Source organism: Lolium perenne, chromosome 3 (genome assembly GCF_019359855.2).
Source record: "Lolium perenne isolate Kyuss_39 chromosome 3, Kyuss_2.0, whole genome shotgun sequence".
Lineage (NCBI taxonomy): Eukaryota > Viridiplantae > Streptophyta > Magnoliopsida > Poales > Poaceae > Lolium > Lolium perenne.
This window is the reverse complement of record NC_067246.2, coordinates 305,189,788-305,260,409: the sequence shown is the minus strand read 5'-3', so window position 1 is coordinate 305,260,409 and position 70,622 is coordinate 305,189,788. Positions and strand designations below refer to the sequence as shown.

The following is a 70,622-nucleotide window of genomic DNA, read 5'->3' as shown; positions in this document are numbered from 1 at the left end:
TTGAACAAAAACAACCGACAACAACTTTATAAACTAAATTTAAACTAATAGAACCGACAACGACTTTATTGAAATTACAATAAAATAGATAAATTACTAGTCTAGTCTCTACTCGTCGTCGGAGGTTGTCTCCGTCCAAATGTCATCCCACCGAGGGTCGTTTTCGGTCCAAGTTGTATTCGGGTTCTCGAGCTCGAAGGTGGCGACGGCCCGACGGTGGCGCCTGTTGGACCTGCGTTGTGCCCTAAGGTTAGCGAAGAACGCGTCGGTGTTGTCGACGTTGTTGGGGAACTGCGCCCTCCACTGGCGCATCAACTGCTCGTCGTGCTCGGCGATGGCGATCCTGCGCTGCACCTGGTGGTGCCGGCGACGGTCCTCGTCATCGACGAGGCACGGCGGTGGCGCGAGGAACTCCACCTCCTCTAGCGATTCAACATCCGGGAAGTTCATGTCGCGCCGTGGCCGCCGAAAGCGGCACGCCGCCGCGTCGTAAGCGCGCACCGCCAGCTCCGGCGTGTTGTACGTGCCGAGGGTGAGGCGGAAGCCACCGACGCGTATCTCGGCGTAGAACCTACTGCTCGGACGCACTCGAATGCCACGGAAACCGGACGCCCCTCGACGACGTGGAGGCATCCCGGAGATGAATGAGCGGAGGCGGTGGTGACGTGTGGTTGCGCCCGCACTCGTCGCTCTATATAGCGCACACGGAAGCGGCGGCGACACGTGGCGAGGCACGTGTAAGCCACGGCTACACACGTCGCACGCCGGCAGCGACGGGGTGAGGCACGTGGAAGCGGCGGCGACACGTGGCGAGGCACGTGGAAGCGGCGACGACACGTGGCGGTGTCACTCCGCATATCATTAGGGGTGAAACATACACTACTATTTACATTGTGAGATGCAAATAGTTATATGGATGTCATATTCATGTTCATTGTATTTTTCTGACAAATTTCCATATATAACACTTTTCTATTTGATTTACCATTTAAAAGTTATTGAAATAACACTTTTTATTAAGTTAAAATAGATAAACATACACTTTTTATAAAACAGAAAAGAGAAAACGGCTGATCCGCGTCCAACGGCTCCATGCCGTTGGATTCAAACGGCCGGAGCCGTTGGATGCAGACGCCGCGGATCAGCCCCCAACCCCTTTTGTCGCGGGTCGTGCCACGGCCCGCGATAAAATACCCCCCTTTTGTCGCGGGTCGTGGCACCACCCTTTTATCGCGGGTCGTAAAGGGGGTAGGTATAAAACCCGTGCGTCGCGGGCCGGCCGCCCACCCGCAACACCGGAGGCCAACCCTAGCTCGCATCGCGCCGCCAGGCTGCCCAATTTTCGCGCCGCCGCCGCCCTCTGCGCCGCCCCCGCCTCTGCGCGCGCCGGCCGCGCCCTCTGCGCTCGCCTCCGGCCGCGCCACCACTGCGCCGCCTCCGGCCACCTCTGCGCCACCTCCGTCAGGTAGCTATTGCGCGCGGCCGCGCCACCACTGCGCCGCCTCCGGCCACCTCCGGCCTTTTTTTTGTGGTTAATTAGTTAGTTTATTTAGTTAATTAGTACTTAGTTTAATTAGTTTGTATATTTAGTTATAGTTAGTAGTTAGCAATTAGTTCAATTAGTTTATATTTAGTTTAATTATTTTGTATTTAGTTTAATTATTTTGTATTTATTTTGTATATAGTTAGTACATATAGATAGTATATTTAGTTTAGTTATTTAGTTTAGTTTAGTTATTTTGTATATTTAGTTTAGTTTAGTTATTTAGTTTAGTTTAATTTAGTTAACATAGTACCGACGCCGACGCCGACACCGGCGGTGTTACTAATATATATAGTTAGTATATATAGTACCGACGACGACGCCGACATCGGCCCTCTCCCTCTCTTCTCTCCCTCTCGCGAAAACCATCGACGCTGCAACTCCCCTCTTCTCTCCCTCTCGCAAACAACCGACACCGACCCTCTCCCTCTCTCAAACACCTCTCTCTCCCTCTCGCGAAAACCACCGACGCCGCAACTCCCCTCTTCTCTCCCTCTCGCAAACAACCGACGCCGCAAACACCTCTATTCTCTCCCCTCTCGCGAACCCCCCACCCCCCCGATGCCGCAACTTCCCTCTCCTCTACCTCTCGCGAACAACCTCTTACTCACGTGAGCATTGTCGAGATCATCTACCTCACGCGCTCTCTTCTCCCTGCTCCACGCCGCCTTCCCCTCGTTGAGTTAGGGTTTGGGTTAGGGTTTGGTTAGTGTTTGATTAGGGTTAGGAACAGGGTTATATACATATGTACTTATCGATTTAATTTTTTGCAGAAACAATGGATCCATTCGAAATCCGTCGAGACTTGGAACAGGAAGACTTTTTCGAGGACATAATCCGCGATGGTCCAGAAGCCGACCGAGAAGAGCGCGACTCCGGTAATGGACAAGCCGACGGCTCCGGAGCTGGAGAAGACCGCGGCTCCGGTGATGGAGAAGCCGCCAACTTCGGTGATGGAGAAGCCGACGGCTCCGGTGATGGAGAAGCCGACGGCTCCGGTCATGACGAGGTATACGATCAGTTCAGGCATTAATGGAATTCTATATGTACATATGTATATAACTTAACTGATTTTTATTCTCTTAGGCCTCCGAAGATAAGTTGGAGAAACGAGGCCCGGCAAAGAAATTGGGCAAAAAAGACCACTTCAACATTGAAGCTATATCACCGAAAGGCCAACCGGTGGCACCCGCGAGTGTCAGAGTGACATTTAAGAATCAGTGCGGAGTTCTGGTTAGAGATCATCTCCCGATCACTATTAGAGAATGGAACAAGACCAAGAATGTGTCCGAAGATCAGGTTGCCGATAGGTACAAAAACACACTTTTTGACGACCTCATGTCACATTTCACTTTGCCAAATTTGGGATCGGAGTCTGAGAATGCCAAGCAGAGGGCACTAGTGAAGAAATGGGCTCTTAAGAAGATGGGGGAACTTTTCCGAGCGTATAAGAACCGGTTATGGTCAGCTTATAAGGCCGAGAAGAAGCCTCCAGTATTCGAAAACTATCTAGCGAAGCAGGAGCATAACTGGGAAGAATTTGTGCAGTACAAAGAATCAGAGGAGGCTGTGAACCTGTCAAAGAAAAACAAGACGAATGGAAGCGAAAAGAAATTTCACCATCATACGGGCCGAGGGGGCTACGAAGTAGCATGCCTAAGTGGGATGCACAAGAGGCTGAGATGAAGCTGAATGGGATCACTCCAGAACCACATCGAGAAGGATGGTACACTAGGGCTCAAAATTGGTTCCTTGGGCATGGCTGTGAGTATGACATGAAGACAGGGAACCTTGTTGAAAGTGACAGCAAGGTTAGGGTACCCAGGGAAAAATGGATTAAAGTGACTGCTGATATTAAAGCGGGAAAACTGAAGTTTGCTCCCGATAGAGAGAAAGACTTGCTGACGCTTGTTGATGACCCACAAGTATAGGGGATCGCAACAGTCTTCGAGGGAAGTAAAACCCAAATTTATTGATTCGACACAAGGGGAGGTAAAAAATACTTATAAGCCTTAACAACTGAGTTGTCAATTCAGCTGCACCTAGAAAAGCACTAGTAACAGGGGTGATGTGAAAGCAGCAGTAATATGAGAGCAGTAGTAACAGTAACACAGCAGCAGTAGCAGTAATATGAGAGCAATGGCACCAGAAAATAGTTGATACTACTTCCAATGACATGTAGAACGAGTATATGATGATGAGAGATGGACCGGGGTTTCCAGCTATCTACACTAGTGGTAACTATCCAATAACAAGTGTTTGGTGAACAAATTACAGTTGGGCAATTGATAGGATTGAAATAGCATTAAGACAGAACATCAAGATTATTAATCATGTAGGCATGTTTTCCATATATAGTCATACGTGCTCGCAATGAGAAACTTGCATAACATCTTTTGTTCTACCAGCCGGTGGCAGCCGGGCCTCTAGGGAATCTACTGGAAATTAAGGCACTCCTTTTAATAGAGCACCGGAGCAAAGCATTAACACTCCGTGAAAACATGTGATCCTCATATCTAAGCCTTCCCCTCCAGTTGTCCCAATTTCTGTCACTTTGGGACCTTTGGTTCCAGACATAGACATGTGCATACAACTTGTAGATACAATCTAAGCAATAAGTATAGAGCTTAAATCTAAGATCATGCCACTCGGGCCCTAGTGACAAGCATTAAACACAACAAGATTGCAGCAACAATAACTTCACAAACTTTATAGATAGACTAATCATAATGTAACAATCCATCGGATCCCAACAAACACAACACCGATTACATAAGATGAATCTCAATCATGTAAGGCAGCTCATGAGATCATTGCATTGAAGTACATGGGGGAGAGAATACCAACTAGCTACAGCTAGAACCCGTAGTCCATGGGGGAACTACTCACAGAGCATGATGGAGGCGGTGGCGTTGATGGAGATAGCTTCCGGGGGCACTTCCCCGTCCCGGCAGGGTGCCGGAACAGAGACTTTTGTCCCCCGAAACGGAGTTTCGCGATGGTGGCGGCGCCCCTGGAGTCTTTCTGGAGTTTCGTCAATTGGTATCGAGGTTTTAGGTCACCAGGGCTTAAATAGGCGAAGAGTCGGAGTCGGAGGGGCCACGGGGCCACCTCACACTAGGGCGGCGCGCCCCCCTCCTGGGCCGCGCCGGCCACACGTGTGGGGCCCCCAGGGCACCCCTCTGGTCCCCCTTTGACTTTCTAGAAGGTTCCGGGAAAAATAAGGTTCTGGGCGTTGATTTCGTCGAATTCCGAGAATATTGCCCGAACAGCCTTTCTGGAACCAAAAACAACAGAAAACAGCAACTGGCCCTTCGGCATCTCGTTAATAGGTTAGTTCCGGAAAATGCATAAAAACATTATAAAGTGCAAGCAAAACATGTAAGTATTGTCATAAAACAAGCATGGAACATCATAAATTATAGGTACGTTGGAGACGTATCAGCATCCCCAAGCTTAGTTCCTGCTCGCCCTCGAGTAGGTAAACGATAAAAAGAGTAATTTCTGTAGTGACATGCTACTTACATAATCTTGATCATCCTATTATAAAGCATATGAGATGAATGCAGTGACTCAAGGCAATGATCTATAGTTGCTAACAAATAGATAACATATAGCAAAACTTTTCATGAATAGTACTTTCAAGACAAGCATCAAAAGTCTCGCATAAGAGTTAACTCATAAGGCAATAAATTCAAAGTAAAGGCATTGAAGCAACACAGAGGAAGATTTAAGTTTCAGCAGTTGCTTTCAACTTTCAACATGTATATTTCATGGATAATGGTCAACACAAAGTAATATGATGAATGCAAATAAGCAAGTATGTAAGAATTAATGCACAGTTGACACAAGTGTTTGCTTCTAAGATGGAAGGAAGTAGGTAAACTGACTCAACATAAAGTAAAAGAAAGGCCCTTCGCAGAGGGAAGCGGGGATTAAATCATGTGCTAGAGCTTTTTAAGTTTTGAAATCATATAGAGATTATAAAAGTAATGTTTTGAGAGGTGTTTGTTGTTGTCAACGACTGGTAATGGGTACTCTAACTACCTCGTCAACCAGACTTTCAAGAGCGGCTCCCATGAAGGACGTTATCTCTACCAGCAAGGTAGATCATCCCTCTTCTCTTTTGTTTACACATGTATTTTAGTTTAGCTTTTATTTATATTTTTTATTTTGGGATTTCTATTTTCGTGCCCCTGGTTCGTTAGTTGTACTCAGTTTTCCCCAGTCCCTTAGTTTTTCCTCAGTTTTCCCCTCCTCTAGTTTGAAACACGCACAAGTGCTGGAACGGCCGGTAGCCGTCAGGTCAGAGTCCTTGACCTTTAGTCTGATCGGGTGGGGCCGCACAGGGGCAGCTCCTCCCTGACCGTCTCGTGCTGACGGGTAGGGTCAGGAGACACGTCGGAGAAGCCATCCATCTATCGCTGACGTGTGGGCCGTTTTATTTCATGATTTTATACGCGGTGCTGCCAATGACAAATGGGGCCGCTCTATAGGGCTGCCGCAGCCAATGACCAGTGGGGTCGTATATTTTTCAGGAAAAGACATGTATTGCCGCTCTGTGGGGCTGCCGCAGCCAATGACCAGTGGGGTCGTCTATTTATTTAGAGAAACTCATATATTGCCGCTCTGTGGGGCCTCCGCAGCCAATGACCAGTGGGGTCGTCTATTTTTCAGGAAAAGACATATATTGCCGCTCTGTGGGGCTTCCGCAGCCAATGACCAGTGGGGTCGTCTATTTATTTAGAGAAAATCATATATTACCGCTCTGTGGGGCCTCCGCAGCCAATGACCAGTGGGGTCGTCTATTTTTCAGGAAAAGACACATATTGCCGCTCTATGGGGCTGCCGCAGCCAATGACCAGTGGGATCGTCTATTTATTTAGAGAGAAAAAATCATATATTCCTGCTCTGTGGGGCCTGCGCAGCCAATGACCAGTGGGTCGTCTATTTTTCAGGAAAACTCACATATTGCCGCTCTGATATATGTCTTTAGAGAATATCATAGAGAGAAGCAACAAGTTCGCTAATTAATTATTCTTAAGCTAGACCGGAGAACCGCTGGCAGCTCGTTCCCCACCGTCGGATGGAGCAGCCATCGCCGGCGCCTCGTCGCGCCGCCGGCTCTGTCCCCCAGCGGCGTCGGACGAACTGCGGCGCTGCACGTCAACCACGGCTCCAGCACTTGTTTCGTCTGCACGCATTGTACCCACCGCAGGAAAGTCCGCCGCAAGCAGATCTGCCGCCCACGACGACCGGTATTTGTTCCGCGCACCAATTGGTATAGCTTGGTAAGACCTCCGCTTCTGCCTCCCCCGCCCCCTAATCGATTCGGTTCCCGTAATTTATTGGAGTTTGCAGGTACGAAATAGTCCTCAATGTCTGGTCGTAGCGGGTACACCGGCGAGGGTGGGGATTCGATCATGTCGTGGCCACGTTCTACTTCTCCTACCTCGTCGGAAGTGCAGGTATCTAGCTTCAGCTCTCCGTACTACCGTTGAATTTGAAGTTCCGCCATGGCCTGTTGGGGTGATTTCAGTTGTTCTTTTTTCCATTATTGTTACAGTTAGCCAGGCAAGCCGATGATCCATGGTACATTGCATACCAAGATGAATCAACCCAGTGGTGTAGCCAGAGGATGGATTTGGAGGAGAAGGTGGCCAATTTAGGTGATGAATTGGCCCGTAAAAACCTGATGATATTCGAGCTGAAGCGTATTGTGGAGGAAGAAAAGAAGAATTCAGAGCTTATTCGCAAGGAGAAGTTGAGAGTTGAGACAGATCTTGCCGTATTTGATCAAGTGGTAGAAAATCTAGAACATGAACTTAAAGTGATGGGAGAGGAGAAAAGTAGATTCATCTGTGCAGTTTTATTAGGTGTCATCCCTGTCCTAGCAGTTATGTGGTTCTGGTAGACGATTTAGTATAGAATTGTTATTCAGTAGATGGCTCTAACCACTGTATTTTGTTGTGGCTCTAAGCACTGTATTTTGGTGTACAATTTCCTACTTGTGCTAAGTAATGCGCACGATAATTTTAGCATGCATGAACATTTTATAAAAGTGAAGGGATCCCAAAAGTGAAAGCATGTACCAGCCTCCGGATCAAATACATATCAATATCTTCCCAATCAAGTTGGGATAGAATTCAAATCATACATACAGATGTACATGGACACATCAAGAACGTGGAGAAGCTTTTTTTGAGATGGAGGTAGTAGTTCGAACAATTTTATCCCAATTGGAAATTCAAAAATACAAATTTATCATAATTTATCCCAATTTGCGGCGTCGAACACGGCCGCGCAGCGATGGGCAAGAAAGGCCGGGACGACGGGCGGCTGAGGGGTGGTCATCTGCGCCATCAAACGTTGAAGCGATGTTATCGGCGATGGCTTCAATGTTCGTGGCATCGATGACCAGTGTTGGAACCGCCGCTGTCTTGGTGTACTTCATCAGCGACGGATCTGCGGAGGGCTGGATCGGCGGCTTTGCAGCGCGGTTGTAGACGATGGCTTCAATCGTCTTGGCATCGATTCGCACTCTCGGCACCGGAAGTGAGACATCAACAGGCTCCGACATTGAAGGCTGGGTATGCGCCGTCGAAGCGATGTTGTAGGCGATGGCTTCAATGTTCGTGGCATCGATGACCACTGTCGACACGGCCGCCGTCTTGGTGTTCTTCATCATTCAACAGATCTGAGAATAGAATCGAAAGTGAGACAGAGAGAGACATTTCAACTATTTCTGACGATTAGATCCTCACCGGCACTCTTAGATCCACGGCGCACGCACGGTTAGATCCGCGCCGCCGCACGCCGCCGCACGCCGCCGCACGCACGGTTAGATCCGCGCCGCCGCACGCCGCCGCCGCCGCCGCACGCCGCCGCACGCACGGTTAGATCCGCGCCGCCGCACGCACGCACGGTTAGACACGCCACCACAAGCACGGTTAGATCCGCGCCGCCGCACGCCGCCGCACGCACGGTTAGATCCGCGCCGCCGCGACCGCCGTAGTAAGAGAGGAAATACGAGAGAGGAGGATGCGACTGGAATATGCGACTGCCAGGGTTGGTAGGTATGTGCTCTGCTCTTGTCTCCGTATGCGTCCATCGTGGTAGAGAGAGAGATACAGGCCGTCCGATCATAAATGATCGAACGGTGCAAGCGTTCGTTGAGCTTTCAACCAACCAAGATCTGTGTGACATACATCTCGACCAATCAGAGATCAGCCAGTGAGTACAAGTTAGGAAAACTGAGTAGAACTAAGAGGGGGAAAAGTGAGGAAATGTTTATCGGAAGGGCAAAACTGAGTAGGACTGACTAAAACAAGTGGGCCCGGAGGGGGAAAACTGAGTAACACTAAGTAAAACAGGGGCACCCAAATAATAAACGGACTAAGGGAAATTGAAGCTTTTGGCATAAAAATTGTAAAATTGTGTTATTTGAACAATATATTACATTTTGGCCGACTAGATATTGTTTGCAACTCAAAGATACACAAGTGTGACGAATTTGGACTCATTTGGACAAAGTTTGTAAGCATAGTGGGTATTTGGGAGGTGTATTGAGCAGAAAAGCCCCTGCATCTTCATATCTAGTAGCTCATGGACTAGGAAGTGGTTTTGAAGCTTTTGGCATAAAAACTTCATATCTCTATATTTCCTTTTCCATTATTATTTCTCTAGGTTGTAGGTAACATAACAAGGCTCCATGGGAAGGTTCCACCATGTTTTGAATTATTTTGAATTGAACCCTAAAACCCTAAAACCCTAAAACCCTAAAACCCTAAAACCCTAAAATGATAAATGTGGCTTAAATGTGGCATACAAATTGTTCATACAAATTCAAATTGTTCAACACAAAGGGATCCTCAATACAAAGGGAACCACAATACAAATTGTTCATACAAATTCAAATTGTTCAACACAAAGGCATCCCCAATACAAAGGGAACCCCAATACAAATTGTTCAACACAAAGGGATCCCCAATACAAAGGGAACCACAATACAAATTGTTCATACAAATTCAAATTAGTTGTTCAGAATAAAATCTTTCTCTTGCTCCTGGTGTGACTCGTAGGGCCACCACCTTACTCCGGTAACCCTACCAGGGATATTACCGGTGTCTACCTTCCTTTTGCCCTCTTTCTTGTTCTTCTTCTTCTGCAAAGCTTCTGCTTTTTCTTCTGCCATGTACTCTTCGAAGTTAGCTTCTATCATGGCCTTACTACTTTCGAGGAATTCTCGACTATACTGTTCCCTCTCCTCTAGACTCATCGGTTGAAGCCATTCTACATCCATCTGTTCCCTCTGCTCTCGATCCATCGGTTCAATCTTCTCATGTTCAATTGCTGCTTCAATCTCCTCTGCATTTGCTGCTTCAATCTCCTCATGTTGAACTGCTGCTTCAATCTCCTCTGTATTTGCTGCTTCAATCACCTCATGTTGAACTGCTGCTTCAATCTCAAGTTGAATTGCTGCTTCATTCTCCTCTGCATTTTCTGCTCCCGCCTGATCTTCCATTCCAAAAGCTGGGTCAACTCCATTTTTACAAAGCCTAGCAATGTGTCCAGGGATTCCACAACGTTTGCACTTACGTTTTCGAATCGGTGCACCACCCTCTGCACTAGCTCTGATCCTATTCTTCCTCGGCCTACCTGCCGGTCTAGTCAATACTGGAGAGTACAGTTTGAAGCCTGGATCGACTTTCATCCATTGGTCTTTTCCCAAAAAGGTAGGAACATTCATAGCATATGCAGCCCTAAATTTGGCAACAGAGAAATACTCTAACACATACTGATCAACTTCACCATCTTCACCCCCTATAACACTCATGAAAAACAATGCGTGTATGCAGGGTATCCCACGGATCTGCCATCCCCTACAATGGCATGTCCTATCAACCAAACTCACTGGATACCTCCACTGCCTGTTTAGTTTGTCAGTGTAGGTTACCTCAGCCTCCATTCCTTTTCTGACGCATTGCATCCTCAATTGTTTTGCCCTCTCATGCAAAGACTTAATCAAAGATGGGAGCATGAGATGGCCAACATAATTTGTGGATGCAATTCTTTGACGCAGATCGATCTTTATCATGATCATCTGCCTAATCTTATCAAATATTTGCCACAGCATAAGCCCTTTCAATGACTTGACCTTTGAATTGAAACTCTCCGCAAGGTTACTTGTTACATAGTCTACCTTGCAAATTTCATTGAATTGGCTTCTTGACCACACCCTACCATGATGTTCATCCAAGTACTCCTTCACCCCAGGTTTTTGTTTATACAACACATTGATGGCGTGTAACTCACACGTTCGTTGGGAACCCCAAGAGGAAGGTATGATGCGCACAACAGCAAGTTTTCCCTCAGAAAGAAACCAAGGTTTAATCGAACCAGTAGGAGTCAAGAAGCATGTCGAAGGTTGATGGCGGCGGGATGTAGTGCGGCGCAACACCAGAGATTCCGGCGCCAACGTGGAACCTGCACAACACAACCAAAGTACTTTGCCCCAACAAAACAGTGAGGTTGTCAATCTCACCGGCTTGCTGTAACAAAGGATTAGATGTATAGTGTGGATGATGATTGTTTGCGTAAAAACAAGAGAACAAGATTACAAGAGATTGTATTTCAAGATAGAGAATTGGACCGGGGTCCACAGTTCACTAGAGGTGTCTCTCCCATAAGATAAACAGCATGTTGGGTGAACAAATTACAGTTGGGCAATTGACAAATAAAGAGGGCATGACCATGCACATACATATTATGATGAGTATAGTGAGATTTAATTGGGCATTACGACAAAGTACATAGACCGCTATCCAGCATGCATCTATGCCTAAAAAGTCCACCTTCAGGTTATCATCCGAACCCCCTCCAGTATTAAGTTGCTAACAACAGACAATTGCATTAAGTATTGCGCGTAATGTAATCAGTGACTACATCCTCGAACATAGCACCAATGTTTTATCCCTAGTGGCAACAACACATCCATAATCTTAGAGATTTCTGTCACTTCCCCAGATTCACGGAGACATGAACCCACTATTGAGCATAAATACTCCCTCTTGGAGTTACAAGCATCTACTTGGCCAGAGCATCTACTAGTAACGGAGAGCATGCAAGATCATAAACAACACATAGACATAACTTTGATAATCAACATAACAAGTATTCTCTATTCATCGGATCCCAACAAACGCAACATATAGAATTACAGATAGATGATCTTGATCATGTTAGGCAGCTCACAAGATCCAACAATGAAGCACAATGGGGAGAAGACAACCATCTAGCTACTGCTATGGACCCATAGTCCAGGGGTAGACTACTCACTCATCACTCCGGAGGTGACCATGGCGGCGTAGAGTCCTCCGGGAGATGATTCCCCTCTCCGGCAGGGTGCCGGAGGAGATCTCCAGAATCCCCCGAGATGGGATTGGCGGCGGCGGCGTCTCAGTAAGGTTTTCCGTATCGTGGCTCTCGGTACTGGGGGTTTCGCGACGGAGGCTTTAAGTAGGCGGAAGGGCAGGTCAAGAGGCGGCACGAGGGGCCCACACTATAGGCCGGCGCGGCCAGGGCTTGGGCCGCGCCGCCCTGTAGTCTGGCCACCTCGTGGCCCCACTTCGTCTCCTCTTCGGTCTTCTGGAAGCTTCGTGGCAAAATAGGACCCTAGGCGTTGATTTCGTCCAATTCCGAGAATATTTCTTTACTAGGATTTCTGAAACCAAAAATAGCGTAAAACAGAATCGGCACTTCGGCATCTTGTTAATAGGTTAGTTCCAGAAAATGCACGAATATGACATAAAGTGTGCATAAAACATGTAGATATCATCAATAATGTGGCATGGAACACAAGAAATTATCGATACATCGAAGACGTATCAGCATCCCCAAGCTTAGTTCTGCTCGTCCCGAGCAGGTAAAACGATAACAAAGATAATTTCTAGAGTGACATGCCATCATAACCTTGATCATACTATTTGTAAAGCATATGTAGTGAATGCAGCGATCAAAACAATGTATATGACATGAGTAAACAAGTGAATCATATAGCAAAGACTTTTCATGAATAGTACTTCAAGACAAGCATCAATAAGTCTTGCATAAGAGTTAACTCATAAAGCAATAATTCATAGTAAAAGCATTGAAGCAACACAAAGGAAGATTAAGTTTCAGCGGTTGCTTTCAACTTGTAACATGTATATCTCATGGATATTGTCAACATAGAGTAATATAATAAGTGCAATATGCAAGTATGTAGGAATCAATGCACAGTTCACACAAGTGTTTGCTTCTCGAGGTGGAGAGAAATAGGTGAACTGACTCAACAATAAAAGTAAAAGAATGGTCCTCCATAGAGGAAAAGCATCGATTGCTATATTTGTGCTAGAGCTTTTATTTTGAAAACATGAAACAATTTTGTCAACGGTAGTAATAAAGCATATGAGTTATGTAAATTATATCTTACAAGTTGCAAGCCTCATGCATAGTATACTAATAGTGCCCGCACCTTGTCCTAATTAGCTTGGACTACCGGATCATCGCAATACACATGTTTTAACCAAGTGTCACAATGGGGTACCTCCATGCCGCCTGTACAAAGGTCTAAGGAGAAAGCTCGCATTTTGGATTTCTCGCTTTTGATTATTCTCAACTTAGACATCCATACCGGGACAACATGGACAACAGATAATGGACTCCTCTTTAATGCATAAGCATGTGGCAACAATTATTATTCTCATATGAGATTGAGGATATATGTCCAAAACTGAAACTTCCACCATGAATCATGGCTTTAGTTAGCGGCCCAATGTTCTTCTCTAACAATATGTATGCTCCAACCGTTAAGGTGGTAGATCTCTCTTACTTCAGACAAGACGGACATGCATAGCAACTCACATGATATTCAACAAAGAATAGTTGATGGCGTCCCCAGAAACATGGTTATCGCACAACAAGCAACTTAATAAGAGATAAAGTGCATAAGTACATATTCAATACCACAATAGTTTTTAAGCTATTTGTCCCATGAGCTATATATTGCAAAGGTGAATGATGAAATTTTAAAGGTAGCACTCAAGCAATTTACTTTGGAATGGCGGAGAAATACCATGTAGTAGGTAGGTATGGTGGACACAAATGGCATAGTGGTTGGCTCAAGGATTTTGGATGCATGAGAAGTATTCCCTCTCGATACAAGGTTTAGGCTAGCAAGGTTATTTGAAACAAACACAAGGATGAACCGGTGCAGCAAAACTCACATAAAAGACATATTGAAAACATTATAAGACTCTACACCGTCTTCCTTGTTGTTCAAACTCAATACTAGAAATTATCTAGACCTTAGAGAGACCAAATATGCAAACCAAATTTTAGCATGCTCTATGTATTTCTTCATTAATGGGTGCAAAGTATATGATGCAAGAGCTTAAACATGAGCACAACAATTGCCAAGTATCACATTATCCAAGACATTTTAGCAATTACTACATGTATCATTTTCCAATTCTAACCATATAACAATTTAACGAAGAAGAAACTTCGCCATGAATACTATGAGTAAAGCCTAAGGACATACTTGTCCATATGCTACAGCGGAGCGTGTCTCTATCCCACAAAGTGAATGCTAGGATCCATTTTATTCAAACAAAACAAAAACAAAAACAAACCAACGCTCCAAGAAAAGCACATAAGATGTGATGGAATAAAAATATAGTTTCAGGGGAGGAACCTGATAATGTTGTCGATGAAGAAGGGGATGCCTTGGACATCCCCAAGCTTAGATGCTTGATTCTTCTTAGAATATGCAGGGGTGAACCACCGGGGCATCCCCAAGCTTAGAGCTTTCACTCTCCTTGATCATATTGCATCATACTCCTCTCTTGATCCTTGAAAACTTCCTCCACACCAAACTCGAAACAACTCATAGAGGGTTAGTGGTCAATAAAAAATTAACATGTTCAGAGGTGACACAATCATTCTTAACACTTCTGGACATTGCATAAAGCTACTGGACATTAATGGATCAAAGAAATTCATCCAACATAGCAAAAGAGGCAATGCGAAATAAAAGGCAGAATCTATCAAAACAGAACAGTTCGTATTGACGAATTTTATCGAGGCACCAGACTTGCTCAAATGAAAATGCCCAAATTGAATGAAAGTTGCGTACATATCTGAGGATCACGCACGTAAATTGGCTTAATTTTCTGAGCTACCTACAGGGAGGCAGGTCGAAATTCGTGGCAGCAAAGAAATCTGAAACTGCGCAGTAATCCAAATCTAGTATGAACTTTACTATCAAAGACTTTACTTGGCACAACAAAACACAAAACTAAGATAAGGAGAGGTTGCTACAGTAGTAAACAACTTCCAAGACACAAAATAAAACAAAAATACTGTAGTAAAATAAACACATGAGTTATCTCCCAAGAAGTGCTTTCTTTATAGCCATTAAGATGGGCTCAGTAATTTTAATGATGCACTCGCAAGAAATAGTATTTGAAGCAAAAGAGAGCATCAAGAGGCAAATTCAAAACACATTTAAGTCTAACATGCTTCCTATGCATAGGAATCTTGTAAATAAACAAGTTCATGAAGAGCAAAGTGACAAGCATAGGAAGATAAAACAAGTGTAGCTTCAAAAATTTCAGCATATAGAGAGGCATTTTAGTAACATGAAAATTTCTACAACCATATTTTCCTCTCTCATAATAACTTTCAGTAGTATCATGAGCAAACTCAACAATATAACTATCACATAAAGCATTCTTATCATGAGTCTCATGCATAAAATTATTACTCTCCACATAAGCATAATCAATTTTATTAGTTGTAGTGGGAGCAAATTCAACAAAGTGGCTATCATCATATATAGGAGGCATATTGTAATCATAAAAGAAAATTTTCTCCTCAATGCTTGGGGGACTAAAAAGATCATGCTCATCAGAGCCAACTTCCCCAAGCTTAGAATTTTCCATAGCATTAGCAACAATGGTGTTCAAAGCATTCATAGTAATAACATTCCCATTAGCATGCATATAAAGTTCCATGGGTTTTTTAATTCTCTCTTCAAACACATCATGTCCTAATTCAAGATAAAGTTCATAAAGGTCTCTCATATTTTTGTTGTTTTCCATTATGCTTAACTAGTGAAATAAAAACATGCATGATATTAAGTAAAGTAAATGCAAGTAACTAATTTTTTGTGTTTTTGATATAGAGTGCAAACAAGATAGTAAATAAAGTAAAGCTAGCAACTAATTTTTTTTGTTTTAATTTAGTGCAGCAAACAAAGTAGTAAATAAAATAAATCAAGACAAAAACAAAGTAAAGAGATTGGGAAGTGGAGACTCCCCTTGCAGCGTGTCTTGATCTCCCCGGCAACGGCGCCAGAAAAAGAGCTTGATGGCGTGTAACTCACACGTTCGTTGGGAACCCCAAGAGGAAGGTATGATGCGCACAGCAGCAAGTTTTCCCTCAGAAAGAAACCAAGGTTTAATCGAACCAGTAGGAGTCAAGAAGCACGTCGAAGGTTGATGGCGGCGGGATGTAGTGCGGCGCAACACCAGAGATTCCGGCGCCAACGTGGAACCTGCACAACACAACCAAAGTACTTTGCCCCAACGAAACAGTGAGGTTGTCAATCTCACCGGCTTGCTGTAACAAAGGATTAGATGTATAGTGTGGATGATGATTGTTTGCAGAAAACAAGAGAACAAGATTACAAGAGATTGTATTTCAGTATAGAGAATTGGACCGGGGTCCACAGTTCACTAGAGGTGTCTCTCCCATAAGATAAACAGCATGTTGGGTGAACAAATTACAGTTGGGCAATTGACAAATAAAGAGGGCATGACCATGCACATACATATTATGATGAGTATAGTGAGATTTAATTGGGCATTACGACAAAGTACATAGACCGCTATCCAAAGCATGCATCTATGCCTAAAAAGTCCACCTTCGTGTTATCATCCGAACCCCTCCAGTATTAAGTTGCTAACAACAGACAATTGCATTAAGTATTGCGCGTAATGTAATCATGACTACATCCTCGAACATAGCACCAATGTTTTATCCCTAGTGGCAACAAAGCACATCCATAATCTTAGAGATTTCTCACTTCCTGCATTCACGGAGACATGAACCCACTATCGAGCATAAATACTCCCTCTTGGAGTTACAAGCATCTACTTGGCCAGAGCATCTACTAGTAACGGAGAGCATGCAAGATCATAAACAACACATAGACATAACTTTGATAATCAACATAACAAGTATTCTCTATTCATCGGATCCCAACAAACGCAACATATAGAATTACAGATAGATGATCTTGATCATGTTAGGCAGCTCACAAGATCCAACAATGAAGCACAATGGGGAGAAGACAACCATCTAGCTACTGCTATGGACCCATAGTCCAGGGGTAGACTACTCACTCATCACTCGGGAGGCGACCATGGCGGCGTCGAGTCCTCCGGGAGTTGAGTCCCCTCCGGCAGTGGTGCCGGAGGAGATCTCCGTAATCCCCCGAGATGGGATTGGCGGCGGCGGCGTCTCGCAAGGTTTTCCGTATCGTGGCTCTCGCACGGGGGTTTCACGACGGAGGCTTTAAGTAGGCGGAAGGGCAGGTCAAGAGGCGGCACGAGGGCCCACACTACAGGCCGGCGCGGCCAGGGCTTGGGCCGCGCCGCCTCGTAGTCCGCCACCTCGTGGCCCCACTTCGTCTCCTCTTCGGTCTTCCGGAAGCTTCATGGCAAAATAGGACCCCGGGCATTGATTTCGTCCAATTCCGAGAATATTTCTTTACTAGGATTTCTGAAACCAAAAACAGCAGAAAACAGAATCGGCACTTCGGCATCTTGTTAATAGGTTAGTTCCAGAAAATGCACGAATATGACATAAAGTGTGCATAAAACATGTAGATATCATCAATAATGTGGCATGGAACACAAGAAATTATCGATACGTCGGAGACGTATCACACATCCAAATGAAACAGATGCTTCCTAGAGCTGCATGTGTATGAAGCTGGCCATAGGTTGTCAGTAAAAACTTTACCCTTGAATTTCTTTGTAAAATTCTGTACCAAGTGTCGCATACATTCCCTATGCTCCACCTGTGGAATATCGTTTCTACCACGCCTCCAAACCTTTGCAAGCGTCTGTGTGGATAACAAGTCCTGGTGGATGACCTATAAGGTCGCGCAAATTCTGCAGAAACCAAGTCCAACTTTCCTGTGACTCAACCTCCAAAACCCCATAAGCAACAGGGAACATCCAATTATGTCCATCAATCGCAGAGCAAGAACTAGCTGTCCTTTAAACCTGCCATGAAGAGCTGATGCATCCACAGCCAAATAAGGCCTGCAACCGTCCAAAAAGCCTTTCCAGCAAGCTTTGAAACAAACAAAAGCCCTTCTGAAACATTCCTTGTGCATTACCTTCCCGCTTTTCAATTTGTAGGGAACTGTATGCTTGTCTATCGCTACAACACTGCCTGGACTAGACATCTCCACTTCAGCTTTGAAAGTGTAAAGCAACTGAAAGCTTTCATTCCATGGACCATTGATCTTGTCAAGAGCCATTTCCTTTGCATAGAACATCCTCATGTAAGGTACTTTCATTTTATACTTCTCAACCACCTTTTTTACGAGTGCTGTTGGACCAAGTGAAGGATCTTCTCTCTGCCAATCTAGGATTATATCTGCCAACCACCTAGTCTTCGCTAGCTTTGTTTTCAGCTCTGGCTCTCCCCCTAGAGGTGGACACCTATGGATCTCCTTATTCTTCTTTATCTGAAACATAATGATAAGGGATGTCAGTAATAGATAACAAATTTTACACTGTGATCTAAATACACAACTGGTTGGCGTAGTACCTGAACCAAGCTGCTTCTGCGCATTGTGGATGCATGCAGCCTAAACCTACACCTTAGGTATGGGCATTTAATTGTGAACCTACCTGGCTCACTTTTAACAACCTCAAAATTATTCTTAGTGAGAATGTGATATGTAGTAATTGCATTACGGTAGTCCATCATCGTTTGAAACACGGTGCCTTCTACAAGCTGGGGATCCTCCCTGTTCCACTCAATTGTTGGCAAGTCTTCACCTTAGTAATCGGCTAAAACGAGGCTGTCATCATTCTCATTCTTCTCTTCATCATCAGTGTCATCAAATCTGGCACCAAAAGCAATATCTTCCATGTATTGATCCTCCATTGCCTCGCCATCGCATCAATCTACCAATTCAGGAAACATCAACTCATCCTCATCATCTTGAGGAGACTGATCCTCAATGTCTGCATCGTCCTCCACATCGACCGTACGAACGATCTGGCTACCACTAGCACTGGGGACAGATGGTGCTGCTGTGGACCTACAAGGAGCGCCGCGGCGCACACTGTTAGAAGAGGCAGCAGCAATAGAGAGACATGATGCCCGACCACCTGATGATGCCCCAGCACCAGAGAGAGATGATGCCCGGCCCCTATCCACATGGACACGAATTTTACCGAACCGGCAAGAAGCATTCAAAGCAAAAAAGAACTTCCAGATCGTCGTCGGAAATTAGTGGAACAAATCTTCCCTCCTTGTTGTGCAAATATTCGAAATGAACTGCATCGTCAGAGCTCCAGCTGTACTGAGCGCAGATGTTAGCTTTCAAATTCCTCAACGAGATGGTGGTTGCAACCACCGCAGGGAAGAAAAACCCATTCTTATAGCGTTTAGAATCACGCGTAAAGCTAGAATCCAGCCTAACCACCAGCCGAAAAGCCAGCGCTGGATCAATCCTATTCGAAAAGCAACGCAGTTAGTTGAGCAACAACGATTGGCGCTCAAAAACTGCCTACTATTAATTCACATAGGCAGACGATGCTTACCTAGATGGAATCCATGCGTTAGATCCCTCCGATTCCCAATCTTCTCCGCGGCTGACGCGAACATTTGGCACACCAGATGGACATACAAACTCCGCGAAAGGGGTAGATCTAGATCTGGTGGAGGCGGAGCCCTCTCCGCCTCCCGGTGGTGGTGGTGGTGGGGGCGGCTCGACGGCGGACGACGCCATAAGGTAGGAGGGCAGGACGGCGTGGCGGCGGAGGGGCGGTGTGTGAGCTCCTCCAGTATCGGGCGGAGTGGAAAGCTTTGGGTGAGCTCCTCCAGTCAACAGTCAACACAGTTCGAAAGAAACGGCCAATTCAACACCAACACGGCTCCCTAGCCGTCACCGGTAACGGTGAAGGCCTCTGACCAGACGGCAACCCTCCCGTCTGAGCGTCTGCGACGGGTTTCAAACTAGAGGGAGGGGAAAACTGAGGAAAAACTAAGGGGCTGGGGAAAACTGAGTACAACTAACGAACCAGGGGCACGAAAATAGAAATCCCTTTTATTTTTTAGATGACACTCCTCCCAACCTTTTGCTTTCACAAGCCATGGCTAACCGAATCCTCGGGTGCCTTCCAACATTCACATACCATGAAGGAGTGTCTATTTGCAAAATTAAGTTGCTTACTGATGAATCAGAGCAAAACATGTGAAGAGAATTATTAATGAAAGTTAATTAATTGGGGCTGGGAACCCCATTGCCAGCTCTTTTTGCAAAATCATTGGATAAGCGGATATGCCACTAGTCCATTGGTGAAAGTCTGTCCGAAGTAAATGACAAGATCGAAAGATAAAACACCACATACTTCCTCATGAGCTATAAAACATTGACACAAATAAGAGATAATAGCTTTTGAATTGTTTAAAGGTAGCACATGAAGTATTTGCTTGGAATGGCAGGAAATACCACATAGTAGGTAGATATGGTGGACACAAATGGCATAGGTTTTGGCTCAAGGTTTTGGATGCACGAGAAGCATTCCCTCTCAGTACAAGGCTTTGGCTAGAAAGGTTGTTTGAAGCAAACACAAGTATGAACCGGTACAACAAAACTTACATAAGAACATATTGCAAGCATTATAAAACTCTATACTGTCTTCCTTGTTGCTCAACACTTTTACCAGAAAATATCTAGACCTTAGAGAGACCAATCATGCAAACCAATTTCAACAAGCTCTACGGTAGTTCTCCACTAATAGGTTTAAACTACATGATGCAAGAGCTTAAACATGATATGACAGCTCAAAACAATTGCCAAGTATCAAATTATTCAAGACATTATGAAGCACTTTCTGTTTCCAACCAAATATCGATAAATGCAGCAGTTTTCAACTCCACCATGAACATTAAAATAAAGCTAAGAACACCAGTGTTCATATGAAAAAGCGGAGCGTGTCTCTCTCCCAAACAAGGATTGCTAGGATCCGAATTTATTCAAACATAAACAAAAATAAAAACACACAGACGCTCCAAGTAAAGCACATAAGATGTGACCGAATAAAAATATAGTTTCAATAGAAGAAACCTGATAAGTTGATGAAGAAGGGGATGCCTTGGGCATCCCCAAGCTTAGACGCTTGAGCCTTCTTGAAATATGCAGGGATGAACCACGGGGGCATCCCCAAGCTTAGGCTTTTCACTCTTCTTGATCATATATCATCCTCCTCTCTTGACCCTTGAAAACTTCCTTCACACCAAACTTCTCATAAACTTCATTAGAGGGGTTAGTACTCAAAAAACTTTAATCCACTTTGCTCCTATAGTGACACATTGCAAGAACTCAATAAAACATTAGCTACAGCTCTCCACGTCTAGAAAACCTTGCTTCAAGTCCACAAGAGACAATGCAAAAAAAAACAGAGATAGAATCTGTCAAAACAGAATAGCCAGTAAACACGAATTTTTAAAAGGTACTTCCGTTGCTCAAATCAGAAAACTCTAAACTAATGAAAGTTGCGTACATATCTTAGGAACACGCACGTAAATTGGCAGATTTTTCTGAGTTACCTACAGAGAATCATACCCAGATTCGTGACAGATAGAAATCTGTTTCTGCGCAGAAATCCAAATCTAGCATCAACCTTCTATTAGAGACTTCACTTGGCACAACATTGCAATAAAATAAAGATAAGGAGAGGTTGCTACAGTAGTAATAACTTCCAAAACACAACAAAACAGTAGCAAAATAAACACATGGGTTATCTCCCAAGAAGTTCTTTCTTTATAGCCATTAAGATGGGCTCGTCAATTTTAATGATGCACTCGCAAGAAATAAGAGTTGAAGCAAAGGAGAGCATCAAAAAGCAAGTTCAAAACACATTTAAGTCTAACCCTCTTCCTATGCATAGGAATCTTGTACACAAATAAATTCATGAAGAACAAATTAAGTGACAAGCATAAGAAGGTGAAACAAGAGTAACTTCAAAATTTTAAGCATATAGAGAGGTGTTTTAGTACCATGCAAATTTCTACAACCACATTTTCCTCTCTCATAATAATTTTCAGTAGCTTCATGGATAAACTCAACAATATAACTATCACATAAAGCATGTTTCTCATGATCCATAAACATATAATTTTTATCAAGGTCAAAAATAGCGGGATTAAAACTTTCAAACCCAATAATATAACAAGATGATTGATCAATCTCAAGAGATATGGGACTCATAGATAAAGTCAATAACTCTCCAATCCCATTTTCATTAGTAGTACAATTAATAGTATCAAGTAACATAGGACCATCATCTAGAGACTTATCATAAACATTTGCTAAGCAAAACTCTTTAGTACCATGCATTTCGACATCAGGCACAAACAAAGCATTATCATAAGATTTATCAAAATAGCATGGATTATCATAGATAACAGTAGCATAATCATTTTCACAAGTTTTACTCATAGGGAATATTTCAAGAGAATCCACATGAACATAACATTCAACCTCCTTCGGTAAGCATGGAGGACAATCAAATAGTGTAAGAGATAAAGAGTTACTCTCATTAGAAGGTTGGCATGGGTAGCTAATCCATTCTTCCTCCTTTTGTTCATCACTCTCCTCTTCTTTTTCATCCAATGAGCTTTCAGGTTCATCAATTTCCTCCTCTTTTTCATCCAATGATCTTTCAGGTTCATCAATTTCTTCTTCCACCGGTTCCTGCAAATTGTGAGTGCATTCTTGTGCATTAATGAGTCTCTCGTTATAATCAATGATATAAGGATTATCACTGTAGCTTTCTATGCAAAAATTAAGGATAGAAGAGACATAATATTTAAGGTCCTTACAAACAACACAAGTTTCAAAAAAATTAGATATGAAGGATTCTATCTCAGAGGCTCCCATAAATATGACAAATTGTTCTACCTCTTCGAACCCAAAATGAATATAGTTATTCCAATTATAGTTCTTAATTAAAACTTCCTCACTAAAGCCACATTGAAATTTAAGATGTTTAGTATCCTCTTTAGAGCAACAGTTTATATCATGGCGTTTAAGCAAGATTTTAGCAATTGTATTTAATTTTTCTATCACAGCACTCATAACTTTTCCCGTTCTTGATTCTCTATAATTATTATATAATTCAATAAGCTCCAAATAGGTTGTAGGTTCTTCCATAACAACAGTTTTTAATTTTTAGGTTTTTCAAATTTTTATGGAGTTTTGGGTATATGAGAAAAGTAAAACAATACGAAAACAAACTAAACAAAAGTAAACTAAGCAAAGTAATACTAGACAGAAATAAACTAAGCACAAATAAACTAGACAAAAGTAAACTAAGCAAAACAAAATAAAATAAAACAGAGAGAGAGGTGGAGTGTACTCCCCAGGTGAACTTATGAGTAGAGCTATGCCTCCCCGGCAACGGCGCCAGAAAATAGTCTTGATGACCCACAAGTATAGGGGATCGCAACAGTCTTCGAGGGAAGTAAAACCCAAATTTATTGATTCGACACAAGGGGAGGTAAAGAATACTTATAAGCCTTAACAACTGAGTTGTCAATTTAGCTGCACCTGGAAAAGCACTAGTAACAGGGGTGATGTGAAAGCAGCAGTAATATGAGAGCAGTAGTAACAGTAACACAGCAGCAGTAGCAGTAATATGAGAGCAATGGCACCAGAAAATAGTTGATACTACTTCCAATGACATGTAGAACGAGTATATGATGATGAGAGATGGACCGGGGTTCCCAGCTATCTACACTAGTGGTAACTCTCCAATAACAAGTGTTGGGTGAACAAATTACAGTTGGGCAATTGATAGGATTGAAATAGCATTAAGACAGAACATCAAGATTATTAATCATGTAGGCATGTTTTCCATATATAGTCATACGTGCTCGCAATGAGAAACTTGCATAACATCTTTTGTCCTACCAGCCGGTGGCAGCCGGGCCTCTAGGGAATCTACTGGAAATTAAGGCACTCCTTTTAATAGAGCACCGGAGCAAAGCATTAACACTCCGTGAAAACATGTGATCCTCATATCTAAGCCTTCCCCTCCAGTTGTCCCAATTTCTGTCACTTTGGGGCCTTTGGTTCCGGACATAGACATGTGCATACAACTTGTAGATACAATCTAAGCAATAAGTATAGAGCTTAAATCTAAGATCATGCCACTCGGGCCCTAGTGACAAGCATTAAACACAACAAGATTGCAACAACAATAACTTCACAAACTTTATAGATAGACTAATCATAATATAACAATCCATCGGATCCCAACAAACACAACACCGATTACATAAGATGAATCTCAATCATGTAAGGCAGCTCATGAGATCATTGCATTGAAGTACATGGGGGAGAGAATACCAACTAGCTACAGCTAAAACCCGTAGTCCATGGGGGAACTACTCACGGAGCATGATGGAGGCGGTGGCGTTGATGGAGATGGCTTCCGGGGGCACTTCCCCGTCCCGGCAGGGTGCCGGAACAGAGACTTCTGTCCCCCGAAACGGAGTTTCGCGATGGTGGCGGCGCCCCTGGAGTCTTTCTGGAGTTTCGTCAATTGGTATCGAGGTTTTAGGTCACCAGGGCTTAAATAGGCGAAGAGTCGGAGTCGGAGGGGCCACGGGGCCACCTCACACTAGGGCGGCGCTTCTCTCGGGCGCCGACCACACGTGTGGGGCCCCCAGGGCACCACACGTGTGGCCGGCGCGGCCCAGGAGGGGGGCGGGCACCCCTCTGGTCCCCCTTTGACTTTCTGGAAGGTTCCAGAAAAAATAAGGTTCTGGGCGTTGATTTCGTCGAATTCCGAGAATATTGCCCGAACAGCCTTTCTGGAACCAAAAACAACAAAAAACAACAACTGGCCCTTCGGCATCTCGTTAATAGGTTAGTTCCGGAAAATGCATAAAAACATTATAAAGTGCAAGCAAAACATGTAAGTATTGTCATAAAACAAGCATGGAACATCAGAAATTATAGGTACGTTGGAGACGTATCACTTGTCCTCGGTAATCCTGAAAAGGGAGGACGAACAAGAGGCTACGGACCTAGTGTTCTGTGGGCGCTTGGGTTTCTGAATGACGCGGAGACTTATAGAAGCCGAGCGAGAGCAAAACAACGCGAGCTGGAGGTGCAGAATGACCGGATGGCTGAGTTCCAACGGCAACTAGACCAGCAGAAGCGGGAGATTCAGCAGCAGCAGCGGGAGATTAATGAACTTAAAGGACATCACGAGCCAGATAATACCGCCGGCATATCTCAGCGACGAGACAGAAGCGTGGCCGACTCGGAGGCCCCGCCTACACGGATGATAGATGCCGGTCCTGGCGACCCCTTGGATGGAATCAAGGAGCAAACACCTTGTGATCTCCATGAGGTGTTCAGGAAGGTGTCTGTTAAGGTGGTGGTCGGCTATGTCTTACCTGCATTTGGACCTGAAGGTGAGCCGGCAACATGGCATGGCAATCAGATTCCAGCTGGCTATGCTCGTGTCGGGGTGGATTTAGTTGTACCGTCATGGGAGACATTGGAGCTCGAAATCCCTGGAGGTGATGGGGGGCTTACACTCAGAGAGGTGCTGGGAGAAATCATTCTCTGGGAAAAGAAGAACATCAGGCTGCCAGGCTGGGTAGCCCCTAGTACCAGTCGTCCCAGCAGGTCACCATCACCTCTTCCAGGTGATCGCAGGCCACCATCACCTCCTCCTACTGATCACATGTCACCACCATCACCCCATGGGTACGACGTCGACCACGACATCTGTAGTCCATCTCCATCTCCAGCGCCGCCGCCTCCGCCCACTAAGACTCGGAATGCACCCAGCCGGAAGCGTTTCAAGAGTCCTGTCCGCAAGATGTCGCCCCTCCCAAAAGTACCAAAGGTTCCTCCCCCCGTCCTTACGATCGTACTGTCGAGGAAAATGAGGCCATTGTTGCGAAATACAACTATGAGCATTTTCATAAGCCAAAACCTCCAGCGCCAGAGCCATACACCGAGAAGCAAAAAGCATATGCTATTTCTTTTCTGAACACACCATCGCAATATGACTTACACGAGAAAAAGGATGACTATACACGCCACCTTGCGAGGGTAATTGACGAGAAGAAGGATGAAAAGGCTAAGGAGAAGGATATTGCTAGCACGAGCAAATCATCAGCTACAAGTGCAGCCGACAAAAAGTCAAGTTCAACAAGTGCACCCCTCAAGGCCAAGCAAACGACAAAAGGCAAAAAGAGAAAGGAAGTTCCCCTCCTCGGAGATCAGCCCAAACAATCGATCCCAGCACTCAAAGTGTTTGATGTTCCCAAGGAGTACTAGGAACATGGTGGTTTCGATATGGAAGAAGCTGCAACGCTAGCGGCTGCCTGTTCAGTTACCGTGGAGGAATTGCTGTTAGCAGCAGATGCTGCAATACCCATTGCTGATATAGCTCCTAAATTTGTCTACGAGGCCGACTTGGTCAGCAGAGAGCAACTGCATAAACTGCCAACACATATGCGAAATTTGCATCAGTGGTACCTTGATGCATGCAAGGAGAACATAAGATACATCGTGGCGAATATACCATTTGATTATTACTACCGAAAGGAGGAGATCCATATTGAGATGAATGAACTCTGGCAGTTATTCAATTTAGAAGCCCTCGACAAATCTCTCATGAGTTGCTATTGCTTGTAAGTTGTTAACTACATATAAGTTCATTTTCATTCAGTTCATGTTCGTTTTCATTGCATATACTCATTATATCTTATGTGTTCTCTTATGCAGACTGAAGATCAGTGAATGCAAAAGTAACAATATTATCAATATTAGGTTTGTTGACCCAGATAAAGTACATGTTCAAACGGTAAAGCATAACCGCGAAGATACGGGGGGAAACCTACTAAGGTTTTTGGGGGAGCAATATTTCTGTGATTCAATATTGTTTCCTTACAACTACGAGTGAGAGTCTTAATGATCTTTTATGCACATTCAATTTTTTTCTTACTCGATGTTAAGTGTAATTTCTGACGTATATACATAACATGTGCAGCTTTCACTGGATTCTACTAGACATTCAAGCTGATAAGGGAATAGTTGAAGTAAGAGACCCACTGAGTAGAGGCGTGGACGGGTTCCGTGACTTGCAGAAGTTGCTCCAAGTGTAATTTCCTTCATCGCCGCGCTATATCTTTCGTGAGATATCAATTAATTATTCACTCATTCAATCATTCTTTTGCCTGACAGGGCTTGGAGAGCTTTCAAGAAACATCATAAGGAGGGTACCTGGGCAGAGAAGCTAACATTTACTCATGTACCGTGCCCTCAGCAGCCACAAGGGACGAATCTATGTGGATACTACGTTTGCGAGTCCATTCGCATGTTAACCACTGAGAAGCAGAACAAAAATAAATTCAACGTAAGCAATAACATTCACAACTTTATTTATTATCGTCAATATTTCGTTATCAAGATTGATATAGTCATACTCATCTCATTTTCGTATATAGGTCGACTTCATGCGGGACAGACTCCAACCAAAGGAACACCTACTAGGAATTGCGGAGGAACTGGCGGGACTTTTGGTTAGAGAAGTACTAAACAACAAAGGCTTGTTTAGTCCAAATAGATGATCTACCTCCAAATAGACGGTCGTTAGTACCGCTTGTCGATCGTGAGCTACATGTATATATATATGTAAGGGGAATCTACATGTAAGGGGAATCGACTTTTGCTTCCAATATTTGTTTGATCGATCTATATATATGTAATGAATGAATGTGTACCACTTCTAGTACCGTACAAATATATGCAACTTTTATTTTCGAATGAAAAAAATGAAATAACAGGCGGTCGGTGGCGGGGGGGGGGGGGGGGGGGTGCTGCACCCCTCAAACCCTAAAGCAGCAGCGTTGTGCGCGCGCCACGTAGAGGGACTTTTGTCGCGGGTGGTAATACCGCCCGCGACAAAAGGGCCTGTCCCCTGCGCGCCCCGCGCCTGCCACGTGGTGGACTATATGTCGCGGGTGGTAAGCGACCCGCGACAAAAGGTGGACCTTTTATCGCGCCTCTTTTGTCGCGGATGGCCACCCGCGACAAAAGGCCCTTACCACCCGCCACAAAAGCCCTGTTTTCCACTAGTGGACAGACATGTGATGCGGTTTTACGATGGAGATTTTACTCGACTCTACGATTCAAGCAAAATCTCGGGGGCTACTGACATAGATATGCCTAATGGGCATGCCGAATAAAGTACCCTGGTCATATAAAGAGGACGTGGAGCCCATGTACCCGAAGTTTAGAGGCCCAGAAACCCAGAGTTCTCCGTATAAGGAAAGTAGAGTTGTATTAGGAATTTTGTATCAACATAGGAAAGGCCCAATGCGTCTCGAATAGTTTGTAACTTGTACGACACGAAAAGCCTCGGCTAAACCTCCTATATAAAGGGGAGCCGAGGGAGAAACAAGGTATCGAATCTTTTGCTATCGAAACCACTGTAATCTTGAGTCGAGCACCTTTTCGACTGTACCTTCGAGATCTAATTGCCCTCTACTTCTTATGAAATCCTAAATCTACAATCTGTAGGTATTGACAAGTTAATCTCTTGTCACTCGCTAAACTAATTGAAGTTGTAGCTTTGCCGCAAGTCATTTTTTTTCTAAATCAGACCAAGTCTACTGAAAGTATTATGAAAATCAATATTCTGATGGATCTAATGATGTGGATAAGGCGTAGCATACGCTGATGTATAAACGTGATCAAACTTAAAGTAGATGGGCATATGACAAAGGTAAACTTCAATTGGTTTGGAATGGAGTGACTATTTCTCTTTATTTTCTCATATTTTCCATTTGCATATATCACTTTTTTTGAAATGGGGATACATGCCCCCGCATCAATTGTTGGACGTATATGTTCTTATTACGAGGTTCTAAGTATCAAGTTATTACAAATCATAGACCACATAAGATCGATAAAAAAACAATCATCTGAAAAAAGAAGTCATATGGCTAGACATCTCTTAGTCTACTAGTGTGTCACCCACCAGCCTGACTAATATCCTAAGCGGCCATCTACACACGGTTGCATTCAGTAATCATAAACTTCTCCTAGATGTCGAGCAGCGCGCATAAAAGATCATAGCTCGTGTAGCCAAACGAATAACATGTATTTTTTTCCGAACTCTAGTCTTGTGAGAAATAACATTATTCCTACAACTTCATATGGACCAACATAAAACAGGGTACATGGTGACATTTACGAGCAGTCTACGTAAGAGGAAAACCAGTATTTCATGATCAAATGCAACTAACAAAACATTACGATGGCAAATATAAGCTAATCCTGCTCGTATATTTACATCACATTGGACATATCCACTGAAGTTTTTATACTAACACACTGTCAAGTAATAACAATCCGGAGTGTGCCCGTGTAACGTTGCTGCTAAATAGATACACATTTGAAGGTATGTATAAAACTCTAACGCTTGTGATGTTTGGATATGCAGTGCTATCTCATAACATCATACAGATGGTTAATATAACCTGCACCCTACGATCGACATGGACCCCGGCACTAAAATAATCGCCATAGATTTCCATGTTTCCCTTCTTCGATTAACCGATAATTTCTAGCTCTCAAGGCGGCCGTAGGTGTGGAGCCTTCTTTCGGCAGCAAGTGGAGCCAAGGCTGTCAGCTAGGAGCATTCCAGGATGCTATGCTTTGGCGTTCCAGAGCTGACTGAGCTCACCTCTCTGTGCGCCCAGCAAGGTGATGGTTCCTGCACGATTAATTCCAGAGAAGAAAATCAAGCAATGTCAAGATATCTAGAATCTGCAAAGGACAATGGTTGCAATGGCGGCATCACTCTGGAGCCTGGACTGGTAGGTACCTAGTGTGCAAGGGACAAGGTAGAGCAGAGCTGGCTGACCACTCTTCATGAGGTACAGGCCGACATATGTGAATGACAAGCCTGAATTATTCGGGACAGTTAATTAATTTCCAACAATTAATGTTGATTTCATCAGCAAGGCTGTTCTTATGAGATTCAGAAGTTAATGGAGAGAGTATATGCATACCGAAGGCGTAGCCGATCATCACGTACAGGAAGTAGCCATCGGTCAGACCCTTCCCGTGTGATCTGTCATATCTGCAGCTCAACAGCAGTTCGTAAATTCAGAAACAGTTCGTAATGTTCGATCCAAAAGAGAGGATGGATTCAGAGGTAAGAAGTTCTTGCTTTACCTGAAGCTGAAGGCGACGAGCAGTCCGGGGAAGAGGATGTCCCCGAACCCGATCATGTCGTAGCCGTTCCACACGTCGAACTCCTTGGGCATCTTCAGCACCATGGGCAGGCTCGGCCCTTCCTCGGTGCCCTTGGCAACCTGCATTGATCACACCCGCGGAGTAATGACAAATATTATCTGAGATCACTGGTGTTGCACTAGGATTTGGTCTGTGTTTACAGTTTGTTAGAAGGTTAATTTACCGTGATCATGACGCTCTTCTTGAATATCAAGGGCGAGATGAACACCCAGAATATGTCGTACAGAAACGCGCTGATAAGAAGCGCCGACGCGACCTAAAAATGATCGATCCCAAGCACATCAGAGATTTGTGCAAGATCAGTGTGTGGCTAGGATGTGTATGGTGGTCTTTTTTTTTTTGCGGAAAGTGTATGGTGGTCTTACCTTTATGTTTGGCATCTGCACTATTTGCAGTACGAGGATCATCATACAGATACCCTGACAGAGAAGAACCAAATAAACCATCCAGTAAGATTAAAACGAATAAACTGATGACCTAAGCAAGCCGTGAATTTTGACAACATTGGGGCACATCAGATACATACCATGAGGTTCTGGCCAACCCAAGCAAACGCTGAACTCTGGTGCGTTCCCCACATGACGACGACGAACAGGGCTACTGGCAAGACGGCCAGCGTCACCACCGTGACATTCCCGACCAAAGGAAGCTTCACTTTCGCATCGCCGCACTTGAATATTCTGTTCACATCAAATTTCTCAGCATACAGTTAAGACGAGAGTGGCAGAGAGAAAGACTTGAGTTTCAGCAAGTCATGCTACCTGACAATGAGACTCGATGTAACGAAGTGCAAGCCCTGAAAGAAAGATACAGGAGCTATCAGAAAAGATATGGAAATTAGCATCATGGATACTTATCAGTCCACAGCTACCTGAAGACCGCTGAAGCAGAACATGATAACCAGCAGCCACGCGGACCAGATGGAGGTGAAGAAGAAGAGGAACAGCAGGACGCAGGACGACACGACGATGAACAGGACCGCGGTCTTGGCCTCCAGCTCCACGATCTCAGGCTCGGCAGGAGCCTCTTGGTCTCCAGCCGCTGGAGGAGGCTTCTTGTTCTGCACACACACGACACGCATGCCAGCCATTTATTTCAGATGAATGGACAATTGAATCTGTGAGCAACGGTTTTGTTTCTTCTTCTGTTGTTTTACCTCCTCGCCGACCACGACGGTGGTCCAGACGGCGGCGCATGCCGTGGTGCTGACGGCCATGAGCCAGAGGAAAGGGATGGCGCCGTCGAAAGCCGCCTTGGTGGGCGTGTACATCAGAATGTTCACTGCGAGACAACGAATCACGCACTATAATTATGTTTCACTTGATTTGCACAACAATGCTGGCAATCAGTCGGTTGATCCAGCTCTCACCTTTTGCGCCGCCGTCCATGGCGGAGAAGATCTTCAGTCCAGAAGAATTCGACACCAGCACGATCGGGATCTTGAGGACGGGCACCTTGTCGTTCTGGGTGCACGCCATCATCTCCAAAGCTGCCAGCCAAAGGAAGAGGTTCGATGATCCGTGAGCAGTATGTAATGCAACGTGAAATTGTATTATAGTGCGCGCACGCGACTGCCGCACGTACAATTTTTGTCGTTGACGAGGAGCATCGCCGTGGCGCCGCTGGACTCGACCGCCGAGGCCTTCTCGAGGTACGTGCACACGCCGCGCTCCGCCACGGCGATGGAACCGGCCAGCTGCAAATCAAGTTCACCGGAACGCAGAGCTCGATCAGTTGCGTGGCAAGTTGAAGAATTCGAGGTACGCTAGCTAGAGTGGTATAATATAATTGCCTTGGTGTCTTTGTCGCAGCCGGTCCTGGGGCTGGGCACCACGGCCGGCTGCTTCTGGGTGACGGAAGCGGTGACCGGCAGCACCCCGCCGAACCTCGCCGTGATCCCGGTCAGGGCGTTCATCTCGTTGCCGTCCACCCAGTACATCACCTTCACCTGCACAATATGCATCCAGATGGGATGAGCGGTTGGTCGATTTCATCGAATGTACAGGCCATGGATCGATCGCCGGGCATGCGCGCGTGCGTACATTCTTGAAGGGGTTATCGCAGCCGGGGAACTTGGGCGACAAGCCGTCCTCCTCGAAGTCGCTGGCGGCGTTGCCAGCGGCGGCGACCGGATCCCGGCACGCCAGGAGGAGGACGGAGAGGAGGAGGAGAGCGACGCCGCGCCGAGAGGAGCTGGAGCTGGTCATCGTCGCCATGTGTCTGGGTTGACCGGCGCACGCGCGCGAGGAAGACCGGAGACGCCGTCGGTCGCGCGTACGACGTTCCTCGCGTTAACGAACCAGCGCTCACGCACGCGTCGTCTGTGCGCGCTGGCAGGTGCTATTCGCGGGATGCCGCCTGCTGTGGAACCGGGGGTGGCTGCCATTCGTCCGAGCCCGGGTTTCGTGCTGATCAATTCGCATGCACATTGCATTGGATGTTTTCTTTTCTTCCACTTTTCAGCTGGACACGTGAAATGACGAAAGTACGTGGAAGCTCAAAACTCAACCCGGGTGTATATGCACCTGGTATATATAAAACATATTTTAAAAAACTAACAAATTTAGGAAAAATATTTCGTATGTAGAGAGACATGGCCTATGTGGGCACTTAAAATTTCACATAAAACTGATATTTTGTTGCCTTGTGTTAAAAAGATGAAAAAAACGTTCTTGAGAAATGGATTACTTTAGCACCGAAATTGGTATTTTTTTTATCACACGGGGCACAAAATATGTCGGTTTTTGCTAAAAAAAAATTATGAGCATGTAACATATCATGATGTACAAGAGATATTAATTTTTTGTATTTTTTGACATTTTTAAACATGTTTAAAATGCATTTTAAATAAGGGTGCATATGCACCCGTGGTAGAGACATCTTGTCCGAAAGTACGGTCTTACTCTAAACGATACTGCTCTATTTCGACGAATGCGTGCACGAGTATTGAGAAATATTTTTGTACTTACACGCATGGGTGTGGGTGTTTCCGTAACCGTCCGTTGTACTTTGAGATTTGGATAAACGAGAAGAGAGAAAGAAAATTTTCCATCTACCATGGTGAGCACGAATCTCGAAAAATAAAAGGACGATGACGGAAACACCCACACCCTACGGCGGAGCCATGAAGTACACATAGAGGGGGCCAACCATTGAGCATAACTCTAAGATGAAAAAAAAACATTTAGATTTATATGACATTCATGCATTAAGTCTAGCAATGAATAATCAAATCATTTTTTGATAAATTCGCAAAACTCATTTTTTATATAAAATATGAAGATTCAAATTATTGACACATCTAGTGTGTATAGTGTTTGGTTGCCAACGTCATTAGAGTGGGTGAACAGTGCTTTGACGTTTGGTTCTGTGCATCAGGTATTTGGCTCAAACAACTTGATGGTATTTGGTTGCCAACATATAGGAGGTAATGTGGTCAACTCATGTTAAGAGGGGTGATGTTGCCGCCATTTGACCCCACGTAAGATCTACACATAAGAATAGAACAATAACAAAGAAAACAAAGTTTTTAGTGGGACATATTATATAATTAGCATCGTATTTACCACCCTTACATTATTCAGATATAAATAGGTTTTATACATTAATGTTCATATCGCATTCTCTTGTACCCCTGCTGGATTTGAATGGTATTTGTATAGTATACGGAGGCACATTAAAACTAATAGTTGTTGATTAATTACACTAAAGTTGCTTAATATTTTTGCGTCATCATAGGATTCTAACTAAATTGTTTCCTATTGTCTTAACAATACAAGTACATAATATCATTTATAACCACTAGGTTATACTTTATCCGTCATACAATTTGAATTTAACATAACTTGCTCTCAATTTAAGAATATTTTGCTGTAGAAGTTTGGTGAGTTGTTTCATTTTGCTACACTCTCTTACAAGGAGTCATGTTTTACATGTTTTACAAGAATATTATTGTCTTGGCTTCCGTAAGATCTAAGAAGAAGAATATAAGAAGATAGATATCTTTGGTCTTTATTACATGAGTTTTCTTCCCCTCTATGTTAGGTGTCAGTAAATATAACACTAGTTTTAGAGTTTATGTTAAATATCTTAAGTATAAGTGATCTCACTAGTTTTATAGTCCATGTTAAAATATCTTAAGTATTAAGTGAAATGAAAGTTCTAGAGTCTAACATATCAATAACTGTTCCAAGCAACAATAGTAAAACACTACGGGTCTAAACACGACCAGCTTGTTCATGAAACACCACTAGCAAAAGAGCCACTCTTCTCAACCTCTTATTGAGGTATACAAGAGGCCCCCTTAGAGCAATTAGAGCAACTCTAGCTCATACTCAAAAACCTTGGATCTCAAAGTCTCCTTTTTGAGCATAACTAAATATTGGGGTTTGTCCATGTCCTCAAATCACATTCTCAAAACAAAATGATCGTCTATATTCTATTATACATGCATGACCCACTTGCCATTGGTACATTTTCCTGTTGTTTCCCTCTCTCTTCTTGCCGGTGTTCTTTCACTCCTAGCCCGCATCCTCCCCGATCTGGAGCGCCGCCTCTCTCTACTCTTAGCGGTGACCAACCCCGTGCCTTAGCTCGCCTTCTAGCAGCTCGCCTTCTACCTGGACATCGCCCCTCCCCTCACCACCCGTCCCCCATCTGCAACTGCCTCTCCCCTCCCCTCGCCTTCCACGGAGAGGAAACGGTCGAGCTGTGCGGCGACGTGATGTGTACCACTCCGTTAGACGTCTCACTGGGCGCCAACGCCATGTGTGACGCCCGCTCTACTTCCCATGTGTAATTATGCAAGAAGTTGGCTGTATCGGGGTGCTAGAGAAAGTTCCAACCCGTCATGTTTCCATTCTTTTTGAGTGTACTAAAAAATCTCCCTTGTACCACTAATTTACTGCATGAGACAATCTTTTTTAGTATGCTAAAAAAATTGAGTATGTAGGGATTTTAAGCATATGGTATAGACTTGTTCGGTACTAAAAGTAAGTTATTTTAAGTATCCGATAAAGTGGCTTTAACAAAAGAGAAGTATTAATTCTCAGTCGATCGATAATTCTTGATTCTCACTCACCGTTGAATCTCAGTTGTTGCAGCTCATGACTAGAACGAATCACAAGCAAATTTAACGGTCTGGGACACTTTTGTTAGTTGCAATTCAGGTTTCAGCTCATGACTAGAACAAATCACATACAAATTTAACGGTCTAGGATACCTTTCTTAAGTTGCAATCCAGGTTGCAGCTCATAATTAACATGAATCACCAAGCTAGTCAACAACATGAGCATTTTTCTGAGTTACAACCCGTGTGTAAGCAATAACATCACACTTACAAGATATGTGGCTCGAGTAATAAAATCGCATTTGCTACTCTATACGCAACTTGAAAAATCTCAGTTGTAAGAACACACTCCAATAATTAATGAGTCTGATTAGCAAAACCATTAATAAAATATGTTTAACTTTCTGTCAACTAGCATTGCGAAAGTTGGTCGTTTCAACATTTCAAAAGTGGCCATGTCTTCTCCGCCTCCTCTCGCCCTCTCGAACCTCCTTCCCGCCTACGCGGCTGCAGCAACGCCGCCTGCCACGCGCTCCAGTGCCACGCCCTCCTCCTCACCTCCGGCCACGACAACATATTCCAGCATCGGGGATAGTACCACTTGGTTTGAGATAAGCTTGAACCGCCACGTCATGGTCGTTAGGACTCCACCGAAGGAGGTTGAAGGTTCTGGTGCGCAAAAACTGTACCAACATGAGGAGTGGTCACCATGCCGACCGATGATCATAACAGTTGCATCTTGTGACTCTTGTCGTAGTGTGCGAACTCCTCGAGGCAGGTTCGTCGCTCTAGTGAATGAGGCAGGTGTTTTGGGATAGGTTGAGACAAATTGTTAGTGTTTGGTTTCCAACATATGAGTTGCAATGTGGTAAAATCATGTTAAGAGTGGCGAGGTTGCCGCCATTTGTCCCCACCTACTAAGATCCACACATAAGAATAGAACAATAATCATGTCAACAAAGTTATTAGGGGAGACACTCAATAATTATTATCATATTTACCATCACTACATTATTAAGATATAAAAGATATTTTATAGATTCATTTTTATATCATGTTCTCTAATACCAATGCGAAGATTAACGCTTTTCAATACAGTCTAACGAGATTTAAACAGTTTGTGTTTTATCGATAAGAAGAAATAATAAAGATCCAATCATTGTGTCGGTCTCAAGGCCAAAGACCCAACTATTATTGCAGTTTAGATCCATTGATAGGCCTAATACATATTAAAATAAATAGTCATTGGCTAATTATACTAAACTTGGTTAATATTTTTATGTAAACATAGGGTTATAATTAACTTATTTTATTGAATTAACAATACGAGTACATGATATCATTTATAACCACTAAGATATACTTTATCCGTCGTGCAATTTGAATTTAACACGCTTTCTCTAAATTTAAGACTATTTTGCAATAGAAGTTCAGTGAGTTGTTTCATTTTTTGCTAGACCGTCTCTTACAACGGATTCTTATTTTACATGTCTTACCAGAATCACTTTCAATGTCTTAACTCTCCTATGATCTAAAAAGTATAATGTAAAAAGATAAATGGATATCCATGATCTTTTGTTAAATGAGTTTTCCCCCCTCTATATTACGTGTTAATAAACAAAACACTAGTTTTAAAGTTTAAGTTAAACTACCTTAAGTATAAGTGACCTAAAAGTTCTAGAGTCTCGCTAGTTTTAGAGTTTATGTTAAACTATCTTAAGTACCAAGTGAAATGAACGTTCTAGAGTCTAAAATATCATTAACTTTTCCGAGCAACAAAAATAAAGCGTGATGGGTCCGACTCGTTCACGAAACATGACGAGCGAAGGAGAAGAGCTCGCAAGCCACTCTTCCCGGCCTACTAGTGAGTTATGCAAGAGCCTTCACAGAGAAATTAGAGCAACTGTAGCACATACTCAAAAACCTTGGAACTCAAAAGCTTTTTTTTTTCTGAGTTCGAGTATACTAAAAAAATGGGTTCTTTGCAAGTCCTCTAATCACATACTCAAAAAAGAGATCTTCTATATTCTATTATACGTACATGACCCACTTGTCATTCCTAAAAGAAAATCTCTATTTTCCTCTCTCCTCTTTCCAGTGTTCTTTTAGTCCTAGCCCACATCCTCTCTGATCTCGAGCACCGCCTCTCTCTACTCTCGGTCGTGGCCTTGGCCTATACCCCGTGCCCTAGCTTGCTATTCGTCAGACGGGAACTCCGGCCTGCCTTCGCCCCTCCCCTCGTCACCCGTCCCCCATATGCAACTACCTCTCCCCTCCCCTCACCATCCACAGACAACCAGTAGCCAAGCTCTGCGACGACGTGATCAATAATGCGCGTTGCTGCGCTAGACAACATGCAACATATGAGATAACCCCTCCAGAGAGGATATCTAATGATCTACTTGATTACATGCAAGTATGAGCCATCCTATAGAAAACGAATGGCCCAAGAGTTGCACAAAAAGAACCCAGAGTTTGAAAGGACTCAACCCGCACTCCACTTAAATTTGGTTTCGTTTCCACAACATTTTCAGACACACTCTTGTATTTTATAGAAATCAACCGCAATACATATGGAACCTTCACCGTCGCCTCCTGAGAAAAAAACCCTAGCTCGCTTCGCTTCATCCTCCTCCATAGATCGGTTCCCCCTCCTCCAGCCGGCTTATCCGGCGTCGGGAGGAGATCTATGCGTGTTTTCAATAAAAGTAGTCTTTTCAGTAGTCTATACTAGGATTTTTGGTCGCTGTTTTCTTGTTGGTTTTCCTGCAATGGAGATGACATCGTCTGCAATAAGTGTTCTTCGGCCTTTCGTTCGACGACGATATCTCCTTCCCGACGTTAATGGTGGTGTTGAAAGATTACAATTATCTAGGTATGGATGTTCAGATCTTGCTTCGCCAGATCGATCTTGGATCTTTTCTCATGGTTACCGCGAGGAGGATTATCCTCGCAGTTTTTGTCCCGGTTGTTACGTCCTTGACAATGTTGATTTGTATTCTCGGCTCTCCATCAATGTCCACAAGGCTGATCGGTTGTTATTCCCTGACATGTTTGTTGGTACTCTTGCCCATGTTGATTGACTACTTTAATGGTTGTGCGCGTGCACGCAGCCTTGGCATTGCGGCTCAAATTAAAATTATGGAAGTACCTTCATTGGTATTTACAGGTTTATGGTTTGTTATATATCTTTGACTGCTTTCAGGAAAGTACAAGATTGTGTCTTGGAAGAAGAAATCGTTTAAAGACCTAAAAAATTTGCTAGGGCTTTATTTTATAATCGTTGGAGACAGCTAGTGTATTTCTATCATGTACTATTTATTACTATAAATATATGTGGTATTGATTGTAAAAAAAAACCCGCAATACATATGTGTGAATACACTCGACTCTATTAGGAGCCACGGGTTGATTTTACCAAAGTTAGGTCATTTGCAAATCAACAGACATATGGACCCCCAAATCGCCCATTATCCGACGGCTTAGATTCCTAGAATTAGATAGCACCCAAAGCAGTGGGAGCACTGGATCTTCTCGTCTGCTCTAGTGCCGATATGGAATTTGGCCAAAAGTTGGTTGTATCATGTTTCCACGTTTTTTTAGTGTACTAAAAAAATCTTCCTTATATTACAAATTTACTAGACGAGGCTATTTTTTTTCCAGTATTTTCAAAGAGATTCGGTATGTGGGCATTTTGAGCATACCATACACTTTTGACGGAACTAGAAATCAGTTTTCATAAAGCATCCCTGTAAAGTGGATTTAATAAAAGGGAGCCACTAATTTTCTGTACACCAAGAATTCCTAATTGTAATCCAACAGCTTGGACACTTTTCTAAGTTGCAATCCTTGTTGCAGCTAATGATAAGCATGAATTATGAAGCAATTTTCTGACGTGTAACCCATATATAAGTATAACAAATTTCCAGTCACAACATATGTGCAAGTAATAAAATCTCAGTTAGAACTTCTTGCCAAAAATCTCCACTGCAACTAATTAACACAAATCACCATACACTTCAATGATTTATGCATGACTAGGAATTAAACTGAGAATTAGCAAAACTGTTTAGTAAAATATGTTAGACCGAGTTGTAAAAAAAAAAACATCGTGACACTGAACTCATCCCAGATTTTTCAGAATTATCCCATCTCAAATTCGAGAACAGTTGGTCGTTTCAACATTTCAAAGTGGCCATGTCTTCTCCGCCTCCGCTCGCCCTCTCGATCCTCCTCTCCCGCCTCCGCGGCTGCAGCAGCAGCGCCGCCAGCCACGCGCTCCAGTGCCACGCCCTCCTCCTCACCTCCGGCCACCTCGCCGCCTCCCCGCTCCGCCTCTCCAACCTCCTCCTCCTCGCCCTCGCCTCCGCCTCCGCGGCCTCCCACGCCGACGCCGTCTTCGCGCGCCTCCCGCTGCCCGCCTCCCGCCACCCCTTCCCCTGGAACACCCTCATCCGCCTCCACGCCGCCGCCAGCCCGCGCAAGGCCCTCGCCTACTTCGCGCGCATGCGCCGTGCCGCGGTGGACCCCGACGCCTACACCTTCCCCGCCGTGCTCAAGGCATGCGGCTGCGCCGTCGGGCTACCGCTGCACGCCGAGGCCGCGACGAGGGGCCTGGATCGCGACCTGTTCACGAGGAACGCGCTCCTCAGCTTCTACTGCAGGATCGGGGACTGCCGCTCCGGGCGCAAGGTGTTCGACGACGGCGCGCGGGACCTCGTTTCCTGGAACTCCATGGTGGCCGGCTACGTTGGATGCGGCGAGGTGGAGCTCGCGCAGGAGCTGTTCGACGAAATGCCGTGCAGGGACGCGTTCTCCTGGGCCACCATGATTGATGCCTACGGGAAGCAGTCCGGAGGCGTGGACCGTGCGCGCGAGCTGTTTGATCAGATGCCCGACAGGGATCTGGTGTGCTGGAACTCGATGATCGATGGGTATGCTAGGCAGGGGAGGATGGGCGAGGCGAGGGCGCTCTTCGACGAGATGCCTGAGAGGAACGTGATCTCGTGGAGCATCGTCGTTGATGGTTACGTTAGGTGCGGGGAGCCTTCGGAGGCTTTGGAGCTTTTCCGAAGGATGCTGAGGTGCGGTATTAGGCCTGATAGGGTCGCTGCGGTCGGGGCTGTCGCGGCGTGTGCGCAGCTGGGAGCTCTGGAGCAAGGCAGGTGGCTGCACTCTTACTTGGAGAAGAAGAAGGTTTTGTTCGATGTCGTGGTCAAGACAGCTCTAATGGACATGTACATGAAATGTGGCCGCTTGGATCTTGCCACGTTGATCTTCGAAAGCATGCCTGAAAAGAGCGTGGTTACCTGGAATGTGATGATTGTTGGGCTTGGAACTCATAGTTGCGGGCATGATGCTGTCAAGCTTTTCTACAAAATGGTGTCTGAAGGAGCACCAATGGATGATCTTAGTGTACTTGCCGTGCTGACTGCTTGCACACATGCTGGGTTGATCTCAGAGGGTTTAACGATATTTCATAGAATGAGCAAGGATCTTGGGATAGATCCTAAGGTTGAACATTATGGTGCATTAGTTGATCTCCTTGGCCGCGCTGGACATTTGGACCAGGCTAGGCACGCCATAGAGACAATGCCGATGGAACCAACTCCAGAACTATGGGGATCTCTTCTTGCTGCCTGCCGAAGCCATAGGTGTGTCGAGCTGGCTGAGCTGGCGGTTGAACGCCTAGCAAGTCTTGGAGCAGATGACTCCGGAGTCTATGTTCTTCTGTCCAATATATACGCTGATGAGGGAATGTGGGAGGGTGTCATGAGGATTAGGAGACTGATGAATGCTGAAGGGATGAAGAAGGACACTGGAAGGAGTGTGATTGAGGTGGATGGACAAATAAACGAGTTTGTGAACGGAGGCACTTCACATCCACAGAAGGACGAAATTTACTTCATGCTGTGGAATTTAGCTAACATGGTAGCATCTACTTGATTGCTCCATTGTGCAGCAAATGTGTCTGAATCCTCTGATCTGATGCCTGTTGATTTAACATTCATGGCATTTGATTCTAAACTGTGGGAGGAGCTCTTGAAACTCTGTTACTTCCCTGGGTTTCCCTGAACCTGGAAGCTGCTTGCCCTGATGAATATATGCAAATGTGAGACCTGATACGATAAAACATAAAAAAGTATTCAAGTATTTCAACTGCTGCCTTTTTTCATGCCCAAATCCAAGTTGACCCCCACCCCTGATATTTCGCAGCTTCCTTGGTTTCAGGAAAACAAACTGTTTGGTTGGAACTCTGGCTTATTTCCTGATGAAGTGAGCTATCCCCCCAAGTTCTATTGATATACCAGCCAAACAGGTGCTTACTTCTCGATAACTTGCAAAGTGGTCCATACCATTATTTGTGTTCCATTTTCTTGACTCAGTTGCACACTGTTAAAGGTTTCCAATCACAAATTTTGAGATCCGTGGGGTGGTCCATTCTGTTTTCTTTGATTGACTTGCACAGAGGTGAATATATTTTCGACTTTCATATTCACTAAAAGAACATATTGGTTGAATGAAGAAGCTCTATTTGATCCCTTCTCTCAGCCAATTTTCATCGGTAACTAACATTTTGGTGCTACCAGTTGATGATTATGAGTTTTTGAAAATGATTTCAGGCTTAACAACAAGTTTGGCCTTAATAAGAAGTCTTTGAACCTCTCGTGCTTCGTTATTTTACATCATCAGAGAAGACAAATGAATCTCAGATTGAAGGCTAACATCATTGAATAGCCCCCAGTAGATCCGTTCTTCAGGAACATACGCGGGTAGTTATTTCTTTATATGTTCTACATTTGTTTCAGTAGTTATCTTTAAATGAGACAATTGAAATTAATCGTGTGAAATATAGTGGTTACACATCAACGATGCAAATTATGAACCATGTTCATTTCGAAATCATTATTTTCCACATTACAAAGGCATTCACTTGGATGAACATCAGCAAATTTCATATCCTCGGTGATTGCAAAATGGTCGGCAATGTTGTTGGTGTCCTGCATGCTCCCGATTAGAAGCACACTCTAGTTTGGATTAGAATATAATGACATATTGACATTATCTATATGAATACTGTAGGGATACGAAGGGCTGCAGGGCCTTGATGACATTACTGTGGGGATGCGAACGTTTGGTACATGACCCGTGTTTAATCCTAATGTTGGGCCCAAGCCAGGCATCTTGTGTCATGCAAAAGGAAACAGCTTGAGATGGATTCTCCTGCTTACTTCCATGTGAATGCCTTCTTCCTGCATGCAGGACCACTTCACTAGGAGCAACTATGACCCCTTCTTGTTTTCATAAGAAAAATGATGACCTACTTCTACCACCAAAGAGTAGCACTAGGGCCACTGCATGACAGCTTTTTATTCATCTCGCCATATGAATCCTTTTCTCTATTGTCACTCTCAGAATACCACTGGACCGATCTTCTTTTTCTCTCATTGTCTATTTAGGAGATCTGCATGCTGCTCCTGAAGCCATTTGAAGGTACAGTAGGGGTAAATGTGAAAGTGCTTTCTTCCGCTCTTCACTTGTGACCGGTTGACGGTCAGCATAGTATGATTTACTTGCTTTGAGCCTTCTCTTGCTTGGTTGCAAGTCTTTTGACCCCTTCAGGAGTTGGGGTTTATGTTTTTTCTTGGTTTGAAAATTATGAAGTTCAAACGTGCCTTTTTAATATCTGGGACAGCATTTACATGATACAATACAAGGCTAACTCTGCCTTTAGACACGATTCTCCCTGAATTTGTTGGGTGAATAACTGAATATTGTTCGAGCATGCATGGTTAGCACCATAGCTGTTATTTTCTGAAGACTGTCAAGAGTTCTGTTGTGTGTTGACCTTTTTAAAATGAAGTTTTAACATCTCTCTACTGGGTCTGGGTAAAAGTAAAACACTGTAGATTTTTGCGAGCTCTAGTGGTCTACTGGTCAAATGAACTTAATAATGTAATGCATGGGTCTGCAGGTAACTGTGTCATCGTGTTAGTACTCCCTCCGTTTCAAAACAAGTGTCATAGATTTGTCTAGATTCGTATGTATCTAAACACGTTTTAGTGTGTAGATACATGCGAATCTAGAAAAATCTGCGACACTTATTTTAAAACGGAGGTAGTAATCCACACCAGCTCTGTTGGTAACTACATCACCGCTCACAAGCAGAATCTGAATATAGGATGAGCAGAGGTTCATGCAGACCTGTAGTACAATATATTACTAAAATTTAAGGAGAGCAATGCTTGCCAACGGAAAGTAGTGTTTGAACGTCACTGCATCTGTCAGTTTGCTTTCGTAGGCAGGAGTTACTCTATAGTGTCCTACTGTCCTGTTATATATAAGCGTCCTTACCCCTCCAGTAAAAGAGCTACAGCTAATAAAATTTTCCTGTTGAGACAAATCCTCCACTGTTCTTTGTTGAATGCATACAAGGCACCTTGCAGGCTTTCTGCTTGCAAAATAAATGTTCTATTTGGCACTGATTGTTTATATCTATGGTACAAGTTCTGTGTCAAAAAATATGACACACAAATAAAATTGTAAATTTACTTTAAGGTTGAGACAATATGATGGTCTTATATATAATGACTTTTCTCTCAGAAATATATGCTCGGTTAAATTTAGAAAATTAAGTCTGCTCTTCTATAAAAATGCAGTTTGCACAGTGGTCTTCTTTTCATCCCTTACCCTTAGTCATCATCATCTTTCTTCTATGATGATTTGTATAGATGAACTGCAACCTTGTACATGTGGTTGTTATACCATGGAAATAGGAACGACACAGAATCCCAGGAGAACTGAAGATGACAGGGTGGAGAAGATACTGTTAAACGTCTGCTGGAACAGAAGAGCATTTACAGCAATTATACACTTTAACTGATAGCGACCAGGCGTCCAGAAGATCCAGTCTGAAGCTCTAAGGCTTTTCAAGCAGAGGACTACATTGAGGTATGTTTACTCGATATCTTCTTGCCATAGGTTAATACAGAGAGTAAGAGACTGTTTATCTGCACAACTAAGGTGCTCTTCAGATTTCAAAATTCCAGACCATTTACTCCCAAAATTACTAGTCCAGAAACTGAACTAAACATCTCATAGTACAAAATGCCTCTCCAGGCTGCTACTTCTCTTGTAAAAAGGAAAAAAGATGAACCCATTTTAACAGAGAAAGAAAATAGAGGGGAAGGGAAGAGGAGATTGAAGGAGAACTACTACTCTCTACTAAGACATATCATGACACACAAGCTCCTACTAATTATTAATAATCACCTGTGGCAGACACACTTGTAATGATATGCACTATTCATGGGGTCATTTGCATCCACCGGGACTTGCTCAGCAGTACACTTGAATCGACACCCCCTGCATTCGTTGTACGTGCACATTGGAGCAGTTGAACCAATCATCATTCTCCTCGCATACTTGGGCTGTTTCTCCTCGTTTAGACCCTGCTGTGAAGCATGTGTACATCATGTTAGCTATTGTTGCTTTCAGATGGCTATGTCATGGGGCCCCAATTGCTGAATTAATTTGGGTATCCCGTATCCATGCTGTTCTGCTCTTGTTCTTAGAACTTCTCTTACTACTGTACGAGTAAGAAACAAGGCAGTGGGCTACCATATCCCCTTCCTACCAATTTTTTTTACACTCATTTCTCTCCTACCAAAAACTCCTTAAACATGTATATAGTATTTCAAGGAAGTTGAAGAAAATTTAAGACATCAAGTGCTGAAAAACATTAGAACATATAGCACTGATAAGAATGACACTTAGTAATAACTAAATGACATACGTACCTTCATGTTCTCTTGCAAGTGTATATGTTCTCCAGATAATCCCTGATGAGGATATTGTTCTCCATAATCTGCACCTGTACAGCACATTCGAGTGAAACAAGTGAATACGTAGTGAAAGCATGCAGATTAAAGAAAGAATATAAAGAAGCCATTGTTATGCAAGAATGGAGAAACGCCACTTAGCTAAGGAGTGAACCTGAGATGCTGCCGTGGTGACCCTGGTTGCAGAGAGCATGGCTGATGAGCATGCAAGAGAGGAGGAAGAAGAGGAGCAGTGAGCTTGAGGTAGTTGTGGGGCAACCACTGGCCACAACCATCTTCTTCAAACTGGAAGATGGATAGGAAATGGGAGGGTGGTAGTGTGCTTGGATTAGAGAAATAGCTTAAGGGAGCAAATGTTGCAGATATATAGATGGCAGATGTGGAGACTGGTGCAATACTGCAAGAACCCTTGTGGCTGTGCTCTTGCCTAGCATATGTATGCATATCCCTGTGCCATACCATGCAGACAATGATATAGAGAGGGCGCATGCAGTGGGGACTGCGGTGACCACCAGGTGGCTCCGCTCTCTCGTATGCACGCACACACGGGATTACAGAGGCGTCTGAAACTTAGCAACGCGGGACCGTCCTTCCATTGTTTTGCACCGCATCACCTTGTCCCTTCCTACGCATGTGCCTTCTCTGCATGCATCTTATTTTCTTTATCCCATTTTGAACGTCAAGAACTCAAAAAAATACCACTCTTCATTAACCTTTTAGCTCACATTTTTATTCCTTTTGCTGTACAGAGACAGGGAAGAAAAGGAGGGTCAATTATTCGGCGCCAATCATATATACTGTCGAGGCGGCGGATATCTTAGAGGAACAAACTTCAAGGAACAACGTAGGTGAGTAGTGAACTAATTCAGTGAAAGAACATGCATGCTTCAAGAAACTACCTAGGATACTTGGGATGTCCATGAACTCATGGTGCTGAAGGACAAAGGGAAGCTGACAAGTATGTGTGTATGGCGCATCATCTCTGAACATGTAAAGGTGTATGTGTGGCAGAGGAGTGTGAAGCATTAGGACGGAGATGCATGGATTCTGCATTTCAGTTGGGAAATCTGTGAGATGCAGGTGCTTGGATTCTGCACTTCTCCCTGCCTAGTTCTTGTTCTGTTCATCACTGTCACTCTCCTTGAACACGACCGCATGGGCTGCGTATGGACTTTGGGCCGCGCGCCTCAAAGGCCCTTTCCGTCCGGTGCGGCTCATACGGTATCCGGCGCCCCGAGCCCGTCCTCGATACACAGAGGACGCTCCGAGCACGCCGGATACATCGAAATGCGAGGCTAGGAGACGCGGGCCCGACGTGTCGGCTCAGAAGCCTAAAACCCTGTCGCCTACCTGTGGTCAAGCAATGTTAATGGCGTTCCAGCTTTCCTAGGCGACGCAGGGATGCGTCTCATCACGCATGGCCGCGTGGCCATCTGCGCCGGCGTTTATTGTGTCCAACGTCCCGCTGCCGCTTCGCCTACCACCGCTGTACATTAAGAGCGCCCCTGCATCCTTCCCCATCCTAATCTCTCACCGCTCCCAAATCTCCTCCTCCCTCGCCAATGTCGTCGTCGTCCCGCAAGATCGATACGGCGAAATGCTTCGACCGCGGCAGCCTCATCGTGGCAGAGGCGTGAGCGCTGTATCGCGCGGGATATCCCGTCCCACCGGACATGCGCCTGCCAAGCAGCGGCAGGTGGAGGATGGTCATCAACGGCATAGGCGTCCCGCCGCCACCGGGTACAGAGCGCTGGAGGGACGCGATCAGGGCCCGGCGGTCTCGCCTCACTACCGAGGAGCGGGCCGATCCAACCTGGGCGGCCACCGGCAACGACGCCTGGTGGGTCGCATACTTCCAGGCGTAGCGCGACGTCGAGATGAACAACATTGCCGGCCTCATCGGCCAACGGAACAGCTGGAACAAGGATGGGCGCCTCCTCTTCTGGGGCGTTCCGGGGCGCACCCTGGAGCACGTCGTCGATGACATCCAGAACGGTGCATCGAGGTTGGAGACGCCGTCGTCGCTGCTACCATCTCCCGTAGAGCGCGGGCAGCCGAGGAGGACATACTCGTCCTCCTCCAACTCTTCCTCGCCAGGGACGGCGTGATCGGCGCCTTCCTCGCCACACCGCGCCGTGCCCTACACCGTCCCCAAGCGCGAGGTGAAGGAGGAGCCGGAGTTCGCCACGCCGCCCGTTAGCAGCAAAGGCGCGCCGGCGGTGCCCTCATCCCGAAGCCGAAGGTGAAGGAGGATCAGGACGACGAGGCAGCCGGGAAGGCGGCGCTGCTGGCGGAGTACAAGCGGCAGCAACGTCTCATCGCGAGCAGCGACGACCCCGAGAACTGCCCAGGGATGCACGCGGCATCGCTGAACGACAAGGACGCCTGGAGGGGCGACCTTGACGCGGCGACCGCCATGTCCATCCGCGACACCGGGAAGCCGCTCGTCGACCTCACCGACGACGGCGAGGCAGGACCAAGCGACATGGTGAAGGACGAGCCCGTCGACGAGCCCGATGAGCGCGGCAAGCAGGAGGTCGTCACCGACGACATGTACAACTTCCACCAGTAGTACGACGCCTCTGGCCGCCGCAAGTACTACTAGATTAGGGCTTAGTTTAAATTTCATCAAATTTAGTTCGAATCTATGTAATATATAGCAAGTTTGAATGAATTCGCTTAAGTTTTAAATATCTAAAATTTTGTTTAGGTGACGCGGCTAGGGAGCGACGTCCCCCAAACGCGGCACGAACGAAACACGTTTTCCAAACGCTCGATCCAGCGCCGTTTGGGGAACGCGGCTGGAGATGCTTCAGTCTCAAAGGCAGTTTACCGCGGGAGATGCTGGTAGTCACGAGACGCCAACTGGTCAAGATTTGGTTCAGTCTGACCAATAACCAAGTGGGTACTGGCTGTCCAAGTCAGGACATATTTGCCACAAATCATCCAGCGTGCAAATATTCTTGCCAGGATTTACTAGGTTAACTTTCACTGGTCGAGCACATTGTATGGTGTCTGCATTCCAACCTGTCGTGCTAAGGGGGGACTTGGTGTTTTTAGCCCCACAGATCACAAGGACATGGCATAGTACACCCAACTAAAATACATTTGCAAAATCCATATTTTCTTGGATCGATCACAAGGTGCATCCAACAAGGTCAATACAAAATTTTGAACCCTGTATGCCAGTATCCAACTAAAGTTTGTCGCTCATTTCGCGCGATAAGCAACCATAGATTGGGTGGTTAGTGCTCGATGGTTATACCATAGCCCTAGAAATTAAATTTGATGGTTAGTGCTTGATGATATTGATGTCTCGTGTGCCTCGTTTAAGCAGTTTTTTCCCTTCTATTTTGTAGGCGACTTATTTGCCTCACAACAAAGGCACCATTACTAAGCTCGTCAATCTTGATGCTCAGTAACTCCATGCTTTGGCATACATCATGTGAGTGTACCTAAGTTGTATTCGGTTGTTTCTTTAACACATAGAATGATATATTATCTTAAAACAAACTAAAGGAATTCCGCATAAATTCAAGTGGAGAAAGCACACATAGAACACAAATAAACATTTCATAAGTTCTAACATCTTGGAAGGAAAATTGTGCAATTAGGGCGCACAAAACAAATGTCCGAGACAGATCTTATCCTTTGTGATCCAAAGGGCGTTTGTAAGAAGAATTCCTATTAATGGGATATGCTTGGAACCACATATTTTACAGATGTGGTTACATACCAAATCATCTTTTTCATACCGCCTCGTGTGAGGTACTACCTCCATTCCTATGAATAAAGCGCACACCATTTTGAGATAAAAAAATTTAACCGAAAGAATGAGCAACAAATCTCTGTAATGTGCACTGGTGAATCCAGCCCATTTTGCTAGGATGGAGCAGGCATTGCGGGTTGTGCATTTTCCTTATTTTCTATAGAAGATATATGGGCTGGGCCAAATTTTAGGGCGGGACCCACCCCATCCTTCCACCCTTCTGGCTCCGCCACTGGTAATGCAGTACATAGACTATATATTGTTAGAGTCGCATTGAAAAACACTTTCTACTAATACCAACTTTATATCCAATATTCCATGTATACTTGTACAGGTATATATGGTTTGTCCCGGTATTTCAAAAAATCCATATGGCTTAATTCAGATAAGTTTAATTCACACAAATATTTTAATGAGATTTCATTATATTTTAAAAATATTTCAACGATCCTACATGTTTCACATATATTCCCATGTTGGGGAAAATTGTCACATCATCTAGTTACAAGAATTTTTTTCAAAAAAAATCAACATGCCTATTTCACTATATTTTTCAGATAGACAATGATATCGCAAAAGTTCAGGTGTTTTTTCACAAATATTTCAATAGATTTCATTTCTCAAAACAAATGCAGTGAATGTTCATAAACATTCTTTAAAAGCATTTTCAAGGAATGTAATCGCATGTGTAAGCGTTCTCCATTGTACTGTTGATTCGGTGCATTTGGTTTTGGGTTCAGTTAATTTGGTTTTGGTGCATCTGAAGGAAGAGGAGAATTGTCGGGATGGAGGGTTTTCACTTGTGAGATAAGTAAGGCCGTAATGGGGAAGAGGTATTTGATCTAATGTGCTAGAAATTAGATTGATGATAAAAAAGACTCTTCTTCAAGCGGATCTGCAGCGTTGGGCTGGGGTCTGGCCGGTGAGAACCGGGCTCCGATTCGGTCCGAGCCGACGATGGTGGCGTCCTCGGGCGTTATCACCTTGTTGAAGGCATCGTTGCTACAAGATCCGATCTCAATCTCTTTGTTCCGGGGGAAACCCCAGATCTGGATATACAGATCAGATGATGGCGGCACCTCTGGTGTCGTGTTCCCTCTTGAGGGCATCGTTCTGGAACAAGTGATACCTGGAGGAAGTTTTCTGGCGGAGCGGTGTTCCATCTACTGCGCCGATGTTGGCGGGTCTCGGCGGCATGGTACGGTGCAGCGGAGCCTCGGAGATGGACGCAGCGTGATGGACGTGCGCAGGATGGTGGTGTCGTCTGGCGTCGTGGTGACGTTGATGGCAGGCCTGGCAAGGTCAATGCGCCGATCTTTCTTGGAGATGGGTTCGCGGAAGAAGGCGGTGGCGATTCTTTGACGTGTGCAGTGGTGTGCGCTGAGGGTCTGCTATACTGTTTGTGCTTCTCACCCGCCAATGGGCAGCTTGGGCAGACAATCAGTTTTTAGATGATGTGCGTTGGTATGAGGTCAGGGTAGTGGCTCTGTTCTTGGACACCCCCTTCATCTTTCTTTAGGTTTAGCGAGTTGTCGCTAGAAAGGTGGCTTCAAATTGATCTTTGTATTCTTCTTGTAAGGTTTCGTGAATAGTCTAATAAAAAAACTGTGTGCATCCTTTCGATGCAGAGGCTTGGGCACTGCTCCCTTTTCGAAAAAAACATAGTACGACGAAGCATTTGATAAATGCTGAATCGGCCACACACACATATATATGGTACAAAGTATACATGTGACGGCTAGGAAATGACTAGACGTTAACAAACATGGCAAACAAGTTTTATTAATTGCTGCAACAAAGTTGAGGTAGTAGACACACGACAATATGACTTGCGTAGAGCACAAGAGGATACATGGGTTGGCTCGCACAAAGCACGTACGCACGACCAAATGAGCCAACCGATCAGAAAGTAGTAATCAACAGCAAATTAAACACGACGTGACAACACTAGTTATTCATCTGGCCGGGTCCGCTGCGCGCATCGACCGCCGGATCATGCGATGAGCGCGCGCGAAGCAAGCGAGCTCGATCACTTGCAGGAGGTGGGCGCCCCGGCGTCGCACTTGGACGGGATCTCCATGGCGCGCTTGGGGTCGATGTCCGACGGCAGCGCGGCCTTGTACTGGCAGAGGCACGAGAACTGGGCGCCCTTGAGCGCGGCGCAGCACTGGCCGCTGGGCGCGCTGTCCGTGCTGCCCCACCTGCAGTACGACCGGCACTCGTTCGCCAAGCTTGACGGGTTGATGCCGCACAGTTTGCCGGCCGCGCCCGACGCTGCGGCCACCACGAGCAGCGCCACCAGCGCGGCGGCGGCGACGCCGGCGTTGCTCACCATCACCTTCCTCCCGGCGGCCATTGCTAGCTGTTGGATCGGATCAAGCTAGATAGCTGCAGTTGATCCGTGTGGTGTGTAGTAGCGCTTGCTAGCTTGTCTGTGTGTGTCACGTTAGACGCCGGCTACAGGCTTATATAGCGTGGGGATAGCTTGGCCCGTGAGCCCGTGACGACGTGCATGTGGCCGCGCGCTTGGCCGCATTACGGAGTGGCGGCCAGTCACGGGTGAAGTAGCCAGATCAGATCGTCGGCACCAACGCGAGCTAGCGAACTACCTGAACGCAAGGTACCCTGGCTGCATGATGTATGTACCTACTGGCACTGCACACCCAACCAATGGGCAAGCACGATATATATCCGGCGGTTTGCTGGCTAGAATTGGACGTTTGTTGGGGCGCCATTTTGTGCTAAGTGGGGGATCTTAATTAATCCAAGTCCAGACAGCATGCATATGCAGGCGTTTGCAAAGGGTTTCATATATGCATGGTCGGCGAATGAGACATATATGGGCTAGCTGTTAGCTTTAAGCGATTTCCGGGTGTGATTTATTACCGAAATCAACATCATAGATGCACTGCTAGACTTAACAATACACATTAGACTAAGCATATCTAGCAGATCTAAATATGGAGCAAGTACTAGTGCAAACAAAGAGAGGAGAGAAGCACATACATCACCGGGCGACACGAAGGTCTTCACCACAGGTTTCTTGTCGAGGTCGGGCATGATGTCGTCGAAGTTGCCGAACCCATAGATGACGGCGAGGAAGCATTAAACCGGCGATGAAAAACTCGGACATAGAAGAGAAGTGGCGTCGAGACGCTCGCTAAAAACTTTATCGTCCGCCTCCCAGACTCTCAGCCAATGAGTTTCGGAGGCCTCCTCTTCCGAACGTAACAATTTGGTCATCTATAAAAGATTTCTAACTCGAATTGGATTCAGGAACACGCGTGTGTGGCAAGGCGAGCAGCGTAGGAGGAAAAGTGCGAGTGGACTCTTCTTCTCACTCACTTAGTGAGAGTGAAAGAGCCCACCCTATAATCAATTCTGATTCTGTGCTAAGTGACAATGTAGGACAAGACTTAGTTACCGTAGATATTCTAAGCTGCCATTATTAAGAGCCTTGAGATTTTAGAATGTGTAGGCTACATTGGGCTGCCAATATCGGGTGAGATACGGCCCATATAAATTCAACACTAGCTAGGTAGCTCACAATCTTATCTCAAAAAAAGGTAGCTCACAATCCAGAGTGCAACAGGTCGTGCATGTGTTTAGGTCCTCATACATTTTCTGCGCTTTTTTCTAGAGAAATATGAATATGCACGGAATATTTGCTTGCGAACGACGCACAAGCAGGAGATGCCTTGCTGTGTTTCTATCTCACGCCTAGGCAAAACAAATGCTTCATCTGGACTTCTAGCGGAACTATTTTAGAATCCGGCCCATGGGTTAAGCACCAACAGGATGGAACCGAAATGATGCAGGTCGGCGCCAAGGATGGTCAGCATCCAAGTGAGGTCATGACCATGGAAGATAGCACCAAAGTGAGGTCGTCCACCATAGATTTGGCTGAACCCAGTGAGCCCATTGCTGACAAAATTTCTTGGCGCCAGCCAGCACAACTTCGACTCCATTCTCGTTCACGCTGAACCTAAGGGTCAGATGAGGCATTAGTTACGCCCAAAGGTTAGATTTGTCAAAAGATACTATATATCCCACTTATAAGTTATTTCGAGATTTCTAGTTCAGATTTTTTACTTGATTTAACTTGTGAATTTGAAGATAGATTAGAAGTGGGGTATAAGTGGGATGCCCGCTTGACACTCTACACAAGTCCTTTTTGAAAGATTTTTTTTTAGGACAGATGTATCGGAAAAGAAATACTCGTTGCTTTGAGATGGTGAAGCTATATGTCCATCTTTTTTTCTTTGAAAAAACACAAAATACCTGCCATTTTCATTGACTGGGGAGGAGTGAGTTGGTAGGATTAATTAGCGATGAATCGGCCGGGAACTAATAGAAGACCATCACCACCTGTGATGTAAGACGATCGCCTCGATGGCACACATAACTAACTTGGTTACAAACACAGACCTCGTCGCCTAAGCAAGTACCATCATCGAGGTTGTCTGCCAGTGCTATCATCATCACTCCCCGAGCCAATGACTCCGGTTAATGGGGAAGGCCATCTAGGAAGCCATCGCCGCAATGGCGTTGTGAAGCCCCATGTTGATCAATGAAAAATAGTCAAGCCTCTACGTAGATGGATGGCAGCTCAGATTCGGACGGTGAGCTCCGAAGGATAGGTGTGCATGCAAGACTCTAGGGTCCAAGATTTTATATGTTGATAGAGTACATCATTGATTTCATCTAGGTTTTTCCAGAATTTGTTGAAACTTTGTAATGTTAGAAAAATCGGCTTCCATGTAGCTCAAGCTCTAAAGCAAATTTCTGAATATAATAGTAGTACTTTATATCTTTCTTATGGTGGCTATTTGACCTATGAAACAAATAAGAGAAAACCCTTAGAAGGACCATTCATAACCTGAGCAAGTGAAACTCAGTAAGTGCAGTAGAGCCAGTTTACTGTAAAGATATTACCACCTCATATTATCCATGAATGGTGTAATAAACTAATCACAGTATTTTATCAGTTACACACCTACAACACTCAATGCACCTATCTCAGGAGAGCGGCTTCACTATCCACTCGTACAAGTACTTTTCTGTTAGCACCCTAGCTCTCAATCTTCGAATTCACTCAACAAGTGTAGCTTTTTTTTTTTTTTTTTGATAATGGGACTCAACAAGTGTAGCTACAATCATGGAACCAAAGGATTAGAGGATGGAGAGAGGAACCGAGGAGAAAGACGAAGCAGAGTCTGGTTCAGGCCGATGACATCCGTTCCAAGCCCCCTCTCCATGGCCACATCCTGATGTTTATCTGAACAGGCCTAGGCACAGCAGTGTTGGCCCAGATTCTAGCCCGAGCTGAGAGTAGAAGGATCTTTAATTTACACGAAGTGTCGATGACACCACACATACGATAGCCGGAGAATGGTCCGCCTACTGGTCCTTGTACCGATAGAAGTTGGAGCAGACGAGGAAGTAGACGAGGTTGACCGCGCCGAACACGGCCATGGAGTAGTAGAAGTAGTCCAGCCTCCCTGTGTTGATGTCGTCGCTGACCCATCCGCCACCGCCAGGCAGCCTCGTCCTCGTGTTCACGACCTTCACCACCAGCGTGGCCAGATAGTTGCCGGCGCCCTGGGCGCAGTAGAAAGCTGCGTTCCCGAGCGTGCGCATCTGGTGCGGGAACTGAGTGTTGTAGAACTCCATCTGCCCGACCATGCTGAACGCCGCGGACAAGCCCATCACCACGAGCTGCGGTGCGACGAGGAACACGGACTGTGGCGACGTTCCACCGTGTCCCAGCGCGGAGTCCCTACGCCGGCGCTCCACCATGGCTGCGATCAGGAAGGGCAGCACGCTGATCGCTAACCCGACGCCCTGCCTCTGCAGCAAGGTGAGGCCGCCCTCTGTCTTGGTTAGCCGCTGCGCGACCGGGGCGATGAGTAGCTCGTAAATGGGAAGGAAGAGCGCAACGGAGAGGTAGAATATGGCGAATATCGACACCGGCGGGATGGAGAAGCTCTTGCCCATGTGGAGGTCCATGGTAAGAACCTGCAGAAACGTGTAGTTGGAAATCTCTACCATGCCGATGAACCACAACACGCCGGAGATCCATATGGGAATGATCTTTACGATGCACTTCACCTCCTCCACCTGCTGTACGCTGCAAAGTTTCCACGGCCGCGCCGGGAACCCGTCGGGCCGCTTCTCGTCGGCGTCGGTCACCATGGCAGCCTTGTTTAGAAAGCTGAGTTGCAGCGTGAGCGGGAGCCTGAAGTCTACAACGCGGCCGGCGGCGGGAGGGGGGTCGCTATAGAGTAGCGCCTCCTGCCGCTGCGCGTCGTTGGGGTGCGGCAGCCGGAGCCGCCACTTCCGGCAAGATGCGACGGCCACCCGCGCGACGCTAGCGAAGATGCTGCCCTCGGGCAGCACGTAGACGTACCACGGCGTGCCGACGAGGAACACGACAAAGGTGGCCAGCATGAGAGCCGTTGGGATTGCAAAGCCAAGGCCCCAGCTCACCTTGTCCTGGACGTACGCTATGACGGTGAGCGCCAGGAACGTGGCCATCATGGTGACGACGTAGTACCCGCTGTAGTAGCGTCTGAGCCCTTCCTTGTGGCGCCTCTCATCAAACTGGTCCGCGCCAAATGGCAGGCTGGTCGGACTCGTGGCGCCCGTGCCGACGACGAGCAGCCCCATGGCGATGTACAGCACAGCGCGCTGGAGGCCCGACGGGCCCGCGCACGTGCCGGCTTGCCGCGCCAGGACGCCGCATGATGGCGGCTTGAGCTGATGGATCGTCGCGGTCAGTGTGATCGCCACCATTCCCTACACGCATGGGCTCCCAACACATGAGAATGAATGATTAATTAGTCGTACTTGCTTCGTCAGTTCATGATCGCTTACAAGGAAGCCGGCTATGGTTCCGAACAGCAAAGTCCAGAACCTGCCACAAAATGCGTCGGCGACGAAGGCTCCGACCACCGGGGAGAAGTTGGAGGTGCCGCTGAAGATATTAGCCAGGTCTGTCGCCGCGTTCGCCTTCATGCTGTAGTGCTTGATGAGGTAGTTGGTGATGGGCTGGGAGAAGGCGCTGAACGCCATGGCCGTCGCCGTGAAGAATCCTGCGGACATAGCACAAGCAGAAGATGTAAGAAATGTGGGCTTCAATAAATTAAACGACTCTCCAGACCTGATGAAAATTAAGCGTCCAGTCCAGGCATGCACCGATGATGAACATGACGGCCATCCATCCTCTCGGCCGCAGCGTCGTCCCGCCGCCGGCGTCTTCGCCCGCTTCGTTGCCGGCCCCGAACTGCTTGCCGCTTACCGTGGGAGGCACAGGTGCTTCCGGTCGGCCGCCGTCACACATCGAAAAGATACACTTTGGAATTGCAACTGATGACATCGATGGCTACCGATCGATCGATCGATGGAATGGGTATATGAACTTTGAACACATGGATGTTCTGTACTTAAACTGTGATCTCCAAGAAAAGTAAGCGGGTCTATCGTTGCCCCCAGTCCAATCCCGCTTAACTAAGTTATATTTAGTCAAAATTCTTACCGGACAAGAAATGGCCATCTCGACGCACACCCACTATGGTTCCCACTTCCCAACATCTGGATGTTTATAAGATTTAAGTTTATGTATTAGGTTACAATTTTTTTTTGCGGGGGATTAAGTTACAAATTTTAATATACTTAGTATATATGCAGCGTGCGTATTTTTTGTGATTTTTGTACAACTAAAAAAATGGTTAGTTTCCAACATCACGCCAACATGCAAAGATCTATTATCTACCTGCCTATTTTTTTTTTAAAAGGAAACACGGTTGTTGCGCACTAAAAAGAGTGTACTTCTCCTTGCGGGTTTGATCTCCTATCCACTGGCGGAGGCAGGGGCCTGCCACAATATTTTTTCTTGTAGATCATGGCATATTTTTTGTTGGTAAAACGGATTCAGATTTTTGTTTTTTCACATTCCGGCCCTCCCTATAATTTTAGCCCTCCGATTTCTTCAATTGCCCCCCTTAAAAAAAGTTCCTTGCTCCGCCCTTACTCTTATCCTCCTATTGGCTGGCGAGTTGGGTTTACCAGAACCCCATTCCGAAAGTTCACTCTAGCTCCTATAAGGTACTTCAACTTGCTGAGATTTCGAGTAAATACCTTGATTTAATAGAAAACAACATGTTTCTAGAACCAATACCCATATATCTTCTCCATTTGTTAGAAGTTCATGAGCAAATGTCTCATTAAGCTCATACAACATCTTAATCGTACCCGCCCCAAACAATCCTACAAAACATATAAGATCAGCCACCTTAATTTGGAGGAAAATTGATCATTTATTCTTCAATTGTGTTGTAGGAAGAAATGTTTTGGATGTGGTAGCATATGTGCACTTGATATTAAAGGGTGGTGACTGCTTGTAGGGGTGTAAAACTTCGAGATAAGCAGTGCTTCAGAGCGAAGTTGTCACTGATGGTGGCGGATAAGATATTGTATCTGAACAAAAGGTTGACGCTCAGTGACAAAAATATTGGGGAGTTGATAACAATCTCGTTAGTTAAAAAACTATTCGAAGAAGTGTTTGTATTGCTAGGGTTGTGTTTCCTTGTTTTCTTTAGATGTTTCTTGTTTCCTTAGGAGTTGCCTTTGTTTATTGTTATCATCATGTAGGGAGTTTTCCCTCACAATATTTTGTATCTCCTTACTTTGACATATTTCTTAATGAAAGCTGGGTAATGTGGTCGTTCACTCAGAAAAAATGCATTCTCATCTACGAACGCAGTAGCGCGCGTCCTAACTTAATTGAAATAGAAAGTACTAGAAGGTGATTCCTGCCTCTGTCATGCCGCTTTTTTTTTCTTTAATGGTGGTATTGAAAATGTCGGTGGAGTCTTCATGGGCACCATTTTTCGATGACTCAATCGCATGTAAGACACTTTTATGTGAATTCAAAACATGGCAAGGACTTTCTCTGCATACTGAGTAATGCAGCGGACTAAGAAAGATACAAGGCATGTATAAGAAAATAATAGAAAACCGAAGGACTAAACTTCATAAAACCTTGGAACGCTGAGGTCGCACGAGTTCCTCGCCCTCTGGATGGTTTCCCGTGCAACAGGTGCAACCTGCTCCTTCATATACTTTTGTTTTCTTTTCCTTTGTTCCATAGATGATAGATGGTACATCACGCTGTTGAATTGAGGACATACATCTAGAGTGCAAGGAGGACAGGATGCATGGTAAATTGACCGCGCGTTGAACCCGGCTGCTAGTCTGCTACTGAACTAAAATAATCATATACGAGGCACTATGCGTCTCCACAAATCTTTCGAGGAAGGTGCAATATATACTGGCTAAAAGCCTAGTTAACGATTCGACGTAAGTACTCATTTACCGTTTGGCTTCTGCGGGGCTTTACCTAAGATTTGATAATATATCCACGTGCCGATTGAGGACATAAAGTCACCACAAGCGGCCGAGCTTCATCTTCCATAGTTCTCGATATATTTTCATGGCAGTCAAGCACATAACGCGTCTGATCTAGATGGTAGGTGGTACAGTACTGTTTCTGTGGGGCGCATGTGCTCCTCTTCTCAAGTCTTAACTTCCTCCTCCGTTTCAAAATAAATGCTATAAATTTATATAGATTAGCATGTATCTAGACATGTTCTAGTGTGGATAAATACAAGCTTAGATAAATCTGTGACATTTAGTTTCAAACGGAGGGAGTAGCATTTGCATGCACACCTCGATTTTTTTTTTGTTACGTATGACTTATATTTTGTTTGGCATCTTAAATATGTATTCAGGTTTTCGAATAAATATTGCAAATCGTGCAGTTGTTGCATGTCGGGAAAATTAACTCGATTCGTGATAAACGTGTTAGCATTTGAAAGCCATGCCTGAATATGAAATACAAAACACCTTTAATTATCATTTTATAATTGTGGATATGTACTCCAAGTTTATTGGCAACTGTTTTCTCTATTACTAGTTATTTTAATGATGGGATTTCTATTTTTCAGCCCCTTGGTTCCTTAGTTTTACCTAGTATTCTCCGGGCTCTAATCTTTTCCTCAATTTTTCTCTTGCTCTTGTCTGAAACTCTCACAAAGAGCTCGAACGGCGGTTGCCGTCAAGTTGACTGTTATGCTGACATGTGGGGCCATACCGTGCGGGACATCTCGAGCAGAGCTTGTCATTCCAGACTGGCTTGCCTAGACCTAGCCCTACCTTCATGGCTAAGATCCTTTCCTACATCTCATAGCACACATAACTAAAAAATTGCACCATACTGCAGGTGCTCCTAGCTAAGCCGCCGATGCAATTGTTGGTGCATAGCATTCGTGCACTTATGTAGCGGCCCAGGGTAGTACCCCTATTAGATTTGCTTGTTTTTTTCTTTTATGCATCATCATCTCATCATGCATCATATCATCCATGTTTTATCAAATAAAATTATTTTATAAACCTTCCCTTGTCTTCCCTTTAAATAAAACCCTATTCCCTCCCTCTCATATTTCTTATTTTATAATTAAGTTTTCCAACAAATAAAATTTTGAACATAAAGGTGATTTGCTTTGGTTACAAATAAAGTAAATATTTTGAAAACTAATTTTGAATCTACCTCTCACCTTTGCCTCAAGTTCAAAATAGAAAAAGAATTTGAATTCACAAGATTTCAAATAAAAACAGAAAAAAGGAATTCTAAAACCCTAACCCCTCTAACAGGCCGCAGCCCCCATCTGGCCCTTTTCCCCTTCTCCCCTGGTGGCCTTTTCCTTCCTTCCGGCCAGCCCAAGCCGCGTGACATAGGCATCTCCAATGGGCCTGCCGAAGATGATACCCGGGGTTTACTGAAGGCCCACGACCCGAAGTTTTATGAAGCCCGGAAGCCTAGTCAGGAGATAGTTTGGAAAGATAGAGTTGTATTAGGAATATCGACTTGTAACTATTACGTGACAGACTCAGATAGTCTCCCGGGCTTTGTAACTTGTACATCACGAAACCCTCGGCTCCACCTCTTATATAAGGGGGAGTCGAGGGACAAAGAAAGGATCGAATCATTGTTCACGCAACCCTAGTTTTCATAGCAGCCGAGTACTTTTCCGGCTGAAACCTTCGAGATCTACTTGCCCTCTACTTCCAACAAAACCCTAGTCTACAACTTGTAGGCATTGACAAGTTAATATCTTGTCACCGCGGCCCGCCTTCTCTTCCTCCCTTTTCTTTCAGCCTGGCCCAGCCCGCGACCGAAGCGGTATGCAGCGCGTTGTCGTCTTCCTTCACACAGGAGGCGTGAACCTCCCGTGGCGATGTCACCCCGCACCACCAGCAAAATCGACGGGAGCTTCGACGCCGCATGCCGGTGGTCACCGTCGTCGTTGACGCGCAAGCTTCGCCACGGTGTCGTCCACGTGGCCGCGGGACCAACCTGTCAGCCTCAAGGGTTAGAACCCACCTCAGTGAGAATTCTTCCCCAGATCCAGATCCAAACTAATTTGCACCAAGGCCCCTGGATCTTTTCCTGTACTAACCGCATTCCTCAGTTCTGTTACTCTTTTGAAAACCCCCTGTAAACCTTTTGAACAAACCTGGGGTCCCTCCCTGGAAACAATTTTGTTTACGGGTTCTTTCCTATTTAAATAAAACCTAATTTCTATTTTAAAATGATAAAAATTAATCTGCTAATAACTTTTAAATGGTAATTCAAAATGAAAAGTGTTATATATGAAAATTGATCAGAAAAATGCAAGGAACATGAATATGCCATCCATGCTTTCTGCCGCATTATGCATCATATAATTTCGTGATAGTTTGCATTATCACCTAATGGATAACATATGGAATATGTGGGATATACTTTAATTGTTGTCCCGGTTCCATTTAATATTAAAGTAGCTCACCCCTGCCATGTTGTGCCATGCTAATCAACATTTAAATTTGTCCGTAGAAAATGTAACTCCAACCCTAATTTGTTTGCCCGGGATTTCGACTCCGATTAGTATGGATAAGTTGCATCGCATCATCGTTGCCATGTCATGCATATTATCTTGATCATGTCGATTCTTCTTCTGTAGTAGTAAGAGGTGCATCTATTGGTTGTTGTAGCGCTTTGCTTCTTCCCGGATAGGATCACGAAGTGGTGCTGTGAGCTAGGACAAGTTCTCCAGATGTTTCTCGGCAAGCTTTAACAGGCAAGCATTTTCAGACTCCTGTCTCTGCGGGAGTCTCATACCTATTTTATTTTGCCTTCTCTCTTATGCTAGCCTTGAGTTGTGTTCTTGTCACGTGTCCTATCCACTTGTTACCTCAAGCAACCCATATTGCCTCCACTACCCTCCTACAACTGTTGTTTGGTTATCGGATCTGCCTTGCGAGTCGTAGTGCATGCTTAGCACCGTTTATATTTGTTACCGTTATCGTGATCTTATCGGGTTATCGATTGGGAAATCATGACACATGGTTTATGGATATGTCAGTTGGAGGTATCATGGTTACTTTAATTGTTAATAGTTGTTAAGCGGAGGCATCGGTGGGTCAGTTGCTCGTTTTATGACGGCTCACTTGTGTTTCCATGAAACTTAGGATCCCGAGTTCCTGTTATCTGCTCCGAGACTTAGCGCTCTAACCACACGTGGGTATGTTTATTGGGTCTCCCCTCGACCACTGCGGGAATCAACAGCTTTGTCCAGTGGCCACAACTAGTCTGAAATGTTTTACCTTTTGTTATTGTGTGCATGCTAGCTTGCTACTTATTTATTTTGGGAAGCCCCTGGGTGCCTTGTATCCCTTGTTTCTGGTATGCACATATAGGATGCGGTACGTTCGTTCATCGATGCTGAAGCAGGTCATTCTCCCCAGTGTGTGATCTGACCCTTGGAAGCCGTAGGCGCAAATAGCTAAGTCCGTTTCGGAGAGTCGGCCGGACTTTGACGCGGGTCAACTTGGTTAGGTGTCTTCCTGGACATTTTTGTCGTGAATGAGAGTGCGTGTCGTGATATCCTTCCCTTGCTCGGTTTGGTTGATCGTGCGTGTGGGCAAATTTGGGCACCCCTGCAGGGTTACATCTTATCGATAAGCCGTGTCCACGGTTATGGACGACTTGGAGCTGTATGACTCGACCATAGACAACTTACACCCGATAATCAATTACTAATAACTTGTGTAGTAAGATAGAATAACTTAAATAATAACTGGTTAAAACTTGTCAACCATGTGAGTGCCCTTGCAAGTACTTCCTTTGCGAAGGGGGGAACACATCGGCTGGGTTATGTTTGCAGAGTATAGAACTGTTAGTTATGCACTCTCTTATCTATTCTAGCACATGTAAGTTGAGAGTGTCTCTATAGGTTTTAGTGTTTGTGCGCTGCCGCTTAACCCCACCATATTGCCTATGACTTCCTCTTGCGTCCTCTAAGTCGCATGCGTGCCTCAAGTACAAAGGACGACTGGTTGACGAATGTTTATACGTCTTGAAGTCTTTGGGATAGAACCGGGTGATACGTTGCAAATGTATCTATAATTTTTGATGCTCCATGCTTGTTTTATACCAATTCCTCTATGTTTTATGTGCACTTTGCATCATTTTGTGCGTACAAGCTGGATATGGCCAAGGCCTATGACCACGTGGATTGGCGCTATTTGGAGGGTGTAATGACAAAGCTGGGCTTTCATAGCACATTGATACGGTGGATTATGCAGTGTGTTACCACCGTACGGTATTCAGTTCGTCTCAATGGACATGCGTTGGGCACCTTCACGCCTACACGGGGGCCACGCCAAGGCGATCCTCTACCCCCATATTTGTTTCTCCTCGTCGCTGATGGCCTCTCTCGACTGGTGCAGCGAGAAGTTGAGGTTGGCCGGTTAAAAGAGCTAAAGATCTGTCGGCATGCTCCTGGCATGTCGCATCTTCTTTTTGCGGATGATAGCCTCCTTTTCTTCGAGGGATCGATCCAACAAGTCAGGGTCGTCAAGAGTATCCTTGATCGCTATGAGCATGCTACGTGGCAGCTTGTCAGCTTAGGCTAGTGCTCGATAATGTATGGGTGCCGAGTACCTGATCATGTGCAAGCTGAAATCAAACAACTATTGTGCTATGACACTGAGAGCTTTGAGGAGAAGTATCTTGGCCTCCCTGTTCGAGAGGATCAGATGCGTAGAGGAAAATTTAAATCGCTGAAGGAACGCTTCCAAAAGAGGTTGAGTGATTGGGTGGAGAAATATTTATCAAGTGGTGGCAAGGAAGTACTCATCAAAACAATTCTGCAAGCTTTACATGTTTATGCGATGAGCGTTTTTCAGTTCCCTGCCGGTCTAATTGAAGAGTTGAATCAGATGATCCGGGACTTCCATTGGGGAGATGAGCATGAGAGAAGGCGTATGCATTGGCTATCTTGGGACAAACTAACGCATCCAAAGCTAAATGGTGGCATGGGTTTTCGAGACTTTCGAGTATATAATCAGGCTCTCCTAGCTCGTCAGTCTTGGCGATTATTGCAATTTCCCGATAGTCCTTGCGCCCGACTTCTCAAAGCGAAATACTACCCTTCGGGCCACCTTCTTGATACTGCTTTTATCCAGGATGTATCAGCAACTTGGAAGGGCATGATGCACGGTATGGAACTCTTGAAGCAGGGTGCTATATGGCGCATTGGATCAGGTGCTATGGTGAAAATCTGGAGAGACAATTGGTTGCCCCGGGCAGATAATATGAAGCTGTCAGGGATGAGAGGAAGGTGCAGACTAAAATGGGTTTCTCAGCTGATTGATCCGGAGACGTGTACATGGGACGAAGCTGTTATTCGGAGATACTGTCTCCAGCATGATGCGGATGCTATTTTGCAGATTAAGCTGCCACGACGGAGGACGGAGGACTTTGTGGCCTGGCTGCCAGAACCTACTGGTGTGTTCTCTGTCCGCAGCGCATACAGATTAGGCATGCAACCAAAGACGCTTGCTCTCAGCAGGGGTCAGAGCAGCTCCGAGCCAAATGGGGAGCGTGGCATTTGGAATCTGGTTTGGAAGACGCCTGTGCCACAGAAAATTCGAATTTTCGCTTGGCGCCTGGCAACTGATTCCCTGGCAGTAACCTTGAGTCTGCACCGGCGCATACCCCGTGTCCTGCCAACGTGCGATGTATGTGGAGTTGAAGACGAAGACGCTCATCATTGCATGGTCCGTTGCACGCTTGCCCGCGCGCTTCGCGATGGTTGATAGGTCTCCAACGTATCTATAATTTCTGATGTTCCATGCTAGTTTTATGACAATACCTACATGTTTTGTTCACACTTTATATCCTTTTTATGCATTTTCCGGAACTAACCTATTAACAAGATGCCGAAGTGTCAGTTCCTGTTTTCTGCTTTTTTGGTCCCAGAAATCCTACACAGGAAATATTCTCGGAATTGGACGAAACAAAAGCCCAAGACCTTATTTTCCACGGAAGGTTCCAGAGAGCCAGAGAGGGGCCAGAGGGGAGCCCAGGGGCCCCACCCCACATGGCGGTGCGACCAAGGGGGGGGCGCCCCCCTATGGTGTGGGACCCTCGGGACCCCTCCGAGACTGCTCTTCCGCCTATATATTCTCTCCGACTCGAAAACCCTAGAGAGATAAGGCACGATACGGAAAAAGTTACGCAGCCGCCGCCATCACGAAGTCAAGTTCGGGGGACAGAAGTCTCTGTTTCGGCACGCCGCCGGGACGGGGAATTGCCCCCGGAATCCATCTCCATCGACACCACCGCCATCTTCATCGCCGTTGCTGACTCCCATGATGAGGAGGGAGTAGTTCTCCCCCGAGGCTGAGGGCTCTACCGGTAGCTATGTGGTTAATCTCTCTCTCCCATGTACTTCAATACAATGATCTCATGAGCTGCCTTACATGATTGAGATCCATATGATGAGGTTTGTAATCTAGATGTCGTTATGTTATTCAAGTGGATTTTACTTATGTGATCTCCAGAGACTCCTTGTCCCACGTGTGTAAAGGTGATAGTGTGTGCACCGTGTGGGTCTCTTAGGCTATATTTCACAGAATACTTGTTCACTGGGTTATGATTTGAGTTGGATGTATTTGTGAAATTGTGGTGTGTTAGTCCTCCTATGAATGCTCAAAGTGACAGCGTGGGGTGTTTATTAGTACTTGGGAATACATCTTTAAGGTTTGCTTTTGCATCCCTACACGGTGAATTAGTGTTCGTTATCCAGCCAGACAGTAATTCAGAATAGCATAGTGAAGTGCTTATATTTATATTCAATTATGATTGCATTGTTGAGAGTGTCCACTAGTGAAAGTATGATCCCTAGGCCTTGTTTCTAAGCATTGAAACACCGTTTCCAACAAGTTCTGCTACATGTTCGCTTGCTGCAATATTTATTTCAGATCGCAATTACTGTTTACTACCATCTATACCACCTGTGTTTTACTATCTCTTCGCCGAACTAGTGCGCCTATACATCTGACAAGTGTATTAGGTGTGTTGGGGACACAAAAGACTTCTTGTATCTTAATTGCAGGGTTGCTTGAGAGGAATATCTTTGACCTCTACCTCCCTGAGTTCGATAAACCTTGGGTGATTCACTTAAGGGAAACTTGCTGCTGTTCTACAAACCTCTGCTCTTGGAGGCCCAACACTTTCTACAAGAATAGAAGCACACGTAGACATCAAGCTATTTTCTGGCGCCGTTGCCGGGGAGGTAAGGTAAAAGGTATTCACATCCTCCGACTACTAAGATATTTACTAGCACTGTTGTCGGTGTGTGAGTGCTCGAAGGTATCTCCTTTAGATTCTGCAATTAAATCTTTTTGTTTCTTGTTTTTATTTTCACTAGTTAGGCTTAATGGAAAACAACAAAAAAATTAGAGATCTTTATAGTATTTATCTTGAGTTAGGACATGAGGTGTTTGAAGAGAAAATTAAAAAACCCATGGAACTTTGTTTGCAAAATAGTTGTAGCAATGTTTTGAGCATGAACTCTTTAAACACTATTATTGCTAATTCTATGGAAGAATTTAAGCTTGGGGAAGCTAGTTTTGAGGAGCATGATATTTTTAGTCCCCCAAGCATGGAGGAGAAAATTTACTTTGATGATACTTTGCCTCCCATTTATGATGATTACAATGATGAATATGATATTTTCAGTCCACCTACTATTGAGGAGAAGATTAATTATGATTACAATATGCCTCCTATATATGATGATTATGGTGATGAGAATAATAATGATAGCTATTTTATTGAATTTGCTCCCACTACAATTAATAGTAATGATTATGCTTATGTGGAGAGTAATAATTTTATGCATGTAGCTCATGATAAGAATGTTTCATGTGATAGTTATATTGTTGAGTTTGTCAATGATGCTACTGAAAGTTATTATGAGAGAGGGAAACATGGTTATATGCATCTTAATAATATTAAATTTCCCCTCTTTATGTTGAGAATCTTGAAGTTGAACTTGTGTTGCCTTTTTATGCTTGTTGCTTTGTGCTTTCAGTACTTGTTTTCTTACAAGATTACTTTTCATAGAAAGTGGGTTAGGCTTAAATGTGTTTTGGATTTGCTTCTTGATGTTCTCTTTTGCTTCAAATCTTATTTCTTGCGAGAGCATCATTAAAATTACCGAGTCCATCTTAATGGCTATAAAGAAAGCACTTCTTGGGAGATAACCCATGTTTTTATTTTGCTACTGTTTTGTTGTGTCTTGGAAGTTGTTACTACTGTAGCAACCTCTCCTTATCTTTATTTTCTTGTATTATTGTGCCAAGTAAAGTCTCTGATAGGAGGTTGATACTAGATTTGGATTACTGCGCAGAAACAGATTTGCTGTCTGTCACAAATTCGCGTCCTTCTCTCTGTAGAAGAATCAAAAAAATCTGCCAATTTACATGCATGATCCTCAGATATTTACGCAACTTTCATTAGTTTTGAGTTTTTCCATCTGAGCAAGTTAAGTGCCTCAGAAAAATTCGTCTTTACGGGCTGTTCTGTTTTGACAGATTCTGCCTTTTTATTTTGCATTGCCTCTTTTGCTATGTTGAATGGATTTCTTTGTTCCATTAACTTTCAGTAGCTTTGTGCAATGTCCAGAAGTGTTAAGAATGATTATTTCACCTCTGAATATGTGAATTTTTGATTGTGCACTAACCCTCTAATGAGTTTGCTTTAAGTTTGGTGTGGAGGAAGTTTTCAAGGGTCAAGAGAAGAGGATGATATAATATGATCAAGAAGAGTGAAAAGTCTAAGCTTGGGGATGCCCCCGTGGTTCATCCCTGCATATTCCAAGAATACTCAAGCATCTAAGCTTGGGGATGCCCAAGGCATCCCCTTCTTCATCGACAACTTATCAGGTCACTTCTAGTGAAACTATATTTTTATTCCGTCACATCCTATGTTCTTTACTTGGAGCGTCTTTTTCCTTTTATTTTTGTTTTGGTTTGAATAAAGTTGGATCCCAGCAATCTTTGTATTGGAGATATACACGCTCCGCTTTTTCATATTGAACACTTGTGTTCTTAGTTATGCTTTAATGTTCATGGCGAAGGCTGAAAACTGCTTCGTTGATTGCTATTTGGTTGGAATCAGAAAATGCTTCATATGGTTTTGAATAATTTGATACTTGGCAATTGTTTTGAGCTCTCATAGATCATGTTTAAGCTCTTGCATCATGTAGTTTAAATCTATTAGTGGAGAACTACTATAGAGCTTGTTGAAATTTGGTTTGCATGATTGGTCTCTCTAAGGTCTAGATATTTTCTAGTAAAAGTGTTTGAATAACAAGGAAGACAGTGTAGAGTCTTATAATGCTTGCAATATGTTCTTGTGTAAGTTTTGTTGTACCTGTTTATACTTGTGTTTGCTTCAAACAACCTTGCTAGCCAAAGCCTTGTACTGAGAGGAAATGCTTCTCGTGCATCCAAACACCTTGAGCCAAAATCCATGCCATTTGTGTCCACCATAACTACCTATATGTGGTATTTTTCTGCCATTCTAAAGTAAATTACTTGCGTGCTACCTTTAAAATTTCATTCCTTTGTCTTTACAATACATAGCTCATGGGAAAATAGCTTCAAAACTATTGTGGTGATGAATATGTAGCTATGTATCTTAGTTCTTATAAGTTGCTTGTTGAGCGGTAACCATGTTTCTGGGGACGCCATCAATTTTTTACACCTTTGTTGAATATAATGTGAGTTGCTATGCATGTTCGTCTTGTCTGAAGTAAGGCTGATTTATCATGATCAAATGGTTTGAGTATGCATATTGTTAGAGAAGAACATTGGGCCGCTAACCAAAGCCATGTATCATGGTGGAAGTTTTCAGTTTGGACATTAATCCTCAATCTCTTATGAGAATATTATCTGTTGTTGAATGCTTATGCATTAAAGAGGAGTCCATTATCTGTTTTCTATGTTGTCCCGGTATGGATGTCCTTAGTTGAGATCTATAAAAAACGAGAAATCAAATGCGATTTATCTCCTTGGACCTTTGTACAGGCGGCATAGAGGTACCTCTTTGTGACACTTGGTTGAAACATATGTTATGCAATGATAATCCATGTAAATCCAAGCTAATTAGGACAAGGTGCGAACACTATTGGTATTCGATGCACGAGGCTTGCAACTTGTAGGAAGTTTTATGCATAACACATATGAATTATTACTACCGTTGACAAAATTGTTTCTATGTTTTCAAAATAAAAAGCTCTAGCACAAAAATAGTAATCCATGCTTCCCTCTGCGAAGGGCCTTTCTTTTACTTTATGTTGAGTCAGTTTACCTACTTCTTTCTATCTTAGAAGCAAACCCTTGTGTCAACTGTGTGCACTGATTCTTACATGTTTACTTATTGCACTTGTTATATTGCTTTATGTTGACAATTATCCATTAGATATACATGTTACAAGTTGAAAGCAATTGCTGAAACTTAATCTTCCTTTGTGTTGCTTCAAAACCTTGTATTAAGAATCTATTGCTTTATGAGTTAACTCTTATGCAAGACTTTTTGATGCTTGTCTTGAAAGTACTATTCATGAAAAGTTTTTGCTATATGATTCAGTTGTTTAGTCATTATCTTTTTGTTAGCAAACTATATACCATTGCTTTGAGTCACTTCATTCATGTCATATGCTTTACAATAGTGTTGATCAAGACTATGTTGGTAGCATGTCACTTCAGAAATTATTCTTTTTATCGTTTACCTACTCGAGGGCGAGTAGGAACTAAGCTTGGGGATGCTTGATACGTCTCCAACGTATCTATAATTTCTGATGTTCCATGCTAGTTTTATGACAATACCTACATGTTTTGTTCACACTTTATATCCTTTTTATGCATTTTCCGGGACAAACCTATTAACAAGATGCCGAAGTGCCAGTTCCTGTTTTCTGCTATTTTTGGTTCCAGAAATCCTACACAGGAAATATTCTCGGAATTGGACGAAACAAAGCCCAAGACCTTATTTTCCACGGAAGGTTCCAAAGAGCCAGAGAGGGGCCAGAGGGGAGCCCAGGGGGCCCCACCCCACATGGCGGCGCGGCCAAGGGGGGCGCCCCCCTATGGTGTGGGACCCTCGGGACCCCTCCGAGGCTGCTCTTCCGCCTATATATTCTCTCCGACTCGAAAACCCTAGAGAGATAAGCCACGATACGGGAAAAGTTACGCAGCCACCGCCATCGCGAAGTCAAGTTCGGGGGACAGAAGTCTCTGTTCCAGTACGCCGCCGGGATGGGGAATTGCCCCTGGAATCCATCTCCATCGACACCACCACCATCTTCATCGCCGCTGCTGACTCCCATGATGAGGAGGGAGTAGTTCTCCCCCGAGGCCGAGGGCTCTACCGGTAGCTATGTGGTTAATCTCTCTCTCTCTCTCCCATGTACTTCAATACAATGATCTCATGAGCTGCCTTACATGATTGAGATCCATATGATGAGGTTTGTAATCTAGATGTCGTTATGTTATTCAAGTGGATTTTACTTATGTGATCTCCGGAGACTCCTTGTCCTACGTGTGTAAAGGTGACAGTGTGTGCACCGTGTGGGTCTCTTAGGCTATATTTCACAGAATACTTGTTCACTGGGTTATGATTTGAGTTGGATGTCTCTATGAAATTGTGGTGTGTTAGTACCTCCTATGAATGCTCAAAGTGACAGCGTGGGGTGTTTATTAGTACTTGGGAATACATCTTTAAGGTTTGCTTTTGCATCCCTACACGGTGAATTAGTGTTCGTTATCCAGCCAGAGAGTAATTCAGAATAGCATAGTGAAGTGCTTATATTTATATTCAATTATGATTGCATTCTTGAGAGTGTCCACTAGTGAAAGTATGATCCCTAGGCCTTGTTTCTAAGCATTGAAACACCGTTTCCAACAAGTTCTGCTACATGTTCGCTTGCTGCAATATTTATTTCAGATCGCAATTACTGTTTACTACCATCTATACCACATGTGTTTTACTATCTCTTCGCCGAACTAGTGCGCCTATACATCTGACAAGTGTATTAGGTGTGTTTGGGACACAAGAGACTTCTTGTATCTTAATTGCAGGGTTGCTTGAGAGGAATATCTTTGACCTCTACCTCCCTGATTTCGATAAACCTTGGGTGATTCACTTAAGGGAAACTTGCTGCTGTTCTACAAACCTCTGCTCTTGGAGGCCCAACACTGTCTACAAGAATAGAAGCACACGTAGACATCAATGGTATGCGCAAGGTCTGGTTGCTACCGTCGGAGTCTGCCTTCACATATACGGGCAACAATTG

General features: G+C 44.6%; 5 protein-coding genes across 9 annotated transcripts; 1 reads left to right on the top strand and 4 right to left on the bottom strand.

Annotated features, from left to right (window-relative positions):
- Nucleotides 1–29,139: 29,139 nt before the first annotated feature.
- On the bottom strand, nt 29,140–32,546 carry LOC127345324 (signal peptide peptidase-like 3). Its single transcript, XM_051371787.2, has 14 exons — nt 32,237–32,546; nt 31,987–32,142; nt 31,779–31,890; nt 31,564–31,683; nt 31,351–31,475; nt 31,066–31,254; nt 30,956–30,990; nt 30,721–30,874; nt 30,560–30,613; nt 30,358–30,450; nt 30,114–30,253; nt 29,948–30,018; nt 29,761–29,841; nt 29,140–29,649 (listed from the first exon to the last, which is right to left on the bottom strand). Exons 1-14 carry the CDS (start codon nt 32,408–32,410, stop codon nt 29,585–29,587), a joined length of 1,569 nt encoding a protein of 522 aa, XP_051227747.1. The 5' UTR covers nt 32,411–32,546; the 3' UTR covers nt 29,140–29,584.
- Nucleotides 32,547–39,416: 6,870 nt separating this feature from the next.
- On the top strand, nt 39,417–46,194 carry LOC127345321 (pentatricopeptide repeat-containing protein At1g31430). 4 transcript variants are annotated; one of them, XM_051371782.2, is made up of 7 exons: nt 39,417–41,374; nt 41,479–41,581; nt 41,665–41,733; nt 41,886–42,035; nt 42,346–42,756; nt 44,070–44,214; nt 45,854–46,184. In XM_051371782.2, the coding sequence occupies exon 1, from the start codon at nt 39,460–39,462 to the stop codon at nt 41,206–41,208; it is 1,749 nt and encodes a 582-aa protein (XP_051227742.1). In that variant the 5' UTR covers nt 39,417–39,459; the 3' UTR covers nt 41,209–41,374; nt 41,479–41,581; nt 41,665–41,733; nt 41,886–42,035; nt 42,346–42,756; nt 44,070–44,214; nt 45,854–46,184. The 4 variants fall into 4 exon arrangements, 3 of the variants coding, with proteins under 3 accessions (XP_051227742.1, XP_051227740.1, XP_051227739.1); XM_051371780.1 differs by lacking the exons at nt 44,070–44,214; nt 45,854–46,184 and having other exon boundaries at nt 41,494–41,581; nt 42,346–43,003; XM_051371779.1 differs by lacking the exons at nt 44,070–44,214; nt 45,854–46,184 and having other exon boundaries at nt 42,346–43,003.
- On the bottom strand, nt 44,293–45,557 carry LOC127345323 (uncharacterized). Of its 2 annotated transcripts, none has more exons than XM_051371785.1 (3): nt 45,259–45,557; nt 45,063–45,136; nt 44,293–44,717 (listed from the first exon to the last, which is right to left on the bottom strand). In XM_051371785.1, exons 1-3 carry the CDS (start codon nt 45,377–45,379, stop codon nt 44,532–44,534), a joined length of 381 nt encoding a protein of 126 aa, XP_051227745.1. In that variant the 5' UTR covers nt 45,380–45,557; the 3' UTR covers nt 44,293–44,531. The 2 variants fall into 2 exon arrangements, with proteins under 2 accessions (XP_051227745.1, XP_051227746.1); XM_051371786.2 differs by having other exon boundaries at nt 44,293–44,714; nt 45,259–45,556.
- A 4,435-nt stretch (nt 46,195–50,629) lies between the features above and the next one.
- LOC127345320 (putative lipid-transfer protein DIR1) lies at nt 50,630–51,318 on the bottom strand. The gene has a single exon (XM_051371778.2). The coding sequence runs from the start codon at nt 51,227–51,229 to the stop codon at nt 50,903–50,905; it is 327 nt and encodes a 108-aa protein (XP_051227738.1). The 5' UTR covers nt 51,230–51,318; the 3' UTR covers nt 50,630–50,902.
- Nucleotides 51,319–53,851: 2,533 nt separating this feature from the next.
- On the bottom strand, nt 53,852–56,271 carry LOC127345318 (protein NRT1/ PTR FAMILY 2.13). Its single transcript, XM_051371777.2, has 3 exons — nt 56,071–56,271; nt 55,750–55,967; nt 53,852–55,671 (listed from the first exon to the last, which is right to left on the bottom strand). The coding sequence occupies exons 1-3, from the start codon at nt 56,249–56,251 to the stop codon at nt 54,274–54,276; spliced, it is 1,797 nt and encodes a 598-aa protein (XP_051227737.1). The 5' UTR covers nt 56,252–56,271; the 3' UTR covers nt 53,852–54,273.
- Nucleotides 56,272–70,622: the final 14,351 nt, after the last annotated feature.

What these genes read in the sequence shown, in the direction of transcription:
- LOC127345318 (XM_051371777.2), bottom strand. Translation starts at nt 56,251, where the DNA reads ATGTCATCAGTTGCAATTCCAAAGTGTATCTTTTCGATGTGTGACGGC. An exon ending in GGCCGTCATGTTCATCATCG is followed by an intron (nt 55,968 to 56,070) that starts GTGCATGCCTGG and finishes CTATGTCCGCAG; the next exon opens with GATTCTTCACGGCGACGGCC. An exon ending in GAACCATAGCCGGCTTCCTT is followed by an intron (nt 55,672 to 55,749) that starts GTAAGCGATCAT and finishes CCATGCGTGTAG; the next exon opens with GGAATGGTGGCGATCACACT.
- LOC127345323 (XM_051371785.1), bottom strand. Translation starts at nt 45,379, where the DNA reads ATGGTTGTGGCCAGTGGTTGCCCCACAACTACCTCAAGCTCACTGCTC. An exon ending in TCACCACGGCAGCATCTCAG is followed by an intron (nt 45,137 to 45,258) that starts GTTCACTCCTTA and finishes TGTGCTGTACAG; the next exon opens with GTGCAGATTATGGAGAACAA. An exon ending in ACTTGCAAGAGAACATGAAG is followed by an intron (nt 44,718 to 45,062) that starts GTACGTATGTCA and finishes CATGCTTCACAG; the next exon opens with CAGGGTCTAAACGAGGAGAA.
- LOC127345324 (XM_051371787.2), bottom strand. Translation starts at nt 32,410, where the DNA reads ATGGCGACGATGACCAGCTCCAGCTCCTCTCGGCGCGGCGTCGCTCTC. An exon ending in CATGGACGGCGGCGCAAAAG is followed by an intron (nt 31,476 to 31,563) that starts GTGAGAGCTGGA and finishes GTTGTCTCGCAG; the next exon opens with TGAACATTCTGATGTACACG. An exon ending in GGGTTGGCCAGAACCTCATG is followed by an intron (nt 30,614 to 30,720) that starts GTATGTATCTGA and finishes CTTCTCTGTCAG; the next exon opens with GGTATCTGTATGATGATCCT.
- LOC127345320 (XM_051371778.2), bottom strand. Translation starts at nt 51,229, where the DNA reads ATGGCCGCCGGGAGGAAGGTGATGGTGAGCAACGCCGGCGTCGCCGCC.
- LOC127345321 (XM_051371782.2), top strand. Translation starts at nt 39,460, where the DNA reads ATGTCTTCTCCGCCTCCGCTCGCCCTCTCGATCCTCCTCTCCCGCCTC.